General features: G+C 43.4%; 4 protein-coding genes across 8 annotated transcripts in view; all 4 read left to right on the plus strand.

Annotated features, from left to right (window-relative positions):
* The window catches only part of LOC311119929 (active regulator of SIRT1-like), a 5152-nt gene extending 4031 nt beyond the window's left edge, over positions 1-1121 (plus strand). Inside the window, exon 4 of the mRNA XM_084194575.1 lies at positions 1-1121. This exon is cut by the window's left edge and continues 7 nt beyond it. Coding sequence (XP_084050701.1) covers positions 1-143 — 143 coding nt within the window. The 3' untranslated portion in view covers positions 144-1121.
* Positions 1122-25321: 24200 nt separating this feature from the next.
* LOC311119917 (cyclic AMP-dependent transcription factor ATF-4-like) lies at positions 25322-32923 on the plus strand. Its single transcript, XM_084194561.1, has 3 exons — positions 25322-25474; positions 27577-28086; positions 30758-32923. The coding sequence occupies exons 2-3, from the start codon at positions 27723-27725 to the stop codon at positions 31786-31788; spliced, it is 1395 nt and encodes a 464-aa protein (XP_084050687.1). The 5' UTR covers positions 25322-25474; positions 27577-27722; the 3' UTR covers positions 31789-32923.
* Positions 32924-39227: 6304 nt separating this feature from the next.
* On the plus strand, positions 39228-43002 carry LOC311119865 (uncharacterized protein). 5 transcript variants are annotated; one of them, XM_084194518.1, is made up of 4 exons: positions 39228-39460; positions 39925-40010; positions 41079-41287; positions 41621-43002. In XM_084194518.1, exons 1-4 carry the CDS (start codon positions 39426-39428, stop codon positions 42308-42310), a joined length of 1020 nt encoding a protein of 339 aa, XP_084050644.1. In that variant the 5' UTR covers positions 39228-39425; the 3' UTR covers positions 42311-43002. The 5 variants fall into 5 exon arrangements, with proteins under 5 accessions (XP_084050644.1, XP_084050645.1, XP_084050646.1 ...); XM_084194519.1 differs by having other exon boundaries at positions 39231-39451; XM_084194520.1 differs by having other exon boundaries at positions 39232-39456.
* A 7271-nt stretch (positions 43003-50273) lies between these two features.
* Positions 50274-52527, plus strand: LOC311119878 (G-protein coupled receptor 4-like; the record flags this gene model as incomplete). Its single annotated transcript, XM_084194529.1, has 3 exons — positions 50274-50442; positions 51219-51436; positions 51985-52527. 3 exons carry the CDS (start codon positions 50274-50276, stop codon positions 52525-52527), a joined length of 930 nt encoding a protein of 309 aa, XP_084050655.1.
* Positions 52528-72089: the final 19562 nt, after the last annotated feature.

Raw genomic sequence — 72089 nt, forward strand, 5'->3', positions numbered from 1 at the left:
ACCAGAATTCAGGCCGGCAGTCTCGCCACCGTCCGGACCGCACGGTCAAGAAAGCTCCAGAGGAGAAGTCTGTGTTCACAGAGGATGAGTTCCAACAGTTCCAGAAGGAATACTTTGGCAGAACTGTGGAGGAGGGGAACTAGACAGATTCTAGTTCCAGAGACTTAAGGCTGCGGTCCGATTCCAGAGGTGTGCACTTCACACTCACTGTGGGATTGCTATCAGCATTGCCTGGAGGGAGTTTCCAGTTTTCACCATTGTTAAAAGCCAAATGCAGCCGTATTTATCTCAAAATCAACTAATTTCTGGGTAACAATTACGTATCTTACTGTGATTGTGTTTAATTAACATGATCAAAACGAAACAAAAATAGCTTCTTAGCAAAGAGCAATTTCTCAAGCAATTATCTTGCTAGGACTCTCTGGTAGTGGTCTGAGTGGGGAGGGAGAAAACTAGCTGTTATTGGCAGAGAGGTTGGAGCTCTCTTATTGGTCTAGCACCTAATTTACCTCCTGGTTATGTCACCAGGCAGACCAAAACTCCATCCCACCAAAAAAGGCTGACATGTTAGGCGGTCTTTTCAAACAGGTCTTACACTAAAAGGGTATTTTCACAATTTTACAGTATTATTCCAACCTCCATAGTGTAGAAATATATATAAAACAGGAAAATCACGTTTTGGACTGCACTGGGCCTTTAAGTCCATGGGAGAATGTGGGCAAGTGCACACTTTGGGAGAAGGCTGGAGAATCGGGACAAAGACGAGGGTTCAGTTCCAGAGCCAATGAGGACTTGGTGAAGAGATCGGACACTTGACTGACTTCAGTTTTGGGCCTAACTACTTCCCTTTGGACTTGGAGTGTAATGCTGCGCTACATGGAAAACAAGTGACTTAAGTGGCTAATTTGAGCCTTGAGGCTCATTCCGAGCTTATTCTATTCATGCAGGAGAAAATAGTAAACGTTCAGAGAAACAAAAGTAGTTTAAAACTTCATTTTCTACTTGTTAAAAAGATTAAATCACAATGAACTAGAGTATGCTGTTTTATTAAGTGAATTTTCAGAAAGTAAATGTCTTGTCCCTTTGATTTGTAAACAATGAATAAAAGTATGTAGAACACAGTCATGTAGCCTACACAGACTGAAGCAGCAGTAGGGGTATGACGGTCATGAAATGTTAGTTAGCCGTTAACTGTCAAGCAAATCATTGCGGTGTCACAGTTATTTACCATTAACATGTTTTTAGCATCTCCGGTATACAAGCTGCTGATGTGTGTCTTTGGAACAGCTACATTTTAAACAGTAATAATTACATTTAATATTGACTCATCACAAAAATGATCCATTATTTAGTTTAGGCAGGTCTTAACTAAGAAACATAATGCAAATAAAATGTACTTCAAAAGAACAGAATAGCATATTCTAGCAGATGCTTTCATCCAAAGTGACATACAGTCATGCGTGCATACATTTTACGTATGGGTGATCCCGGGAATCAAACCCACTACCCTGGCGTTACAAGTGCCGTGGTCTACCAACTGATAGAATTTGAATACGGTGAATTATGAGCAGTGGTGGAAAAACTACCCAATTGTCACACTTTAGTAAAAGTAAAGATACCTTAATAGGAAATGACTCAATTGAAAGTCACCCAGAATTTTATTTATTTATGGATAGCCAGGGGCACACTCCAACACTCAGACATAATTTACAAATGAAGCATTTGTGTTTAGTGAGTCCACCAGATCAGAGGCAATAGGGTAGACCAGGGATGTTTTCTTGATAAGTGTGTGAATTGGACCATTTTCCTGCTGAGTACTTTTGGGTGTCAGGGGAAAATGTATGGAGTAAAAAGTACATTATTTTATTTAGGAATGTCGTGAAGTAAAAGTAAAAGTTGTCAAATATAAATAGTAAAGTACAGATACCCCAAAAAACTACTTAAGTAGTACTTTAAAGTATTTTTACTTAAGTACTTCACACCACTGATTATGAGGATAAATGGTGATGGGAGTGCATCATCTTAGTCAATTGTGTAGACTAGAGAATTCCATTATGAATAGGCCCAACTCTCTTAGGCTGTGTTTCCACAGCCGCCCTAAAAACCCAAATCTGATTTTCTTTCTATAGACAACATTTTTTTCTGAATGTCCACACTCAGTTTTACACGTGACCCATATCAGATATACACATTCACACTTTATGTAGCCTCTGAAGTAGCACACAGATGAAACGCTTATTTTCTGTCACTGTTCCTTTCAAATGTGGGGTGGTTGTCATGGTAACGACAGGTCCTGTGCCAAAAAAAAACAACACTTCAAAGCAAATAAATCTGATCTGAGTGTCTAGACAGGTTGCATATAAAGTGCAATTAATAGTAGGCCTAATGGTGTCTTTTTGTAGGCACTAACTCTGCCATGCTGCATTTCACTACACTACAAGCATTTCGCTACACCTGCAAAAACATCTGCTAAATATGTGTATGTGACCAATAAAATGTGATTTGATTTTAACAAAGCCTATGGGAAAATTAATGGAGTTTTTTAATAAGGTCTGTGGAGATCTTATAAATTTTGTTCAATTAGATAATCTTTCAGCTAACATCACTTTTTGTGAATTTTGAAGCATTTATGTAAAGGTCATGTTAACTGACTGATATCATCTCATAGAACTAAATGTATAAGATCTCCTGAGCCTGTCTTAACCTTAACCTTTCACCATTAATTTTGCCCATAGGAATGGCTGAACGAACAAGAGGTAAATAATTTGTTTTTTAGGACTACACGCTGGCGAGCTCTATGGCAGACAAATTCTGATATTTGTTTTCACTAATTGGTCTTTTGACCAATCAGCTCTGGAAAAGGATCTGATGTGAAAATATCTGACGTGATTGGTCAAAAGATCAATTAGTTGAAAAAAAGATCTGAATTGGGCTGCCTGTGTAAACGCAGCCGTAATAGCCTACATGTCTCTGGATGGAAGTAGGCTAACATCATAACATTGGAGCGATAAAAATGGTGCACACAAAGTGAGGTCAAAGGCATCCCACTCCCACCCAGAGACATGTACTAAGAGGTGGGACATAGAGAATGATAGAGGCCTCTAGTGGCCAAAAGGCTGTTTTAGCATGGACAGCGCCATTGAGGGCTTCCACCATTTTAAAGTAGTCAACTGGGTGGGGATTCCTATTACCAATTATTTTGATTAAAGTAGTAGCAATGGTCATCGAAATTGTTACCACTTTTTACTTCATCTAATAAATGCAACAGTTGGACAATAGATGAAGATACTCCAAACTTTTTGAATTTTTATATTCAATCAGATATTGCCTGAATTATAGCACATAATTACTTGCATGGACAAACAATGGAGTTCAGGCATTTGTGGAAATTCAGGCAGGCCTATTCAATTTATTGTAACATCAGTTTTTTCTTCTTCTTATAATACACTACGAACAATCTACAGCAGTGCATCAGGTATTTTTAGAAAATGAGGCACATTTTATCACAAAGTGGGGTTCAAAAATATTTGGACAGTATCTAGGTTACCATCCAATTGGCGACAGATTGCGCATTTTCCCACCAGTGGTGTTTCCACCAAACAGACTTTTGGCAGATAAAGAACCGCTCTGTTTATTACAACCTCAACTAGCGGCTACCGAAGGTCCCTGATGTAACCCCAGTTCTATGAACCAAGCACAAATATTCTCTCTCAACCCAATTTCCAAATCGGGCTACCCCTAGTCTGGGAAACCCTGCATTAGTGAGACCAACTGGGATAAAAATGCAATGTGGGTGTGGACTGCCAAGGGTGCATTAATTAAGTCTGCCTGGGTTCAGTTGTGCATTAGAATGGCTACCCCATGTTTCATCATCAAATCTATTGTGAACCAAATTATTAAAAGACCAAAATAGATTTAGTCATGTTAATTTCATTTCATATTTCACAGAATCTCTCAAAGGGCCTTGTAAACGTGTACCATATAACAGTGTTTCCCAACCCTGGTCCTCCAGTACCCCCAATAGTACACATTTTCATTGTAACCCTGGACAAGCACACCTCATTCAACTTGTCAACTAATCACCAAGCCCTCAATGAGCTGAAAGAGGCGTGTTTGTCAAAGGCTACAACAAAACAGTGTACTGTTGGGGGTACTGACTTATAACAACTGACTCTGTAGTGTGTTATCAAGTTAATGCAGAAAGACCTGCTTTTCTAGGCACTGCCCTCCAAATAGTAGATTGATGCACACAAAGGAATGATTCTCTTCTATTGTGAGTGGAGAAAGAGGAAGTGTATGAGGTAAACTGTGCTTTGTGACAAGACAAATCTCCAGAGAAGTTCAGACAGGAGAATAGTTGTACATCTGTGATGGCAAAGGTAAGGGCTTTTCTGTATTTACCTGTGGAGTTTTGTGACTTAAGTGCAATTGATAAGCACAACTTAGAACTTCTTTAAGTCAAAACCAACATTGTGCAGCAACAGTGTTTGAAAGATGTTTGTAGTTCAGTTCTATTTTGTTTCACAATAAATGTGTTGTTTTGTTTTTAACACAATCCAAATGTAAAAAGTCAGATTGAAAGTGAAAGGTATGGAATGGCGAGGCTCAGTGTCAACAGCCGAAACATGTCTCGTCCAACTGGATAGACGAGGCAATTACATCCAGGGCTCGCTCTCCACTGCAAAATAAAACCAAACATATTTAGGCATATTTAAAACTATTGCATTGATAACATTATACTTAAGATAATTGAAGTGCCGGTGTGCATTACACATGATGCAAATTAGTCTGCAAGTCATCCGAGAAGGGTACAATTTGGCCCGCAATTCAGGTCATTCCTGCTTCTTGAACCCCTCTTTATACTTCTATTGTCCATATTTAAGCTACGACTCCAGTACGGAGGCGCTGCAGTACAGTTGTTGGTGGAAATGTACCATAACGTTGGATGACAACCGCCAATAAACCCCACAGAAGAAGAGACGAGGGTAACAAGGCCGGTAGACAGTGTCTTTCGCCCCCACCTGTCGGGCACTGTTTTCCCGCAGTTCTGTTAACGACAACAAGGGCAGGTGTTAGCAAAGGACACTGGGTACTAGCTAGTTAGATACAAAGCAGGCGTGGTAGCTAGCTAGCTAACGTTCATGCAGGAACCAATGTGATGCTCGAGGTGGGAGAGGCGTTCCTGCATAGGCAGGAATGCCCACATGCAGGAACGCCCTGAATTGCAGTCCGCAGTCACATACTATTGAGTCATCAAGGAACAGTTATTGTTTGATGGGCATAACCAAAGTAAAGAATTATCCCGGGGGTGAATTACTTCATGGTTATGTATTGTGTGACTTAAAGAAGAAGTTATGGCAGGTTATTGAAATGTGGGTTTATGTTAAACCTTTGTCTATGACGTTATGATATGTCCATGGTAAATTTTGCATTAATGGTAAAAATGTGTATTGGGGCTATCATGCTGGAACATTCCTAGTGGAAGGGAGTTCCTGGAAAGAGTACTTAGGTGCTCAGTTGGTCTTTGCCTGAAGGAGAGCAGGCTGGGTATGTAACAGGTTGGCTAGAGTAATCATACCTGAGTTTTATTATAGGCAAAGAGTTGTTTGTCCGATCCGCCGCCTCGGCTTCTGTTTCACACCCACCCATACATTCTCCCCCCACAGCCTCCACCTCTGGTGCCCCGCCCCAGGAACATCTGTATGAGCACGCCTGAGGAAAGTGAGCCCCAGAGGAGATGGCGCTACGGTCCCTCCTCTCCCTCAGACACATCCGGCCCAGCGGTTGGTGGTGGCAGGGTAAGAGACTGTCCATAAACAAATGGATTGGACCTGGTCAAAAGAAGTGAACTATATAGGGGATAGGGTGTCACTTGGGATGCTATTCCCTATATAGTGCACCACTTTTGACACAGCTATTGACTTGCATTCCTTACTATTTGAACTGCAGTTTTAACTATAGTATGACTTACCTGACTTTATCCTCTTGGCCCCCGGGGGAGCGTAGGGCGTCCACCATGGCTCTCCACCACCTCACTCTCTTCTGAGGGACCTATGGTGTGAAATATATATTGACTTGAATTCCTTTCTATTTGAACTGCAGTGGTATACTATGGTGTACACTATATAACTATGGTGTGAAACTGTGTTATTGTAAATGTGACTTCTTAGAACCCAGGCACGGCACAGAAGCCGCCCCCTGCGGCCCAGAATAAGTGGTCGGTGAGAAAGAATCCTCCACAAGAAGAAGGTGGTTGTGACCCTCAGGATGTGTCTGAATTCATTAAGAAAGGCATCTCATCTGATGCAGCAACACGCACTCTTCTCTTTAATTTGCTCTCATATTCAGTAAGAGTGAATCCTAACACCCACCCATACATTCTTCACCCACTCCCCCCACAGCCTCCACCTCCAGTGCCCCACCCCAGGAACATCTATATGGGCAAGTCTGAGGAGAGTGTGCCCCAGAGGAGATGGAGCTATGGTCCCTCCTCTCCCTCACACACATCCGGTCCAGGGGTTGATAGAGGCAGGGTAAGAGACTGTCCATAAATCAATGGATTGGATTCAACCATTGACAACCAGCCAGGTCACATGTAATACAAGTCAGTATTCGACGTCCATCCATGTCTGAGGACATCGGGAAATGAAGTGGAAACGGCCACTAGGGGCAACAGTGAGCGACATTACCTTCACGTAGGTTACAGTTTTGCTAGGGTGTTGGGGATGGCAGATGGGCGTAAGCATCTGCCTCTGATTCCAAAGGGCCAAAGGCTGCATGTTCGACTCCAGCGATAGAAAGTAGTTTTCTATATTTTTGTTTTAAGCCCATCTCAAACCTTAACCCTAAACTTAACCATTCTGAGTTAATGCCTAACCTTAAGAATTTGGAGTTAATGCCTAAACTTAACCTTAAACAATTCTAAATTTGACGTTTTGAAGAACTTCGAAATTTGATGTTTGAGAAACATGGATGAACATCTAATTCTGACATGAGACTGTGAGAGCTGGTAGTGACATGGGTCCTGGTCAAAACAAGTGTACTATATAGGGGATAGGGTGCCATTTGGAATGCTATTCCCTATATAGTGCACTACTTTTGATGCAGCCATTGACTTGCATTCCTTACCATTTGAACTGCAGTTTTAACTATAGTATGACTTACCTGACTTTATCCTCTTGGCCCCCGGGGGAGCATAGGGTGTCCACCATGGGTCTCAACCACCTCACTTTCTTCTGAGGGACCTATGGTGTGAAATATATATTGACTTGAATTCCTTTGTATTTGAACTGCGATGGTATACTATGATGTACACTATATACCTACCTACAGTGAAAATAGTTTTGCTAGAAATTGAATGTTAATTGGGGAGAGATGATGTTACTGTGCGTTGCTAAATTACAGAACCTTCAGAAAGTATTCACACCCCTTGACCTTTTCCACATTTTGTTGTTACAGCCTGAATTTAAAACAGATTACATTTAGATTTTTGGGGGTCACTGGCCTACACACAATACCCCATAATGTCAAAGTGGCATCATGTTGTTCAAAACTTAAAACAAATTAATTAAAAATGAAAAGCTGAAAAGTCTTGAGTCTAAGTATTGAACCCCTTTGTTTAACATTATTATGACTACATCATTTCTGTACCCCACACATACATTCCCCCGGGACTGCTGCACAGAAGAAATATCAGCGCGCGCACAGAGAAGCACGAGATTGAATTTCACTCAACTTTCTAGAGTTTTCCCTGTTAGTTAACACTATCAACATTTCCCTTTACTGTGGGAATTGTGATCGAATCAATGCAATATTAGCCACTTTCAATGCAACATACCGAAACACAACTAACTATGCAAGAGTAAATGGCTTGTTTTGAGATCAAGGCGAGAGGTACATGTGTGCACATTTGTACATGTGTTCATATCCTTTGCTAGTTAATTAGTTATTATCCCAGTTATAGATAATTTGTAGTCAGCAATGGGGGGTGATTGCTTCCTACAAGAGCACAAAACATGTACATTTATAGACATCTTTGAAAAGCTAGCTTTTCTTTGTCTTAAAGGGGCAGTGTTGTATTTTGAGACAGGTTTGAATAAGCTAAGGAGCCAATAGGCAGAGGGTAGCATCACTGAGAACATTTCTGGTCTGCTGAGCGCAAACTTGAACATTGGAAAATTCTGTGCAACTTCCAGCGCACGTTTACTGTGAACACTAAGGCTGTACCCACTTTAGTTTTAACAGTGGTCAGTTAGGCTACTGTGGCTATTTGATTATAATGAAGGCCTACCAGAGTGGCCTACCATCAAAAACAATGGAGAAAATCTATCCCATAACATTTTAACATGGAAATAGCTGTTCTATCGTTCAGCCTACAGTAGCAGCCAATGTGTGGTGTTCAATGTAGGCCTACATTCCATGAGACTTTTGGACATTAACCTGTTCATCCACTTGTCCTTCAGACAAGGAGGTGACAGAAAATGTTGTTTGATGCAAGAAACCACTTTACAAAATAAAATGCATCATTATTCCCATACCATTATTACAGAGAATCAGACCAATTATGCTGCCTATTGGCTACTTGGCTGCTTCAAGCCTGTCTCAAAATACAACACTGCCCCTTTTTAAAGACAAAATAAAGCTCTTTACCTGACTGGCTTTTCAAAGATGTCTAGAAATGCACACGTTTTTGTGCTCTTGTGGGAAGCAATCACTCCCCCATTGCTGACTACAAATGATCTATAACTGGGCTAATAACTCACTAACGAGCAAAGGATATGAACAAATGTACAAATATGCACACGTCGCTACATGTATCTCAAATCAAGCGCATCTATTCACGACCGCTTATGCTGTAAAAACAGTCCAGTTCAAAGTGAATGGCACAGATCCATATATGGCCATGGTTTGTTTGCATATAGGCCTACTGCAGCTCTGATTGGTTATGGCGCACGGGTCTGTGTAGAGGATGGGTCATGCCTGTCAATGCAATAGAATTCTACTCCGATGCATTCCGCCTACAACAAAATCTCTTGCATAGTTAGTTTTTGTTTCGGTATGTTGCATTGAAAGTGGCTAATGTTGCGTTGATTCGATCACAATTCCCACAGTAAAGGGAAACGTTTATATTGTTAACGGGGAAAACTCTAGAAAGTTGAGTGAAGTTCAATCTCGTGCTTCTCTGCGTGGGCTGATATTTATTCTGTGCTGCAGTACTGGGGGAGCAGACATGCAGCTTAGAGGGAAGTACAACACATCACTGAGTACCACTCTTCTTATTTTCAAGCATGGTGGTGGCTGCATCATGTTATGGGTATGCTTGTCATCGGCAAGGACTAGTGATTATTTTATAATAAAAATAAATGGAATAGAGCTAAGCACAGGCAAAATCTTAGAGGAAAACCTGGTTCAGTCTGCTTTTCAACAGACACTGAGATACAAATTCACCTTTGAGCAGGACTATAACCTAAAACACAAGGCCAAATATACACTGGAGTTGCTTACCAAGACGACATTGAATGTTCCTGAGTGGCCTACTGTAGTTTTGACTTAAATTGGCTTGAAAATCTATGGCAAGGGGTGTGAATACTTTCTGAAGGCACTGAGAGTACAAAACATTATGAACACCTGGTCTTTCCATTACATACTGACCAGGTGATTCCAGGTGAAAGCTTTGATCCCTTATTGATGTCACTTATTAAATCCACTTCAGTCAGTGTAGATGGCGGGGGGAGACAGGTTAAAGAAGATGTTATAAGTCTTGAGACAATTGAGACATGGATTGTGTACAGTACCAGTCAAAAGCTTCGACACACCTACTCGTTCAAGGGTTTTTCTTTATTTTTACTATTTTCTACATTGTGGAATGATAGTGAAGACATCAAAAGGAGGGAGGGGGTGCAACTCAATAGTAGGAAGGTGTTCTTAATGTTTTGTACACTGTATATAACTATGGTGTGAAACTTTATTGTAAATGTGACTTCTTAGAACCCAGGCACGGCACAGAAGCCGCCCCCTGAGGCCCAGAATAAGTGGTCGGTGAGAAGGAGTCCTCCACAAGAAGAAGGTGGTTGTGACCCTCAGGATGGGTGGGGGAGTGTGTCTGAATTCATTAAGAAGGTATCTCATCTGATGCAGCAACACGCTCTCTTCTCTTTTAATTTGCTCTCATATACAGTAAGAGTGAATCCTAACTTTCACTTATGTCTAATTTTCTCTGTCTCCCATTAACATTGAACGTACAACTAAGTGGAAATTCGTCTGGAGTGGAAGTTAGGATTTGCATCAAAGTGCACTGTTCTCTGAAAATGACTTGAATATTATTTTTCAGTTTGACGCTAAAGAGGACCAGAACAAGCAACTGGTGGTGCGTCCTCCTCCTGGCCCGCCTGTTGTCGTTGACAGAGAGTCCTCCAATCCCCCTCTCTATGAAAAGGTTTTGGATATGCAGGAAACTCGTACGGTGAGATAGAGAAAACAGATGTTTTCAAGCTTAAATCAAATAATAGTGTATTGGTTGAGTACACAGTTTAGCAGACGTTATAGCATGTACAGCTAAATGCTTATGTTACTAGCTCTTAACAATGCAGTATGTCAGACAAGTAAACAAATAATTAAAAAAACAATATATAAAAAAATCAAGAAATGTCTCCACGAATCCAATTAACAACCCAAATAACACTGTAACAGTAATCCAAATGCAATCTATACGTATGTACACCGGGATAATTTACACAATATACTAAGAATGACCGAGTACAGCAGTAGATATATTACAGTGAGCTATGTCAAGAATCCAGTATATAATAAATATGTGGTGTGTATAAACAGTGAAACTACAATGCAATGTACAGTAGTAGAATATTAGAATGAGCTATATGGCGAATACAGTATTAAAGCTTAACACTCATTTATTACTAATACTGTAATACCTGGTTTTCTGAGCTGTACATTGTTGTTCTTCCAGTTTGGGTCACCTGCTGTCATTGACAGAGAGGAGTCCAATGGCGCCATCTATGAAGAGGTTTTTGCTATGCAGGAAACTTGTACGGTGAGACAAGTAAAGGGATCACAGTCAGCCAGCTACAAATACTGTTTTAATGTTTTTTTCCCATTATAGTTCAAGGGCTGGTTTCCCCAACCTTGACTCAGGGGTAGATGTAACATAGTAAACAAAAATCGAGGACACTCAAATTAGTTTATTGTTTGGTATGGTACGTATTATTTTGTGAATGTCCATCATCCACTTTGTATGATATGTTACGAATTACAATTCGTACAATATGTTAAAAATTTGCAATACTTATATGTTATAGATTCCAATTTGTGGTGGCTAACGTTAGCTAGGCTAGGGGTAAAGGTTAGCTAACATGCTAACTAGTTGCAAAGTAGCAAGTAGTTGAAAAGTTGTCCATGAGACGATTTGAACACAACTTTTGGGTTGCTAGACATTCACTTTATACACCAACCCATCCATCCTCCTTTAATTTTTGCCATAAGTAACCTTCTGTTTTATGTAACCATACCAAACGTTGCATATCATATACATTTGAGTGTCCCTGATTTTCATTTACAATGTTACGTCTAGTCTATGAGACCAGTCTGGTTTCCCAGACACAGATTAAGCCTAGCCCATGACTAAAAATCTACTTTTTTTTATATTTAGCATGCGCTCTTGTCCAGAGCAATTTAAAGTAGTGAGTGCATACATTTTCTCTTCATATTGGTCCCCCATTGGAATCAAACCCACAACCCTGGCATTGCAAGCGCCATGCTCCCGAGTGGCGCAGTGGTCTAAGGCACTGCATCTCAGTGCTTGAGGCGTCACTACAGACCCCCTGGTTCGATTCCAGGCTGTATCACAACTGGCCGTGGTTGGGAGTCCCATAGGGCGGCGCACAATTGGCCCAGCGTCGTCCGGTGTAGGCCGTCATTGTAAATAAGAATTTGTTCTTAACTGACTTGCCTAGTTAAATAAAGGTAAAATAAATAAAAAATAAGTAAAATGCTCTACCAACTGAGCCACACAGGACCATTCTCAATAGAGATTCTCTTTTGAAATAGTTTTTAATACAGGACTAGGATTGATCTTAATCTGGGAAACCGGCCCGAAGTGTCATACTTTATTACAGGTCAAACCAAGTGTCCTGAAAAAAGTTTATTGTATTTTTCTATTGTTTTAGGTCACAGTTCAACGACAGATCTGTGCAACCTATGCTGGCCGTGTAAGGCAACCTACTCCATTGCCGTTCAAATTAAAGCAGCCACTCCCTCTGCAAGGCAGAATTAAAACACTCTCAATAAGCAGCATTAGTGAAGAGGAAAAAGATGAACAAGAAGATAACATCATCAAGGTATTCCAAGTATGACCGTGAACCTGGGGACAGATCTAGGATCAGCTTCCACTTCCCCAGTCCTAACTTTAACCATTAGGGGGGAAATATGCTAAACTGATCCACGATCAGCATCTACTGCCAAATTCACCATACACCATAAAACCTAGCCTGAACAGTGGTCAAAAGACAGGAATGAAGCAGCAACCACTAGCAGCTCTTGGGGCTATGTAAAACCAGAAACGGCTCAAATAAGCTATCGGACATCAATACATTGTGTATTATATTAGTTACATACCAGTCAAAAGTTTGGACACACCTACTCATTCAAGGGGTTTTCTTTATTTTTAATATGTTCTACATTGTAGAATAGTGAAGACATCAAAACAATGAAATAACACACATGGAATCATGTAGTAACCAAAAAAGTGTTAAACAAATCAAAATATATTTGAGATTCGTCAAAGTAGCCACCCTTTGCCTTGATGACCGCTTTGCACACTCTTGGCATTCTCTCAACCAGCTTCATGAATGGAATGCATTTCAATTAACAGGTGTGCCTTCTTAAAAGTTAATTTTTGGAATTTCTTTCCTCCTTAATGCATTTGAGCCAATCAGTTGTGTTGTGACAAGGTAGGGGTGGTATACAGAAGATAGCCCTATTTGGTAAAAGACCAAGTCCATATTATGGTAAGAACAACTCAAATAAGCAAAGAGAAACGACAGTCCATCATTACTTTAAGACATGAAGGTCAGTCAATACGGAACATTTCAAGAACTTTTTAAGTTTCTTCAAGTGCAGTCGCAAAAACCATCAAGTGCTATGATGGAACTGGCTCTCATGAGGACCACCACAGGAAAGGAAGACCCAGAGTTACCTCTGCTGCAGAGGATAAGTTCATTATAGTTACCAGCCTCAGATTGCAGCCCAAATTAATGCTTCACAGAGTTCAAGTAACAGACACATCTCAACATCAACTGTTCAGAGGAGACTGCATGAATCAGGCCTTCATGGTCGAATTGCTTCAAAGAAACCACTACTAAAAGAGACCAATAAGAAGAAGAGACTTGCTTGGACCAAGAAACACAAGCAATGGACATTAGACCGGTGGAAATGCGTCCTTTGGTCTGGAGTCAAAATTTGAGATTTTTGGTTCCAACCTCAGTGTCTTTGTGAGTAGGTGAATGGATGATATCTGCATGTGTGGTTCCCACCGTGAAGCATGGAGGAGGAGGAGGTGTGATCGTGTGGGGGTGCTTTGCTGGTTACACTGTTGGTGATTTATTTAGAATTCAAGTCTCTTCTTCTCTGTGTCACGGAGACTCTCCGCACTGCTAAAGCTAACTCTCTCTCCTCTGCTCTTGTCCTTCTAGACCTGTCTGCTGCCTTTGATACTGTGAACCATCAGATCCTCCTCTCCACCCTCTCCGAGCTGGGCATCTCCGGCGCGGCTCACTCCTGGATTGCGTCCTACCTGACCGGTCGCTCCTACCAAGTGGCGTGGCGAGAAGCTGTCTCCGCACCACGTGCTCTCACCACTGGTGTCCCCCAGGGCTCAGTTCTAGGCCCTCTCCTTTTCTCCCTATACACCAAGTCACTTGGCTCTGTCATATCCTCACATGGCCTTTCCTATCATTGCTACGCTGACGATACACAACTAATCTTCTCCTTTCCCCCTTCTGATAACCAGGTGGCGAATCGCATCTCTGCATGTCTGGCAGACATATCAGTATGGATGACGGATCACCACCTCAAGCTGAACCCTGGCAAGACGGAGCTGCTCTTCCTCCCGGGGAAGGACTGCCCGTTCCATGATCTCGCCATCACGGTTGACAACTCCGCTGTGTCCTCCTCCCAGAGTGCGAAGAGCCTAGGCGTGACCCTGGACAACACCCTGTCGTTCTCCGCCAACATCAAGGCGGTGACCCGCTCCTGCAGGTTCATGCTCTACAACATTCGGAGAGTACGACCCTGCCTTACACAGGAAGCGGCACAGGTCCTAATCCAGGCACTTGTCATCTCCCGTCTGGACTACTGCAACTCGCTGTTGGCTGGCCTCCCTGCCTGTGCCATTAAACCCCTACAACTCATCCAGAATGCCGCAGCCCGTCTGGTGTTCAACCTTCCCAAGTTCTCTCACGTCACCCCCCTCCTCCGCACACTCCACTGGCTTCCAGTTTAAGCTCGCATCCGCTACAAGACCATGGTGCTTGCCTATGGAGCAGTGAGGGGAACGGCACCTCTGTACCTTCAGGCTCTGATCAGTCCCTACACCCAAACGAGGGCATTGCGTTCATCCACCTCTGGCCTGCTGGCTCCCCTTCCTCTGCGGAAGCATAGCTCCCGCTCAGCCCAGTCAAAACTGTTCGCTGCTCTGGCACCCCAATGGTGGAACAAGCTCCCTCACGACGCCAGGACAGCGGAGTCACTCACCACCTTCCGGAGACATTTGAAACCCCACCTCTTTAAGGAATACCTGGGATAGGATAAAGTATTCCTTCTAAACCCCCCCCCCCGCCCCAAATTGTAAAGTGGTTATCCCACTGGCTATAGGGTGAACGCACCAATTTGTGAGTCGCTCTGGCTAAGAGCGTCTGCTAAATGACGTTAATGTGCCCTTGAGCAAGGCACTTAACCCTAATTGCTCCTGTAAGTCGCTCTGGATAAGAGCGTCTGCTAAATGACTAAAATGTAAAATGTAAATGTAAGTCACACTTAACCAGCATGGCTACCAAAGCATTCTGCTGCGATATGCCATCCCATCTGGTTTGGGCTTAATGGGACTATCATTTGTTGTTCAACAGGACAATGACCCAACACACCTCCAGGCTGTGTAAGTGCTATTTGACCAAGAAGGAGAGTGATGGAGTGCTGCATCAGATGACCTGGCCTCCACAATCACCTGACCTCAACCCAATTGAGATGATTTGGGATGAGTTGGACCGCAGAGTGAAGGAAAAGCAGCCAACAAGTGCTCAGCATATGTGGGAACTCCTTCAAGACTGTTGGAAAAGCATTCCAGGTGAAGCTGGTTGAGAGAATGCCAAGAGCGTGCAAAGCTGTCATCAAGGCAAAGGGTGGCTACTATGAAGAATCTAACATATATAAAATATGATTTGATTTGTTTAACACGTTTTTGGTTATTACATGATTCCATACGTGTTATTTCATAGTTTTGATGTCTTCACTGTTATTCTACTATGTAGAAAATGAGTAGGTGTGTCTAAACTTTTGACTGGTACTGTACATTTGGGTTTATGTTACATTGAGAACCTCCAAAGAATCATCACTAATGACAATTTGACCGCAACCATTTGTCAAATTCACACCATTTCACTCTGGCATTTGATTCTTCCATCAGGATGCAGATCGTCTGATGGAATGGTGGGAGAAGGTGAAAAGTGAACGTGAGCATCACAGCTTCAAAATGTACTTAATAATTTTGAACATAGTTTAGGTGTTTTAACTTTAATATCGTCCTCTGTTGCCTTTAGCATGGAAAGATCTGGCAAATGACCCTAAACTGGCCAAGAAGGGAGAAGCAAAGTAAGTTCTTCAGTTTAGACCCAGCTAACAAACTTTAGTGTACATTTATTTTAATATTCTGTCACTAACCACCCTCCATACTGATGACCTATCTAGACTGTTCAAAGTGAAAGCCCAGCGGATCCAGAATGCATTGCAGCTGTACAACTTCCTCCTGACTAAGCATGGGGAGACCCTAAAGAACCACATCATTGACCTCATCAGCATCGCAGACAACTTAGACAAGGTAGCACTATAGCCTACTGTACAGACAACTTAGACATGGTAGCACTATAGACTACTGTACAGACAACTTAGACATGGTAGCACTATAGACTACTGTACAGACAACTTAGCCAAGGTAGCACTATAGACTACTGTACAGACAACTTAGACATGGTAGGAGCACTATAGACTACTACTGTACACGCTTGTAATGCCTGTGACTAATATCAATTACCCCCCCCAGCAGATTTTATAAGTACAATTCTACAATTACATTAGATTACATTTAATTCTATTCAATTCAACAATTTCATTATATCCAAGGTTTCCAAGGGAACCAAGATCGCTGGCATCACTGGGGGCGCCACGGGGGCGGTTGGAGGGGTGGCGGCTGTGGCAGGGGTGATCCTCGCCCCCTTCACCCTAGGGGCATCACTGGCCTTGACAGTGGTCGGAGTCGGTGTAGCTGCAGCTGGAGGGGTCACAGGGGCCTCTGCGGCTATCGCTAACAAAGTGAGCTGTTAGAATCCAATTATAGAGCATTTGAAGAACAAAGGATGTTAGCACACTTAACATATTAATATGGTCATTCATCCTTGATTGGACAGACACCAGGAATTTCACTTGGCCTGGGAAATGGCCTTGGAGCCAAGTTAGTTTCCCAAGAAACTCATTCAGATGAATTAACTGTAGGTGTTCCATTCGGAACTTAGATACTTCAAAAGAATATTAAGTACTGTGTATAACATCACTCTCCAACTCCTCTTCGTTCCAGGAAGTAAATTCTTCATATCACTCTTAGGTGAGCAGTGCACTGGACAGGAAGAAGATTGAGCTGATCCTCCAGGACTACCGGGCCCTGATGGGCGACATTGAAGCCTGCTTGAGGTTCATCAACGTGGGCATGGAGCACCTGAGGAAGCACAACCTCTCAACCCTCCAGGGGGTTGACACGGAGGCCGTAAGAGTGGCCAGGTATGATATTAAATAATATACTGTATTTACTCTTGTTTGGAAATATATGAACGTTATGTTTTTAATATCTTTGTTTTTAAACCTAAACCTTGACCTTAACCAGCGTGGCCATAGTGACAGGAGTGGGTAGCTCCAGTGCCATAGAGGCCAGCAGTAAGGCATCGGGGATGCTCCAAGGCTTCGCTCTGGGCATGGATATCTATTTTACCCAGAAGAAGGATGGCAAAGGTGACCAGAAGCTGAAGAAGGGATTGGAGTCCAAGTTTGGGAAAAAGATACGCGAAGTGGCTCAGCAGCTGAAAGAAGGGCTGGATGAAGTTTTCAAGGTCAAATATGAGCTACTTGAAAAGAATCTCATCCTCTGAAGAGGGGGAGGAGTTCTGTTCTGTTTTCTATTCAGTTCTATCCTATTCGGTTCTATCCTATCCTGATCCAAGACCAGCTTGACCGCTGAGCTCTCGCTCTGTTTCCTTTCCTATCCTATATTCTACTGTATGTTCAGGTCTTCTGCAAATAAGTAGGCATGATGAGGGGATGGATTGTGAATCGTGATCATCATCATGTGTGACATGTTATGATATAACAGCAGCACTCTTGATGGCTTCTTTTCCAGATTTTGCTATTTTTATCATTTATCAACATAAATCAGCTATATTATGTTCACAGCTCTTTTTTGTAACTGAGTGAGAGTGTCATTCCAGTTTATGTAATCTGTGGTGTTATGATATTACATGATTATGGCCAGTGACGGTGTCTTGTGAAAGACTCACATATGGCCTTTTGTCAATTGAGAATGGTCGACTAAGTCAGTAGTTCTCAATATTCTCTCCTCAGGGACCCCCAGCAGTTCCAGCGCACCGGATTCCATTTGTTAATAAACACAATAAAACCTATGGAATTTTAACAATATAATATGGCTATTAAACCAGAATAAAAAATTCAGTATGGTTCTACAAAGAACCTTTGCGATTGAGAAAGCTTCTTTATAGAACCATTCTCCATAAAGGTTCTATAAAGAACCATAAAGGGTTCTATATCGCCCCAAAAAGGGTTGTAACCATGGCGGAACCCTTTTTTACGGATATATTGAACATTTTAATAATGGTTCTTCATAGAACCTTAGGATAAGGTTATTTATAGCACCATACAGGCTTCATTTAGAACCTTATGAGCTTGGTTCTTAGTGGAACCTTTTTTTGAAGGTCCTATTATGTTACAAGCCAAATAACCCTTATTTGGCACTATAAAGAACCATTCGTTTTTAGTGTACATGAACCCTGGTCAGAAGTGCTACACTACATAAGGAATAGGGTGCCATATGAGATATGGATAGACATGAATGCAGTCCTTGAGACTCATTCCGAGTCAGAACAAGGTTGTGTTGCTCTCATGTTGAAGGTATTTTTGATTATGAAGGCGGTCCTTTGTAGCTTAGTTGGTAGAGCATGGCACTTACAACATCAGGGGCCGTGGGTTCAATTCCTGCTGGGACCACCCATATGTAAAATGTGTGCACGCATGACTGTGTCGCTCTGGACAAAAGCATTTGCTAAATGGATACAATATTAGGTAACCAATCAACTTTGAGTGGCACAACAGTCAGATTGTGTTGCTGATTTGCTACTTTTCTCAGTTGATTTTCAAAGAATTTCTGTGGTTCCGTTTTGATGAAAAGATTGAATCGCAATGAATTGGAGTGTTTTTTTATTTAATAAAGCATATGAAATGTAGTTTATCTGTTGAAAAAAGGTAGCCAACCACAACACAGCTAAACATTGATACCAGTTAGGATAAAATTGCAATGTGGGTGTGGACTGGTAAGATTGCCAAGGGTACGTTGAGTCTACCAGGTTTCAGTTGTGTATCATAGAATCACTGCAAAATGTTTCATTGTCAAATCTATTGTCATATAAACCAATGTTGTGAATAAAATAATTAAAAGACAGATTTAGTCATGTTCATTTCATTTCACTGAATCTCTCAATGGGCCTTGTAAGACTGTATATTACAACTGACTGTAGTCCCCGGTGCAGTGTTAAGTTGATGCAGAAAGACCTGCTTTTCTAGGCACTGCTCTCCGAATAGTAGATTGATGCACACAAAGGAATGATTCTCTTCTATTGTGAGTGGAGAAAGAGGTAGTGTATGAGGTAAACAGGAGAATAGTTGTACATCTGTGATGGCAAAGGTAAGGGCCTTTTCTGTATTTACCTGTGGAGTTTTGTGACTGAGTCTGGTATGATTTAGCCCTCAATGCATAGCCTTAAAGGAAAGAGCAGACTTCATGAAAGATTTTGTTCCATAAGTACAGACGTTTTCCCCCAACATACTTTATTATTGTGCACACTTAGGGATTTAGGTCAAACCTTGTATTGACTACATTAACCCAAACATAAATTCATGCATTGCAAAAATAATAGTATAGTTTTTTTTTTAAATAAGTAGGGCCCTGTGTTTTATCATGTGACATGATGCCTGATTCTATCCTGTATTTTAAGCCTTATCCAGAAATGAGAATTACATAAAAAATATGAACGCAATGGTGCTGGACAATCTGACATAAAAGCTTTAAATGAAGGTTTAAATCCAGGCATGTCACATGATGGCGCAAAGACAAGGCCCTATTTATAAGACATGCACACTTGTGTGTGACACGTCAGAGTGAAAGTGAAAAGGATGGAAGGCATTACTAATGATTCATTCCAAATTGCACAACTCAACAGCGTAAATCTGTTTTGTCCAACTGGATAGACAGGCAACATCCAGGGTTCTGTCTCCACTGCAAAAGAAGACAAATAAAGCATGTACAGAAAGCAGATTATCAGCTGTTGTCAAACACACCTTGGTCAGAAAAGACGATTCTCTTCCTCAATAGCAGGCAACAAATTATACTAGATGAAAAGTCTAAATGAGTGTGACATCCTGGCATTTGAAGGATACTCAATTCAAAGTGTGACATACTATAAAACATTTTATTTTCGCATACCCAAAAACACTACTATTTAGAACTCAAGTACAGTTATTCAGCCTCTAATGTGGATGAACCAGACTTGTATTTTTTTTGTCACATCTCAGAGACAAAGCAGGTGCTTCATCTCTGTCCGGCTCCTTCCTATTCACCATTATAAAGATGACCGTATCGATTAAAGAAGTATGTACAAGAGTATTTGCTTTCAACCTTTCCACCTTAGCTACTTGAGTGTGTGGCAGATTCATCACACACATTCACTATTCATCACCCACTTCCACTCCCCAACAGCCTCCACCTCCAGGGCCCCACTCCAGGAATATCTATCTGGGCATGCCTGAGGAGAGTGAGCCCCAGAGGAGATGGCGCTATGGTTACCTCTCTCCCTCAGTAACACTCGGCCCAGGGGATGGTGGACGCAGGGTAAGATTGAATTCAACCATTGTCAATGTCTATTTGAACTGCAGTTTTAACTATGGTATGACTTACCTGACTTGATCCTCATGGCCCCCTGGGGAGCATAGGATGTCCACCTAACTCTTCTCTGAGAGACCTATTGTGTGAAATATATATTGACTTGAATTCCTTTTTATTTGAACTCCAGACACAGTTCAGAAGCCGCCTCCTATGGCCCAGAAGAAGTTGTCTGTGAGAAGTAATCCTGAAATCACTGACTGAAATGGTCAAGGTATCTTGTCGCAACACACTCTTCTCTTCCATTTTCTTTCATATATCCATATATGAGTGAATCCTAACTTCCACTGAAGTCAAATGTTCACGTTGTCTCCCATTGACATCAACGCATGGCTAAGCAGTAAAAATTCGACTTGAGTGGAAGTTAGGATTTGCCCCAGAAAATGCACTCTGAAAATAACTTGAATTACTATTTTCTTTTTCAGTTTGAAACTGAAGAGGACCAAAACAAGCCGCTTCTCTTGGGTCGCCTGCCGTCGTTGACAGAGAGGAGTCCAATCTTCCACTCGTAAGGTGAGAGAGACAGAGAATGGAGATGTTTAACACTAAACGTAAATCCTATTAACTAAGCTTAAATCCAATTAACAACCCAAATAACACTGTAACCGTAATCCGAATGCAATCTATACATATTGTAGCGGTTTCAGGGGTTGTATTGTGGATGGAAGTTATGTGCCCGCGAGGTTGTTTGTTTTTTGGCTGCCCGCTCAACGGATTGCAATGCGAAGTATTCCACAGAGGCAGGACCACGGACAGCTCAGTGTAAACTTGTAGACTGTAGCAGAACAGCCACACCTGTCTCCAGTTGTAATTAGAGCCAATCTGCAGACAGTTGAAACCAATCAGTTTCTCTATTTAACCGCGCCCTGGGTTTCTTTCTGTATTTTATATGTATACGCCGGCAGGGGAAGGAGTAGTAGGTTATTGGAGAGACCGAGCGTACGAAGGACCAGGAGGTTTTAAACAAGAAAGGAAAATATGATTACAACAAAGATTGCACCCCCACAGACAACGCTTGGAGAACCTTCCACTGGGGGCGAAGTGTTTACTTTGTTTGTTTTGGGTTGCATAAATCGCGAACGCTGCCGAAGCCTGGCTGTATGTGTAAACCCTTCCTTACAAAGAACCCGGCGCAGAAAACGCTACAGTATGTACACCGGGAGAATTTACACATTATACTGTATACTAAGAATGACAGAGTACAGCAGTAGATATATTACAGTGATCTATGTCAATAATCCAGTGTATATAATAAATATGTGGTGTGTGTGTGTATAAACGGTGAAACTACAATGCAATGTACAGTATTAGAAATATTAGAACGAGCTATATGGCGAATACAGTATTTAAGCTGAACACTCATTTATTACTAATAATGTAATACCTGATTTTCCGAGCTGTACATTGTTCTTCTTCCAGTTTGGGTCGCCTGCCTATTGAATTACGACAGATACCAGCAACCTTTTATAACCGTGAAAAGCCTCCATTACTGTCCAAGCAGTCACTTGCTCTGAAAGGCACTCAGACACTTTTGCAGAATAAAAACGCTCTCATTAAGCAGTGTCGGTGAAGAGGAAAAAGAACAAGATGACATCAAGGTATAACAAGAATGACAGTGTAAAACCATGAACTGCTCATAAAATAAGTCAGTCATCAATACATTCTGTAGTATATTATTTACATGTGGGTTTAGGTTACATACAGAACCTCCAAAGAATCATCGCTGATGACAGTTTAATCACAACCATTTGAGAAATTGTCACATTCAACCTTTCATTTCATTCTTCCATCAGGATGCAGATCATCTGATGGAACAGTGGGAGAAGGTGAAATGTGAGCGTCATAGCTTCAAAATGTACTTTATAATGATTTTTTTATGTAATAATGGATACGTTTCTGTATATTTCATCCTCCTGTTCTATGTTTGCCTTTTAGCATGGAAAGACCTGGCAAATGACCCTAAACTGGCCAAGAAGGGAGAAGCAAAGTAAGTTCTTCAGTTTAGACCCAGCTAACAAACTTTAGTGTAAATTTGAATATTTTGTCAGTTGGCACTAACCACCCTCCATACTGATGACCTTCTAAATCAACTGTCCAAAGTGAAAGCCCAGCGGATCCAGAATGCATTGCAGCTGTACAACCTCTTCCTGACTAAGCATGGGGAGGATCTGAAGAACCACATCGTTGACCTCATCAGCATCGCAGACAACTTAGACATGGTAGGAGTACTATAGACTACTGTACAGACAACTTAGTCAAGGTAGCACTATAACCTACTGTATAATGGCTTTACATTTTTTATTTAAGCCTTAACAAATATCAATAACCCCCAGCAAAATAATAAAGTTCAATTCTATTAGATTAAATTCAACAATTCCATTAAAATAAATTCCATTTAAATTCTATCCAAGGAAACCAAGAATGCTGGCATCACCGGGGGTGGCTGCTGTGGCAGGGGTGATCCTCGCCCCCTTCACCATGGGGGCATCACTGGGAATGACTGTGACCGGAGTCGGTGTAGCTACAGTGGGAGGGGTCACAGGGGCATCAGCAGTTATCGCTAACAAGGTAAGCAGTTAGAATCCAAACACAATCAACCTTTATTTATTGTGCATAAAAGAGTAAAGATAAAGAAGGGTTGGACAATGATTGTTTCATGAGACAAGGCAGCAGGCCTACAAATGGGATTGAACTGTTTTCATTTTGTTGTTTTCTCTGAGAGTGTCCACAGCAATTAAGAGAGTACATGTGCATGACATCATTTTCCAACTCGTCTTCATTCAAGGTGAACAGCACACAGGACAGGAAGAAGATTGAGATTATCCTCCAGGACTACCGGGCCCAGATGGGTGACATTGAAGCCTGCCTGAGGTTCACCATTTTTAATGACACTTTAATGTGACTTTTAAACAGGAATTATTGTAGGACTCTTTTAACCGAATGTAGTATCCGATCTTGTTTATGAAAGTATTGTCTTGATGTAATTGTGCATTCTGCATAATTCAGTCTTGTCGACTGCAAGCATGAATTAAATACTTTTTATTTTATTTTATCAAATTCTTGAGGTTCATCAACGTGGGCATGGAGCACCTGAAGAAGCACATCCCCTCAACCCTCCAGGGGGTTGACACAGAGGCCATCAGGGTGACCAGGTATGATATTAAATCATCTATTTATTCCTTGTCTAGAAATATCTTTGTTTTTTATGTCTAAGTAAGTTTATTTTTCTCAGTTTTTAGTGTTTATTTATGTATGTGAAGCACTTTGCACTGCCTTATCGGTTGTGTTGTGTGACTTTATTTATGATATATTTATGCATATCATTATCTCTTTACCTGTGTTTTTATATATTTTATGAAATGACGCATAACATGTTAAGTATTCATATGTACCGAGATGCTCAAATAAACCTTAACCAGCGTGGCCATAGTGACAGGAGTGGGTAGCTCCAGTGCCATAGAGGTCAGCAATAAGGCATCGGGGATGCTCCAAGGCTTCGCTCTGGGCATGGATATCTACTTCACTAAGCAAGAGGATGGTCCAAAGCTGAAGAAGGGACTGGAGTCCAAGTTTGGGAAAAAGATACCTAAAGTGGCTCAGCAGCTGAATGACGGGCTGGATGAAGTGTTCAAGGTCAAAGACGAGCTAGTGGAAAATAATCTCGTCCTCTGAAGTGGAGGAGGAGAAAAATCAAATCAACGTTTATTTGTAAGGTGTAAAGGATACAGGGTGTAAATGGTACAGTGAAATTCTTACTTGCAAGCTCTCACCATTGCAGTAACGTTACACTTTATCAAAAATATGATCAGTAATAATAAAAAGTCACACAAAATAAGTAGTTAAAAGGTAGGACAAACTACTTTTTAAATATATTTTGTTCGGTTCTTTCTGTCCTGTTCTACACTGTATACTCAGTGTATATCTGTACTATACATTTTTTGTTAATCTAAAATCAATTGAGTTTTTGTGGGGCTTTTTATGACCCCACTAGACCCTGACTTTTTGAATACCACTGGTCAAATGGGACAGAACCATTGTCTGTTTCTCAAATGGCACCATATAGGGCCCTGTTCAAAAGTAGTGCACTACATAGCGAATAGGGTACCATTTGAATGCAAGCATAGACAGTAGAGAACTCAATGACCTCCACTATTTCGTTCTTTGGCTTTTCAACCAGCAGGTGGCGGTATTTGACATGTATTCAATTTTAATCATGAGTTGTCATCAGAATATAGCTAAACTAAATCTGTAAATAAAATTGAGAAAGTTACTATAATCTGTTGATTAGTCTTCAGTTAAGTTAATAAAGACACTTGAATCCTTGAGGACAAATAGTATTTGGAAAAGACACTAGAAAGTCAACGTGTCCTTTTCTACCATAAGTAATGGGTGTATTAAGGCTTAAAAACAATTATTTGATCACTTTAGACAAGTTCTAATGCATTTTGATCGATCTTAGATTGACTTTTATCTAACTTTGTAAAGTAGTCTACTCTACACATTGTAGTCCTTCATTTTGTGGGCAATACGTTTCATGTAATCAAAAATAATACAATGTTTTTTTAGATTGGAGATACAAGTTAAAAATGTAAGCATTCATTTCCTGTTCATTCTTGATCCAATATATACATGTTCATTTGACCTACATTTCGTCGGTTACACTGTAGCCCTGGAACTATTTATTTCCAACGAGGAGAATAACGATCTAAACCAATCAGAGGGAGTGACGGGGTCGGAGTGATACACCACAGCGCTGTTTGACGGAAGGATACACTTGGGTGTGATGAACGACTATAAATACTCATGTGACCTCGCTCAATCGTCGTTTCTCTGGACATTCAATGTTAGTTTGTAGCATTCCGAGCGCTCAGTTCTCCCTCGCAAAATGGCAGTTTAACGTGCAGCGGCTTATCTAGCAGCGGCAACAACCCGGCAGTGCAACAGTCAAGCACTGGCTTTTTTACGCAAAATGGCGTAAGTAAAAATTATACATATTTATTCTCAGGAAATGTCAAGTCAGACACATGTCAGCTGTCCGACAGGTGTGGCTGGCAAGCAGGCTTGGGAGGTTGTTGTTAGCGGTCTAGCTAACTCAACAATACAAGAGCTTAGCTGTAGCTAGCTATTTACTTAAGATATTTGATATGTCAGACTGTCAGCTAGATTGGGCTGTCTTTGGCACCTACCCAGCTGTGGAAATACAATGACTCGTATCAGCTGTCTGCCTGAAATAACTAACGTTAGATAGCATATCCTATGCAGTTGTGTCGGCGTTTCAATGCGGTTCAACAAACTGACAGAACCATGTGGATCCGATGCCATCTACAGTGGTCCATTTAAATAGATAGTTACGTCATAACTAACTAATTAGCTACCTCCTCATATTGAATAACTGTGTTATGATTTTTAACTAATGTTGTTAAACTCAGACTCATAAATGAAGTTGCTATTCCAGACATGGCAACGTGGCACTTTCAAAATGGCGTACTTTTGTCCTCTCGCTTTTCACTTCCCTCTCATGACAGATGGTTGTGTTGTGAAAATGGCGGTATCCTCCCCTCCCCTCCCCTCTCCGTTTCAATAGTGAGTCAGGGAGGAGGCGGTGTTACCGGTCACATCATGACCAAATTAGGCAATGTTGTCCACTGGCGGAGGGCGGGGAGTTTACCGTCACTGGCGGAATGACTTTCCACTGACGGATTAGACGAGAATAGCTCTCGTACTATTTTATTATGTAATACGTCTGAATGTGAAATACATTAATATAATAAGTAATGCGTTTTAGGAGATATTAAGTCAAAGTTGATATTGACTCGATTTTACTTACTTGAATTGTTCCTTTTAGTTCACTTTGACTCGATTTTACTTACTTGAATTGTTCCTTTTAGTTCTTAGTGGAATAAATGGCCACATTTGCCAGGAAACGATCGAATGTTACTGTTGACTAGGACATAACTTAAGGTTTTACAAGGTATCTCTAGCTGACTGTTTTCAGCTCTATTTCCCAGACACATACTTCCTCTTAACAGACTTCCTCCTAACACTGAGGGCTTTTGTTTATTTGGACCTACCCCGGTGGGAGGAGTTTGAACCGGTTCATTCGTTTTGGAACCAGGCTGCCTCCCCAGGTGTGAGCCAGGTGCCATGCTCTGGCCAACTGCGAAGTCGGCTCAAAACAAAAGTGACATAAATAAGGACGTGTAGGATTCTGTGTTTTCACATTCAAAAGTGATTGCTTTTGATAAAAACGCTGTATCTGCCTTCCCAATGAAAACTAGTTAAACATTTATTTTATGGAAAGCGATGTATGTTTCTGGAAGATGCACCATGCTGCCTTTGTTGACAACATAACCAAGCTGCGCAGATTATTGTTTGATTTGAGAAGGGTGCTCCCTCCCCCCGTTTCAACCCGGGCCAGCATAATATAACTCCCTCCATGGGTCTTACTAACACAATACAATGAGGCTAGTTAATACCTCTTGGTCTTTCTAACACAATACAATGAGGGTAGTCAATGAGTAGCACCATTTAACTGACACCATATATTGATATGATTACCTATCCCTCAAAACAATGACGTGGCAAAGAGATTATTTTGAAGAACGAGCTGGCCTTAATGGCCATGTAGTCTTTTCTCCACCCGGCACAGCCAGAAGAGGACTGGCCACCCCTCAGATCCTGGTTCCTCTCTAGGTTTCTTCTTAGGTTCCTTCCTTTCTAGGGAGTTTTTCCTAGCCACCATGCTTCTACATCTGCATTACTTGCGGTTTGGGTTTTTAGGCTGGATTTCTGTTTAAGCACTTTGTGACATCTGCTGATAAAAAAATAAATACATTTTATTGATTATTTTCCTTTTTCTGTAGCCTAGCTATAATGGTACTAAGGCCCTGTTATACACCACATCTCACCCCTATCCCACCTTCTCCTCTCCTCTAGTATGTATAGACATGCAAAATACATTTCTGTTGCTCATGTAGTAAATGAACCAATAGTCATCTTCTCTCCTCTATGGAACTACTTGTCATACTGAATTTGTAACCCCAATCCCTCCATCTCTCTCTCCTTCCTCCATCCAGGTCTCTCAAACCAACCACCCTCAGCTCTGCTGTTGTCTACCACAGCACGATATCACCGTTCCCCCTAACGACGACAACGTCAGAAGACTCTCTGTTATCCTGTTATAATTCACTGTTACTGTTGACAAGCACCAGAAGAAGCAGTCATGTCCCTGTTGAGTTCCCAACTGGCCTTGGAGGACGTTGGGGCCCAGTTACTGGACAACTGGTTTCTGACGGCTGACCCCATGGGGCCCCGTCTGGACCAAGATGAAGAGGATGATCTACCCCCCTCTCTCTCCTTCTCTTCTTCCAGCTCCCTCTCTCTCTCCAACTCTTCTGCCTCCTCCCTCTCTCCCTCCTTTAGTTTGTCTCCTTCCCCCTCCCATCTCTCGTTCTCCCCCCCTCCTCCCTCGTTCCTGGTGAGCAGCAAGGCCGGGTCCGGGGTAGAGGATCAACTGATGCCGTTGACTCCATGGCTGGAAGCTAGCGAGCTGCTCGATGCCCACATGGGAACAAACGGCTGCAGAGGTGAGAACACAGCTGAAAAGAAAACCAACAAAAAAACACGATAACGCCACCTCCAAGTGATTATTGATTTCATCGCAACAGGTTTGATCTTAAAAGCCTGTGCTGGGTTCTCATCCTGCAACGTGAACTTAATGTAAACTAACTAAATTATTACTAGAAATCTCCCATCTAATTCCCACTATACTCTGCCCAAATACCAAGCTCAAGTGTTGCGAAAGACATACAAACTCCTCCTTTGTTTGCTGCCTAACCCTATACTTGGTTCCATCGGTGGTGTTATCACAGTGTTGGGCCTAGGTTAAGTTTCCCCTTGTCCTAGTGTTTTCAGTCAGTCAATACTGGAGGATTTTCAAAGGTGGTGTTATCACAACTATTAGGCTTAAACCTATAATTTTAAGCAATCTCCCGCCTACGCTCTCCCCTGGGCTCGGTTTGTCATAAACAGTTGCCCGATGCCAACCTACAGTTGAAGTCGGAAGTTTACATACACTTAGGTTGGAGTCATTAAAACTCATTTTTCAACCACTCCACAAATTTCTGGTTAACAAACTATCGTTTTGGCAAGTCGGTTAGGACATCTACTTTGTGCATGACACAAGTAACTTTTCCAACAATTGTTTACAGACAGATTATTTCATTTATAATTCACTGTATCAAAATTCCAGTGGGGCAAAAGTTTACATACACTAAGTTCACTGTGCCTTTAAACCGCTTGGAAAGTTCCAGAAAATTATGTCATGGCTTTAGAAGCTTCTAATTGACATCATTTGAGTCAATTGGAGGTGTACCTGTGGATGTATTTCAAGGCCTACCTTCAAACTCAGTGCCTCTTTGCTTGACATCATGGGAAAATCAAAAGAAATCAGCCAAGACCTCAGATAAAAAATTGTAGACCTCCACAAGTCTGGTTCATCCTTGGCAGCAATTTCCAAACGCCTGAAGGTACCACGTTCATCTGTACAAACAATAGTACGCAAGTATAAACACCATGGGACCACGCAGCCGTCATACCGCTCAGGAAGGAGACTCGATCAACGTACTTTGGTGCGTAAAGTGCAAATAAATCCCAGAACAATAGCCAGGGACCTTGTGAAGATGCTGGAGAAAACGGGTACAAAAGTATCTATATCCACAGTAAAACAAGTCCTATATTGACATAACCTGAAAGGCCACTCAGCAAGGAAGAAGCCACTGCTCCAAAACCGCCATAAAAACCCAGACTACGGTTTGCAACTGCATATGGGGACAAAGATCGTACTTTTTGGAGAAATGTCCTCTGGTCTGATGAAACAAAAATAGAACTGTTTGGCCGTAATGACCATCGTTATGTTTGGAGGAAAAAGGGGGTTGCTTGCAAGCCCAAGAACACCATCCCAACCGTGAAGCACAGGGGTGGCAGCATCATGCTGTGGGGGTGCTTTGCTGCAGGAGGGGCTGGTGCACTTCACAAAATAGATGGCATCATGAGGAAGGAAAATGATGTGGATATATTGATGCAACATCTCAAGACATCAGTCAGGAAGTTAAAGCTTGGTCGCAAATGGGTCTTCCGTAGCCCCGTGTAGCTCAGTTGGTAGAGCATGGCGCTTGCAACGCCAGAGTTGTGGGTTCGATTCCCACGGGGGGCCAGTATGAAAATGTATGCACTCACAATTACTGTAAGTCACTCTAGATAAGAGTGTCTGCTAAATGACTAAAATGTAAATGAACAATGACCCCAAGCATACTTCCAAAGTTGTGGCAAAATGGCTTAAGGACAACAAAGTCAAGGTATTGGAGTGGCCATCACAAAGCCCTGACCTCAATCCTACAGAAAATGTGTGGGCAGAACTGAAAAGGCATGTGCGAGCAAGGAGGCCTACAAACCTGACTCCGTTACACCAGCTCTGTCAGGAGGAATGGGCCAAAATTCACCCAACTTATTGGGGGAAGCTTGTGGAAGGCTACCCTAAACGTTTGACCCAAGTTAAACAATTTAAAGGCAATGCTACCAAATACTAATTGAGTGTATGTAAACTTCTGACCCACTGGGAATGTGATGAAAGAAATAAAAGCTGAAATAAGTCATTCTCTCTACTATTATTCTGACATTTCACATTCTTAAAATATAGTGGTGATCCTAACTGATCTAAGTCAGGGAAATTTTACTAGGATTAAATGTCAGGAATTGTGAAAAACTGAGTTTAAATGTATTTGGCTAAGGTGTATGAAAACTTCCGACTTCAACTGTATATGGTAATCATTAACCATAGAGGTCGTTAGTAACTACTTGTATTACCTGTTTGCACATCCAAACGTGATGACAAGCCCCCATCACCTGAACAAACTGGTTTGCTCCAGATTACTGTAACGTAAGACTGGTGTCAGCGTTGCTTTTCCTCCTATTGTACAGACAGGAAACATGTCGGCTAACAATAGGGTTTTATAGTAGGGCTCAGGGATCACCTACTTCAATGTCCCCACGAATCAGGATTAGACTGGAATATTGTCTTTCAGAGCAGAGTTTCTTTTGGGAAACCCTGTTTCAGAGGACCGATTTTCCTTCGGGATCACTGTACAATTATTGTTAAAATTGTCACGTCATCAAATACATTGAGTATAATGTGTTGTATATTTAGATGGAAGTTACTTATCACTTCTCCCCCCCCCCCTCTCAATCTCTTCTTCACAGATGATGCATTTTCGGGCATGGACTGGATGGCTGAGAAGATAGACCTGAGTGATTTCGACCTAGACTCTCTGATTGGCTCCTGTTGTTCCGATGCCCCGCCCAGTTCCCCCGAGGAGCTCCTGGCCTCCCTGGAGACCCACATGGACCTAGACCTGGTACACCCTTTCACTGTCCCAATCCCTGCCCCACGCGAGGTACTCTCCCTGGGCATCCCTCTGGCCGACCTACCCCCTTTGGTTCTCCCCTCCCTGGAGCTCCCTGAAGAAGAGGTAAAGGATGAGGTCAGAGGTCCAGTGGTGACGGTTCAGGATCAAGAGGTTGTGGTGAAGTCTGAGCCACAGTCCCCAGCACCCCTTTCTCCGGCTCCCCTCTCCCTGGGGTATACCCTCGAGCTGGGGAGCGAAGTGGACGTTGATGTCTTGGAAGTCGAGACCACCGACACTCCAACCACCATCATCCCGGAGCCCAGCTACCGCCTCCAGACCACCGCCCCTGTTGTCCTCTCCGGCCACTTCGTGGTGGTCCTCTCCCCTAAAGAGGAGCCAACCATCCTCCCCACATCAACCCTCTTTTCCTCAGCCTCCAGTAGCTGTGATGACCAGTCTGATGACAGCGATTCTGGCATCGACTCTGTATCTGGCTCCCCTCCTCGCCACCCATCTTCATCCCCCTCTCCTTCTCCCTCCATAGCCGGGTCCTCCAGGACCAAACCCTACTCCAAACCCGACCCCAAGACTACATCCCCCACAACCCTCAGTGGCAAGGTCAAATCAGTATCCGGGGCACCCAAGGTCGTGGAGAAGAAACTCAAGAAGATGGAGCAGAACAAGACAGCGGCGACACGCTACCGACAGAAGAAGAAGGGCGAACAGGAAGTGCTGAGTGCGGAGTGTTCCGAGCTGGAGCAGAGGAACCGTGAGCTGGCAGAGAAGGCTGAAGGCATCAGCAGAGAGATCCAGTACCTCAGAGATCTGATGGAGGAGGTCCGCTCAGCCAAGAACAGGAAGAAGACCACTGTTAGTGTGGCGTAGTCAGCGGAAATTATGGATCGAACGAAGGAAAGAAAGAATGAGGGAATGCATGGAATGAGATCCAGTACCTTGTGGAGGAGGGGCTACGTCCTGGTTATCCACCCTTCTCCCAAAGTGTACACTTGCATACTTGCTGTCTATGATGGGAAGTTTGCATTTGCATGCTTTGGGAGAAGGGTGAAGAATCGAGAAGGCAGTCGGGGAATGGCTAGAAAAATGACAGAAAAGTTGATGAGATTATTATTGGGGAGAAGATGTGGGACTGAGATTTTAGTCAGGCGACGCATCAGTCATGCTGGTCTGTTCTGTATTAACCCTATCAGAGCGTTACACTGGTATACATACACACCATTAAACACACACAAGTGTTGTATGGTATATGTCAGGGTTCTTCAATTCCGGTCCTGGAGGGCCGAAACACTTCAGTTTTTTTTTATTTCTACCTGGTAGTTAATTGCACTCACCTGGTGTCCCGGGTCTGAATTAGACCCTGATTAGAAGGAGAGGATGAAAAACAGAGGTGTTTCGGCCCTCCAGGACCGGAATTGAAGAACCCTGGTATATGTGTTGGTTAGGACTAGGCCATGGTTACTGCGTAGGTAGGAAAATGTAGAATTACGACGACGACAAATGAGTACGGCTACACTCTTACCAGTCTCCAACCCACAACCTTCCCAAAAAAGATTTCCTCCAGTTTCAAAGACCAGTTACAACCAATCCCCCTCCCCCCAACTGTCACCCTACTGTTACTCTTACCCCCCTCCCCCTTTACTCTTACCCCCCTCCCCCTTTACTCTTACCCCTCTCCTCCCCCTCTTTTCTCATTACCCCACTACTCTGACTTCTTCTATGCAGCTTTAGTCCAGAAAGGGGCCTCACCCTGTTGCAGATTTTTTGTTACACTGAATTCCTTCTGTCACAATGTTATGTTTGGTATGTATATATCTTCACATGAAACCTGAACTCTACTCTGGCATCATCTTGATTTTATTTAACGCTGGATAGTAGATAACCATCTGTCTACTAGACTCTCCTAGACCTAGTTGGCATCTCTAGTGTTGCTTTTAGGTATGTTTGTTTGGCTTGTATAAATGCTTTGCTATTGTTTACTATTAAAACTCCTTATTGATCTGTTTGAAGTGTGATTTTTTGGGGGGGGATTAAGAAGTACATGTGAACTATTAGTGGCAAATCTAAATGCCTTGACAAATTAGCAGTGAAAACCATATTCAAGTTTAGTAAAGCACTAGTAGTGTACACATATGACTGATACCGTATGAGTTTCATCAAATTAATCATCATGACTAAGCAACAGAACTCTGTTATTTTAAACCTGTGCAACTGGAATGACAGGTGATCAACGCTGGTCCTGGGCCCTTATTAATAAAGCATCTTGAGTAGGAGTGCTAATCTAGTATCAGGTCTCATGTCCATGTAATATTTTCTTTTTTATTTAACTAGGCAAGTCAGTTAAAAACAAATTCTTATTTACAATGACGGCCTACACCGGCCCAATTGTGTGCCGCCCTATGGGACTCCCAATCACGGCCGGTTGTGATACAGCCTGGAATCTAACCAGGGGGTCTGTAGTGACGCCTCAAGCACTGAGATGCAGTGCCTTAGAACGCTGCGCCACTTGTTCTTAAATATAAACAGGCCCTAGATCAGCACTCCCTACTCTGTGAAGTTTTATGAATACAGACCCTGGATCGGTCACACTCTTAATAGCTCCAAATTGAGCTGCGTGAATGTCAGGTCAAATATGTTAAGCGCCTTGGAGAAGGAGTGCTGATTTAAGCTCAGTTTTGGCCTTTAAGTCACAATGAATAAGAGTACATGGACAGGGGGCACTGATCCTAGATCATATCTCTCTTGATACATATGGCCCCAGGTATACCTGATTTGCATATAAGATTGAGCAAACAGGAAATGTCTGGGTAGTTGGAAGTGCAAACAGCCGTGCTGTAACTAGTACAGCTATACCACTGTGCCATTGTCATTGTGCCATAGCTAATGCAGGGGTTAGCAAGTACACTACTACATGTTTGAGCTTTCAGAGTGTGATTAGCTCTTAATATTTGTTTTTAAAAGTTATTTAACCTTTATTACACTATAACAAATAAGGATATATAGCAGGGATTGTCAAATGGCGGCCCTCACATTTTTTTTCAGAAATCATTTTTAGCACAAAATTGGGACATAAAGTAATAAAATCACTAGGAATTCTCAAAATTTAATTTAGGAAATCTATTCCCAAGTATTTCCACGTATAAATAGAGAGACATTATCGTGTACCAATGTAAGCAAGGTTTGAAATTATTGTTTTTGTCAAATACAATATCTGTTTGGGCTTCTTACGTCAATTTGCAGAGTACAAATTATTTATAATTATGTTCCGGCGCCCTGACCATCCGCTCAAGAAAAAATCAGCCCGCGGCTGAAACACTTATATTAAGTGTTTGTCATTGTGCCTTAGGGGTTAGCAAGTAAACACTGCTTTAATAGGCTTAGCTTATACTGTGTCATTAGCTGATTTACAATAATATTTATTAAACAAATATATTATCTTTAATTAAACTATTGAAAGACTCATCTCCTTCTGAAAAGAAGCCCTGGTGCAAGTCGAGCTATTTCAGAAAGTAATTGAAAAAAGTCAGCCAACTTAGAAAACAGGTTTGAACCGGTTGGCATTCGACACATTTTCTTGCCATTGCCTGAAGGGGCAACACCCAAAGAGCAAGTTTTTCACAGAAGTTAGATAGCGAAAAAGGAGGTGTGTGTGTGAAAGAGACGGAGTGGGGGAGGGTAGAGGGAAGCACAGCTGTGAAAACATCTCATGGGAAAGAACCTCCCTCTCTCTGTCTCTCTCCCCCTTTTGTTTGATCTGAAACCAGACAGACTGAGGGGAAACATTTGTCTCTCTCTTTCTCTGTGTGTGTGTGTGAGGCAAAACGTTGTGGGTTGACAGCATGTGTGTCAGTGTGTGAGAGAGAGAGAATAAGCTTGTGGGTTAGTGTGTGAGTATGCAACGAAAACAATATGAGTTCAGTAGGCTGAATATTTGTGTGTGTCTATATGTGTGTCTAGTGCGCGTGTATGCGAGAGTGTGCATGTGTGCACAAACGTTTTGTGTGTGAAAGAGTTCAGTGCTTTGAAAGAAACCTGGCACCCAGATGTGTACGTTTTGCTTGGGCAGTAAAACGTCATCTTTTTATTTTATTTAACCTTTAACCATGTAGGCCAGGAGAGTACATACACACACACACACACACACACACACACACACACACACACACACATTCTACAGTATTGAGGCCTTCCACTCCTGCACAGGCCATGATAAGAACCACCCTGATAAAGAGAGAGAAGGCGAGAGAGAGAGAAGAGGAGAGAAGGAGAAAGAGAGTGGAAGCGATAAGGGGAGAGAGATAGACAGAGAGAAGGAGGGAGAAAGGTAGAAAGAGAGAGGGAAAGGGGGGAGACCTAGTCAGTTGTACAACAATGCATTCAACTGAAATGTGTCTTCCGCATTTAACCCAACCCCTCTGAATCAGAGGTGCGGATGGCTGCCTTAATCGACGTCATCGGTGCCCCCGGGGAGCAGTTGTTGTGGGGGTTAACTGCCTTGCTCAAGGGCAGAACGGCACATTTTTCCACCTTGCCGGCTCGGGCTTTCAAACCAGCGACCTTTCGGTTACAGGTCCAACGCTCTTAACAGCTTGAAGGAGGGAGAGCAATAGAAAGAGAGGGAGAGAGAACACGTAAGAGGCTATAGATAACCCTCCAACCACAGCCAAGTCAAGCCAGGGAAAATGTCATGCAGGGAATGAATTAATGCCTGTTTGAAATGGGACTTGAAATGGCTCCAGACCTGGGTTCAAATATCATTTGAAATCATTTGAAATACTTGATCTGTGCTTGATCGAGGTTGCCGGTTGAAATGGAACCAATAGAGAAGTACCAAAAGTGCAAAACCGGCACACCTGTGACCTGACACTCCAGGCAGGCTAAAGCAAACGCTCAAAGTGTTTGAAATATTTCTAATAGTATTTGAACCCAGCTCTGAATAGCTCATTAGGAGATCATGGGTGCGAGTGCAGGCTGACTGAAGATGAGCCTTGACTTGTAGTGTTCATTCCACGTGAATCTACTGTTATTAGGCTGCGTACCAAATGGCACCCTATTTCCTATGGGACCTGGTCAAAAGTAGTGTACTACATAGGGGATAGGGTGCCATTTGGGACGTACACTACCAACCACAATGGGCTTCATTCATTAATGGGTTGGCTTGTCAGTATGCTTTTGGTGTTTTGAGCCATTCACAATAACAGGGATCCAGTGGTCCTCTGTAGCTCAGCTGGTAGAGCACGGCGCTTGTAACGCCAGGGTAGTGGGTTTGATCCCTGGGACCACCCATAGACAAAAATGTATGCACGCATTACTGTAAGTCACTTTGGATAAAAGCGTCTGCTAAATGGCATATTATTATTCTCACCGGCATGTGTGTGCGTGCGTTTCATGATTCACTGGCCCAAAACTAAGGCTTGATCATGCCACAGCCACATAGCAATTACTGGTGGTAGTGTTAATTATAACTATTGGCTAGATCCCAGGTAGAGGCCTCATTCGTTAACAAAGGCAAAGAAGATTTGAGTAAGGAATGGTATAGATGTATTTGTCCCCCACTGAGTAGATCCAAAGAGGGACTACTGTACCATGAAACAGAGATTGCGTCCCAATGACACCTATAGGGCTCTGGTCAAAAGTAGTGCACTGTATAGGGAATAGGGTGCCATTTGGGACGTAACTTCTAGCAGTCCATTGCTACTTCCCAAAGACTTGTCAAAATGTTATTTTAGACGCTTGCCTTTCGAAGCACAAAATATTATACCTAACAACAATGACAGGGAGACAATGTTGATTCAACCAGCGTGTGTCCAGTGGGGATCTTCTCTTTCTCCCTCTCTCTCCTCTTTCCTTCTTTCTCTTTCCAACCCTCTCACTTCTGACTCTCTCTCCCTCTTTCTCCCTTCCTCTCTCTTTCCTTCTTTCTCTTTCCAACCCTCTCACGTCTGACTCTCTCTCCCTCTCTCTCCCTCTCTCTCCCTCTCTCTCTCGTTACTGTACGTAGGAGTCTAAAACCAGAAGACTCATCTCAACTAGGTCTATTTTAGGCTGCCTTTAATCTGAAGCAGGACTTAACCCAGAAACTCTTCAACTCAGTCAGTCACATGACAAGTGCACTGACCTGCGTCATCAAGATCGTTTAGTAAACTGAGTTGACTCCAACTGAGGGGTAACACAGAGAGTTGCTAGTGGTAGTAGTAGTAGTAGTGGTAGTGGTAGTGGTGGTGGTAGTGGTAGTGGTAGTGGTAGTGGTAGTGGTAGTAGTAGTGGTAGTGGTAGTAGTAGTGGTCGTGGTAGTGGTAGTAGTAGTGGTACTAGTAGTGATAGTGATAGTGATAGTGGTAGTAGTAGTGGTAGCAGCGGCCCTACTTCTCTGAGAGTATATATAGTTCCCTAATCCCCAGCCATCAGCCATCGGCCATCGGCCCGTTAATGAGCTCAGATCCTCAGACTGTCACTGTGACCAGATAATTAGCCTGTGTGTGTGTGTGTGTGACCAGGTAATTAGCCTGTGTGTGTGTGTGTGTGTCCAGGTAATTAGCCTGAATGCTCGGGATCAGAGTGAGTCATCTAGGGACATGTCAGTCAGTATGTGAGAGAGAAAGAAAGAGGAAGTAAGGGGGTGGAGCTTAAATAGTTTGTTACATCAAATACAGGCTTAACTGAATGACAACAGAGACAGAATGCAATATGGAATTTTATTGAATAGTTTGGGGTAGCCTTGTCTCCGAGGAATGCTCCTCAGAGCCAGATGCTGATGACAGGTTACCCTATGCTGGGAGAACAGGGATGACAGGCCTTCAGTTGGTGGGGGTGGGGAGGTGGAAGGTCGTTGGAAGGCTGTTGCTTCAAAACAGCAAGTGGGAGACAAAGTTTGTGTTGACATAACTACTTCCCTAGATTCATGCTCGTTGGTTGAAAGAAAGGAAAATGATTATTGCACAAGTGAGCCCATAGGTTAATCAGCAAGCAGGGTGGGATTGCCTTAGTGTGCCATGCTCATAGGCTGAAGTTACAGTAATAGGTGAATGACATTCCGCATGCTTGCTAATAGTAAAGGAGGAGGAGAGGCGTGACGCTATGCTAATGAGGTAGCATTATAGACACTACCATAGATACCTGCTATCCTTATGAGGTAACGTTATAATCATTACCATAGATACCTACTATGCTGACGAGGTAACATTTTAAACACGACCATAGATACTTCATATGCTTATGAGGTACTGTTATAATCACTACCATATACATACCGCCTTTGCTGATGAGGTAACATTATAGACACTACCATACCTGCTATGTTGATGTGGTCAAATGATAAACACTACCATAGATACCTGCTATGCTTATGAGGTAACATTATAATCATTACCATATAGGTTCGTTTCCCACGGGGGGCAGTATGAAAAAAACAAAAAACAAACATGTATGCATTCACTAACTGTAAATCGCACTGGATAAGAGCGTCTGCTAAATGACTAAAATGTAAATGTAAATATAAATGCCTGCTATGCTAATGAGGTAACATTATAAACACTACAATATAAATACCGGTTATGTTGATGAGGACACTACCATATAAATAAAAGCGATGTGAATTATATGTGTTTATGAATAAAAAGTGATCCCCGAGACTAGACTGTGTGTATGTGTGTGTGTCTGTGTGTATTTGTGTGCGTGTGTAAGCGAGAGGTGTGTATAAGGCAACTATGAGTCACTGTGAAAGAACCAGTGGTATGTTGTCATTCTACACTTCTAGAGAATTGGGGAGGAATGACTTGAGGTACTGTAACAATATTTTCAAACCTCGACTCAGTCAGCAATTCAAGATATACAAAGTAAATTCGTCACGGATAATGAAAACATTTAGAATAATATGATTAATATAAATACAGCATCAATGACAAACAATTGCATTGCCATATTTGTGTCTTCCTAGGGTACTCATTCTTTGTAAACTTTCAAACGTGTTTCTCTCCGTCCATTGTCTGATTTGTGTTGTGCTTTTTAAGTTGTGATAGCAAACATACAGAAATGAATGCACTCGTGATGAAAGTAGGGCTCCAAGTCTTCATTCCATAGATGTACAGTACCTCCCCGTCTTTTTACCTCTAATGCTAGAGTGCCCCCTGGCGTCCTTACTGTAAACTACACTTCCCATTTTTTATGACAACGTCATCACCATAGACTGTCATGTGACCAGCAAACACTGGGCTTGTTCGACATTGCAGCCGACAGCGCGGGTGACTGCCGACTCACTGATCTACAAATCACCTTGCATCATAAATAACGTTATTGTTATTTGTAGATCAGTCAGTCAGTCAGAATTTACTCATGTTACATCACGGTTTTGATGCTATCGAACACGGCCACAGCTTTTACGAGAAACAGAAAGTTGACCGAACAAAGGTTGTTGTTACGGTATACAGCGCCCACCTCCATCATTTTGAACTCTTTTGAATGAACACCAAGAACCGACGAAAGTCGTTTTGAACCCACGTTCTTGCTGTATGCCGCTTGTACGGTTTCTAAGAAGGTACAGTAAGTAGGTCGACAAACATAATCTATGATAGCTACAGATTGTTTCACCAGATAATGTTATTTAACCAAATATCTTTGGTATCCATTACTGGGAGTTACAGGTTAGGTACTGTTTGTAGCACATATCATTTTCGACCAACCTTAACTTGAATGTCCGTGTCCAGTTTCAGGTGGTGCGTTTGAATTTAGAAAATGCTCAGTTATTAAAATAAATACATGTTTTGCTCCATGAAGTAATTCAACAATGTGTACAGCGCCATCTTGTCTATTTCAAACCTCTCATTGATTGAGACAGATGCATCCACCCCAAAGTGCCCCATGTCATGATAACACTCACCTCTTCTTACCATCCTTGTATTACAGACTTCCCATCTTTCTCCCCCTCTATTTCCCTCTTTCTCCCCCCCTCTCCTTCCCTCCCTCTCTTCCTCCCCTCTGTCTTTTCCCCTTGTTCCCTTCCTCCATCAGGATGTCATCTCTTCCCCAACCTCGTCATGTGATCTGGGAGACAGAGGAGCTGGTGGCCTACCTCCACCCCCGGCCATGGACCCCAGGTAGATGCATATTCTTTACCACAATACCTAGCTCTGGTCCAGGGCCCGGTTTCCCAAAAGCATCTTAAGGCTACGTTCATCGTTCAAACTTTCGTAGGAGCATCGTTAAATATCCAAGCTGTTTCCCAAACCCGTCGTTATTAACGCTGCACTTGAAAACGCTCGTAATCTAACACCTGCCTCAGACCACTTGTAGAACTGCGTCGTTAGATGCTTTTTTGCCCTCCTGCGTCACTTAATATACAGAAGATCTCAGCTAAACATAGAATCACACGGTTGATCCATCTCTCTGACCACGATAACTTCAGAACAAAAGTTGACTACAAATATGAAGTTGCCAATGTCTTTGCAATTGATACAAACAAGCCATGTATACAAAGATGCTATAAACAGTAGGCTATATGTGTTTTCAATCAATGTGAGACAATATAACCACAGGAAAGTATAATTACATCAACTTTTCAAAGCGCTGGTAGTGCGTTCAGATGTCTATCACCTGAAGCATGGGCAGAACCATTTCAAGACGTGCAGGAGCTCAGCAGGTATGCATGTATTTTTATCTTATGCGCATGCTTCAGGTGATAGACATCTGAACGCACTACCAGCGCTTTGAAAAGTTGATGTAATTCTACTTTCCTGTGGTTATATTGTCTCACATTCCTACCGCCAAAAGGACCAACCACACAGACAACCAGTAAAGTACATTAAAATATCATTTGAATTTTATTCAACATTCTGGCTTGCCGAAGTCGTTAGAGGAAACTTTCCTGACTCAAAAGCTCATTTCTGCCCAACGTAGAATTCAACGTTGGGTTTTCCAGGCAAGTAACGCACCTCATGGTCAATCATTGCTATTACATTTTATGATAGTCAGTTGCTATGCAACCACTGAACATGTATAGTGAACTGAACAATCCTTCTATAGTAAACGATCATCCACTATATCTTGCTGTCTGGACTTGGGTATGTGTCCCAAATGGCACCCTATCCCCTCTATAGTGCACTACATAGGGAATAGGGTTCCATTTGGGACAATCTTTATCTTCATAAATGGAATATCAATCACAGGCACTACCATCCTGGAGCCGAAGACCCCCAGGGGCCCCGGTGAGGAACCAAGCCCAGCTCAGGGCAGTCTCTTCAGGCTGGGGGAGGGAGCCTACCTGGGGCTGCTGCTGGGGGCCAGGGCGGTGGGGGCCCTGCTGTGTGAGAGGCTGGGGGTGAAGAGATGTGCCCTGGTCTGCAGGCCCTGCCCAGACAGTCATAGTCCACCCCAGGTCTGTTGTGTTTCTATTCTATTCTATTCTATTCTATTTACTCTACTCTATTCTATTCTACTCTGTTCTTCTCTATTCTATTCTACTCTGTTCTACTCTATTCTATTCTACTCAATTCTAATCTTCTCGATTTTTCTCTACTCTTCTCTACTCTATTCTATTATATTGTGTTCTATTCTGTGTCTCATCTAGTTTTGAATAAAAATTGGCAATATAATTTACATTAATGAGCAAAAAACATAACATTTGTGTTTAGATAGCACCATAATTATGTCCTCCTTTCTAGTATGGACAGGTAGCCTAGTAATAGTCCCTGCTGTTATTGACTGACAGATCCGGGTGCTGCCACTACACGGTCTGGACAGCGAGTGGCGCCCCCACCTGGCAGGAGACGAGCACTACACACACCACGACCCCGGCTACGTCACCTCTAAAAGCGGCCCTCGCTGGACTGACACATCCCTCCAGGAGATCCAGGCCGAGATCCGGGCCCAGCTCCCTGCCCCCGATGCCCTACCAAACCTCACCTTCCTGGGGGAAGACCCTTCGCACCCCGGCCTCTTCTCCCGGATCGTCCGTGGAGAAGAGCAGCAGTGGAGGGTGTGGGAGAATGAGGGACACGTGGCGTTCCTCACCCCCTTCCCCAACGCCCCCGGTCTCACTGTACTGGTCCCCCGTCGACCTCTGACCTCGGATATATTTAGACTCGAAGAGGCAGATTATACAAGTTTGGCACTTGCAACCCGGAAGGTGGCCAGGATTTTGGAGGAGGGGCTAGGAGCATGGGGGGTGGGGTTGATATTCGAGGGGTTTGAGATTGACTACGCTCATGCTAAATTGATACCTCTGCTCTCTCCGCCCTCCTCTCACCAGGTTGATGGGGGCTCCACCACCACCACCAGCAGCTCTCCACCTCCTCAGGCCCAGTTTAGTGCCACCTATCCTGGGTTCGTAACCTCGGAGGATGGCCCTGAGGCAAGCCTGGAGTGTTTGAAGGAGTTACAGGCCAAAATCACACAGTAATGATAATGTAATGTATCGACATGTTATGAAATATGTAATATGTATGTAACTGCATATTATGAAGGATCTGAGACTGGGTGATTATAGTATTGATGTATTGCATTTGACTACATACATTCCAATTGCATTATTGGTTGACTTGGCTCCCGAGTGGCGCAGTGGTCTAGTAGCTGTGCCACTAGAGATCCTGGTTCGAATCCAGGCTCTGTCGTAGCCGGCCGCGACCGGGAGGCCCATGGGGCGGCACACAATTGGCCCAGCGTCGTCCAGGGTAGGGGAGGGAATGGCCGGCAGGGATGTAGCTCAGTTGGTAGAGCATGGTGTTTGCAACGCCAGGGTTGTGGGTTTGATTCCCACGGGGGGCCAGTATGAAAAATAAAATAAAAATAATGTATGCATTCAATAACTGTAAGTCGCTCTGGATAAGAGCGTCTGCTAAATGACTAAAATGTAAATGTGATGTGATAGCCTGTTGATTCATGTACATACTGATTTGGTTCACCACATTATATAGATGTATGTGACCGTTTCTGTCATTCATTTTATGATCAACTTTAAATAGGACAACAATCAAGAGCTTTATTTGATAAACAGGCTACTGTTAGGTTTTCATACGTATCCTTTGAAAAGCACTTATCAGTAACATGGAAAAATACATAATTGTATGATCAAAATAAACATGATTTCTATTATGTTTGTAAAGTTTATTTTCAGATTATATTAGTAAGAGTACAACAGGTGGAGAAAGAAAACAGAAAGAAGTAAACCACAGCTACAAATGTTACTATACATATGCGTCATTACTCATTATCCCTGTAATGTTATTAAATGGGTACAAACAACCATGAAACCAAGCACCTTCATATTGGACTGTTGGATTCCTTCAAAAGTTGACATTTGAAACAGTGTCCAGATAGGCATACCTTGTACATAGACTGCTGACAGGGTAAGAAAAAACTATGTAATTTTGTATTTTGGGTGAGCTATCCATTTAATCATTATATTACATATGCTTCAGTCATATCATTGAATCATCATCACCTGGTGTTTTTGTCTCTCAATTATGTTTTGCGGTATCTATTTACAGAGTTCAGCGTTCACAACACATCTGCATATTCCCCTAACCAGGTCTTAACGAGATCTCTCCCTAACAAGGCTTCTAATTGGTCCCTCAGCGTTTCAATGAAGAGGTTTAATTAATCAGCAGTTAAGTGGTTAATTAGCGGATTATAAACGGCATTACCCGAGGCTATCATTATACAATACTCTTCATGGTTACTTTTCAGAGAAAAGAAAGACAGGGCACCACATCTCAATACTATTTCCATGGTTACTAGAGAAACAGAAAGACTGGGGCTTCATCTCAATACTCTTTCCATGGTTACTAGAGAAACAGAAAGACTGGGGCTTCATCTCAATACTCTTTTCATGGTTACTAGAGAAACAGAAAGACTGGGGCTTCATCTCAATACTCTTTCCATGGTTACTAGAGAAACAGAAAGACTGGGGCTTCATCTCAATACTCTTTTCATGGTTACTAGAGAAACAGAAAGACTGGGGCTTCATCTCAATACTCTTTCCATGGTTACTAGAAAAACAGAAAGACTGGGGCTTCATCTCAATACTCTTTTCATGGTTACTAGAGAAACAGAAAGACTGGGGCTTCATCTCAATACTCTTTCCATGGTTACTAGAGAAACAGAAAGACTGGGGCTTCATCTCAATACTCTTTTCATGGTTACTAGAGAAACAGAAAGACTGGGGCTTCATCTCAATACTCTTTCCATGGTTACTAGAGAAACAAAGACTGGGCATCATCTCAATACTCTTTACATGGTTACTAGAGAAACAGAAAGACTGGGCGTCTTCTCAATACTCTTTTCATGGTTACTAGAGAAAGAGAAAGACTAGTGCGTCATCTCAATACTCTTTCCATGGTTACTAGAGAAACAGAAAGACTTAGGCTTCATCTCAATACTCCTTTAATTGTTGCTCTTTAGAGAAAGAGAAGGACTGGGGCTGTATCTCAATACTCTTCATGGTTAGGTGTAGGGTGAAGTTCTCCCTAGATAATCTTAGGTTAGTTTAGCATTTTCCCCACTGATGGTTAAGGTTCGGATTGAGGGAGGGGAAGCTGTTCCTAGATCTTTACCTAGGAGAAACATTAACCCGGAGCATGGCTTCATCTCAATACTCTTCCTTCCTTTCCTTCAGTACCCCAAACAGGTGAAAGGGCTTAAAATACATGTCATCCTTTGAAAACAAACATAATCTTGAAGGTAATATTTTTAGGGTCGCATTCATTAATGCACACGTATCAAAACGTTTTGTAACTGAAAACGCAAGAAAGCGTTTCTTATTGGACAAGTTCATGATAGTTGTTTTTTGTTTCAGTCCGTTTTCTTCCGTTTGGTGCTTAATAAACATGACACAGGTCTACAGCCACGATAACAACCCAGGATTGTAAAGAGACAGGATTTCCCTACACTTTTGTCACAGTGTTAGGAAGAGAAGACGGCGTCTAACCAGTTTCCTGGTCCGGATGAGATAACACTGAGGCTGGATGAAACTGCTCATAGAAAGCACTGTGTAGACCACACAGGTCAGCGGTGAGTAGGGCTGCAACGCTTTGATATAGAACCTTAACACAAAGTCAACCAGGGGCGGAACGTGGTGAACGCTAATCAACACGAAAACGGTCAGCACTTTTTAAAGGCCTGCTTTTTTGATTGGGTGGACCGCCTGTCTACCTGGCCCTGATTGGCTCAGGGACCTAAGGATCGGGATATTGCAGTCTGAGGTGATCGCTATGGCGATGACAAGGAGGCTCATGATGACCATCCACTTGCGGTCCGCATTTTGGAACTTCAGCGAGAGGCAGTACGAAGCGGAGAGGGAACACGCAGAAAAACACACCAACAGACAGGGACGGCCTGTTCAATAGGGCGATATGGGCGACGCACTGCCAAACGGGAAAAGGAAGGGATTTTTTTTCTAATCAATTATATCACGGCAACAGTAGTTATCAGTGTTGTAATCTGATCTGACTGCCACTAAATGTCAAATCAGGCTAAAGTCGTGCTTCAAATGGCCCCGCCCGTTTTTGGGCGATTTCAGTCAGGTTGAAAATCGCCCAGAAGTCTCTCATAGCCTGTCATGTAAAATCTATTTTTTTCAAATTTCAAAGCTTTCAATACATTCTCTATGGGTGTCTGTGGGCTTGCACTTACACGCTTTCGTCATACGTGACGTAACCATGAACGTAACTAAGCAAATAGCGGCTAGCAGCGTCTCTTTGCGACCTGCAGTGTGGCGTTATTTTATGTTTTTAATTTGTACACTTAGTGGCGTTATTTTATGTTTTTAATTTGTACACTTAGTTTACAAACATTCTGCCAACCATGGATTTCGAGTGGTGGGTTTTGGACTGATCTTGTTGATCGTGTACATACCCGCTACGAACGGACTAAATAATGAAAACGTTGCTGGCAGCGGAATCCAATACAGCTGGGAGACTTGGCTGGATGACAGAGTCCCGGACAGAGAAGTGGAGCCGGCCGGCTTCACCCTGGTCGGAGCGGACCTCGATCTGACAGTCACAGGGAAAATCGATCCTGGTAAGAGAGCGACTCTGTACCCCCGAGCCCCGACATTGAACTGCTTTCTGTGTCACTGTGACCTTACTATCTGCCCCGTGAGTTCCCCCAATTGTTTGTTACCGTTGTGTACTGTTGATAATCACAAGTTTACTGGAGAACTGAGACCAAGTAGAGACTTTGGACAGGGTGGATATGGTATAATAAAGGCAGTTTATTCAGAGGTAAAGATATCTGGAATCGCGTGCACGGACTCGTTCGTCAAACTCTTAGGGAGCTATCTGAAGAGAGCCCCGAAAACATTGTGTGCTGACATTTTATACAATAAATGATGTAGGTTGAATCTAGTAGTTCTGATCTTCTGATTGGTCCTGATGAGTTGGGCGAGGTCCCCTCCACTGTTGCATTGGCTCTGAGTCGGGTTCTCTGTCTTCAAATGTTCAGCCTAAAGAGAGGGGATTTTTGTGTGTGTGTGTGTGTGTGTTTAACAGTGATGATGTGTGTGTGTGTGTTTAACAGTGATGATGTGTGTGTGTGTGTGTGTTATCAGTGATGATGTGTGTGTGTGTGTGTGTGTGTGTCCTCAGAGCAAGAACTCGTGAGTTGGAAGAACTGAGAGACCTATGGCGTGGGTGTTGTCCTTGGCCACCTGCTGACAAGGCTGACAAGATAGGACTCTTTTGTCCATTGTTATAGGATAGGAACAGCATTGATTGAAAACAAACGCCCAACACAAAATGGGTCATGCACAAGATTTTAGTCAGACCAAGCTATAACATTATATATTTACTACGACAGTACATTCAACCAAAAGCTAATATAACAAAGGCATCAGAGATTATTTATAATCTGTCACAGAAACTGGAATCCATCTCCCCAGATCAGTCAATAAATGCTTCTGGTATTGACTTATATGCTGCCCCTGTCTTCATGTTGTTGCTGGACATATCTTTTTTAAAATGTGTGTAGGTCACCTAAATCCTCAGAAAAATTGCCCCTCCTGAGAATTTTTTCAGGAGCCGCCACTGCCAACAGACTAAACTTGGGCTTCTTGGTTTTCAGAAAGAACAGTGGGTGACACACAACGAGGTAGCTGTCCACACGTAGACAACATAGCAACAGAGGCCCGCTGAACTGGTTGAACCCAAATGAAACAAAGGAGGTGTCGACCCCCTTCAGGGTGAGGAGGGCGTATTCAACGGGGACCAGGAGGCAGAAGAGGAGGTCCATGACGGCCAGGGTGAGGTTGAAGATCTCAGAGGTGGAGCAGACACCAAGTTTACCTGAAATCATTGGTAATTACCAGAAATGTACATGTTAAAAACGTTGTAAATATAATTACACAATAACATTTAATTGTAACACAATACATTTGAAATGCATTCTACCCGTCTTTGCTTGAAACACCTGCAAAGCTAGTTTGTATTGCATTTTTTGTTCTTAAATACATATTTCATATGTATTACAAATCAGGTGACCAAGTCATTTCACATGCCATGGAATGTATTAATCTTGTGTGAAATTTCCGGTAGGGTGTAAGAGAGAGAGTGTGTCTGTCTCCTAGTGTGTGTGTGTGTATGTGTTTACCCAGGAGGTAGCGTAGAACCAGAGCGTTGGCCGGGACACACAGGACCAGAACCATAGTGACCGAGAGGAGGAGGTAGAGGGTGTAATGGTCGAAGGGAACAACTTCCAACTTCTGTGGTGTTGGAGGAGGAGTGGCTGGAGTTGAGGGTTAGGTAGTCCATGGTGATGATGATGATGGTGACGAGGACTCATTATAATGCTGTCTCTGGGAGTAGAGATGGGAATAGGTTTTGATGAAATAGAGTTTGAGCAGGGCAGGAGCAAAAGCCTGCACACCCAGTAGCTCTCCAGGAGGAGGGTTAGCCTGCCCTGCTCTCTCTGTACATAGACCTATAGACCGACATCTGGTCATACACAATGCCCCCCCCCCCGGCATTGTAATGGTGTTCCGATGTTCAATAACATGAAATTCTATCTATTCAAATCAGTGTGGAATCCATTAGTTCCAGGAACTTGTGGTGGAACGCAAATGACCCTCAAATCAAATCAAATTGTATTGGTCACATACACATATTTAGCAGATGTTATTGCAGGTGTTAAGTGTGATGTAACCTGGACAAAACATGTCATAATATACAGTATGTACTTGATGTTACACATATGATTGAATTAAGGCTCTAGTTGTGAAACCAATATTCTAAATAAAATAATGATAACATATTAAGAATAACTGAGAATCAATATGAAGCCATAGTCTAGTGACTGTATAAAGTCAATGGATCAATACACAATAACCCATTCAGGCCACACACTTCACAGTACATGACAGGCCCTATTCCAGATTAGAAAAGGGTTAGTAAACAGAATGTGAAGTGTAGCTGCCTGTAATCCGCCACTGTAAGGGACAGATCAAAATGTACCGGGGTGGAGGGGTGATCCAAAACAGGGGAGGGTTGTCAAACCTTTTTTTGTGTGGTTTTTTATTGGGCACTGGACTTACTTTTGATATTACCCTAATAAAGTTAAGAAACGTTTGTGAAGGTTTGTTATGGTGTGGCTATCATTAAGCTTTAACTACTGCAGGCCTATGATATGAAGGCAGTGCGCCCCGGCGCTCCAACTGACTCCGACAGATGATCTTGAGGTGAGGCCTACCAGAGATACTCCTATAATCTAACAATATAATGCTTATCTTTATACAAAATATTCTGTTAGAAAATTAATGAATTTGCCTCCTTCTGTACGTCTATATCTGTATAGCAGATGCAGTAGCCATCTGACATAAAGAAATGCACGTCGGTGTCGTAGCAAGCCCCCGGCATATCTCTACCTCTATCTCTCTGAGGTAGGCCTAAGCTTCTCTTCCTCCATAAAGGCCATATACAGCATGTGTGTGTGTGTTGACTTGTTGAGAACTAAATGCCCTAAAGGCATCATTCTTCTTCTAACCTGAGTCTACCCTACAAGACAACCTGAGCTGTAGCAGTAAGACCTTGCATTGTATTTCTCATGTCTCTAGCGCTACCGTTGACTTGCATCACCTGTTGACAGTGTGGAGGGCCTAGTCTACTTGGCCCTCTGAGTTGCATCAGAGAGAGAAAATATTACATTGTAAGACAGCCAAGATGATGTATCCCTATTCCCGATGTAGTGCACTACTTTTGACCGGAGCCCTATGGGCCCATATAGGGAATAGAGTGCCATTTTGGACGCAGCCTTAGTATATGGATACCATGTTGTTCATCACATCTATCCAACTCTACACCCCACCCCTATCTTTGGAGTAATTTCTCAAAACATAATTACATTACCCCTTTCACAGGCACCGCCCACCCCGTTTAGTGCCATCAACCAATCATGGCCTTCCGTTGTGGCTGCGCCAAAGGGAGGCTATAATGTTGAGGTTGTCGAGGTTCCCCAGATTGGTCGTATCCATAAGCGTCATCCTCCTACTATCTCTCACTCTCTCTCTCCCTCCCTCCCTCTCTCTCTCCCAGGGGACTGTCTTTATAAAGCATTGGCCACTGTGAGACGGGGCTATATGGAGTAAGGGCCCGGTTTGGCATACAGCTTGGCTTCTGGGGGCCAACAGAGCGATAGAGAGCTTTGCTACCGGGAGTCAGTTGGCGTGCTCGACTCGATAGTTTGTAATCAAAAGTCATTGGGTCCAGGGTTTACTAGACATGTAGATTGTAAAAGGAAAACTCACACTCATTTAAATAGTTTGTTCTACTGAGGGACTGAGACTGAAGGAGAAGAGTGGAGGAGGACCAGTAGAGGGACATATCCATCTCTGTTGAGGTAGGTGAGATTTTGATTTAGTTGATAGACCATTTTTTTTACTGAATTTGATTGCAATTTGTCACTTTTATAAGTCGTAATAATGCTCAGAAGAAATGTAAGTGGCTCTCTGTTCAATTTGAACGAGTGATGCGTTATGATAACATATTTTTTAAGCATCCATTTTAAGAGGTGCAGCAATCGCAATGAAATGATATTTATAAAGTGACCAGTGATTTTTTGATGTCAGCCAACAATATGGAGTGATTTTTGTGCCAATTTATTTTGGTACTAAAATCCATTCATACAATAAACTGAACTGACAGCATGCAAAAGTTAATGTAGTGGAATATAGTAGTTTTATGATAGCAGGCAGCATATCAAAGTCTATTGGTCCTCAACTCTGTAATCCACAATACATATACAATGATATACACTACAATTATATACAACTGTACAGTATATATAATATACAATTATAACTCATGTAAATTGTTCCCTTTTCCCCCTGTTTAGAACCAAACCTCTTCTCCACTTTGACCACACCTTCCATGGCGACGATGGCTAACTCCATAATGATGACCTCCGATGACCTCTCCCTGAACTCAACGTCGACCTTTAGCCCGGAACCTTGGACCCCGCCTCCCTGGTACCAATACCACGTCTGCTCAGTGGCCCCTTACGGATTCATCTTCTACTTTGGAGTCAAAGTCTTCAACCTGGCCATAGGTGAAGTAGCATGATGTACTACATTACCCATAATTCTCTGATAGTCGGTTTAGTAGCATGATATACTACATTACCCATAATGCTGTGGTAGTTGGGTGTAGTAGCATGATATACTACATTACCCACAATGCTGTGGAAGTAGTAGCATGATGTACTACACGCCTTCAATATAAAGTTGTTTTTGACGAAAATGAAAATGTTACAGTTTGTCACTTTCACGAAGTTGGAGTAATAACATGTTCAACTACTTAAAACATTGGCTGGAATCTAGGTTGTGCCTTTTGATTTCGTGAAAATTAACAACTAAGAAAGAAAAGTAAATGAGAGAAGTGAAACATTCTAACACCAAACCACGGCCTGGTCTGCTTGTTCTGCTTTGTAAGCTTTCCCGGAAGTCTTGTGACGTTGTGCCTCTGGGTTTAGAAACTATAGGACCCATGATGCTGTGGTAGTAAGTGTAGTAGCATGATATACTACAGTACTCATAATGCTGTGGTAGTAGGTGGAGTAGCATTATGTAGCTTTTGACCAGAGCCCTATAAAGTAGTGCACTGTATAGAGGGCTCTGATCAAAAGTAGTGCACTATTCAGGGAATAGGGAAAGTAGGACACTATATAGGAAATGGGTGTTATTTTGGACTCTGCCTTAGTAAAGATATTCCTGTCACTGACACAGTGGTGTCCCTACCGTCTATGGAGCCTGGTCAAAAGTAGCGACATAGGGAATAGTGTGCCATTTGGGACGCATCCTAACACAGTCCTTATCGATACAACAGGCACACCCTGCAACATACTGGTCCTGTGGCAGATCTCCAGCAGGAAAAGTGACTCGTCCACGTCTGACATCTTCATCTTTAATCTGGCTGTATTGGATGCCTACTTCTGCCTCATGGGGCCCATAGACATCGTCAACAGGCTGGTCCTGGACCACCAAGGCATCTGGTACTTCCAACGCTTTGCCTACGGGGTCAAAGACACAGCACCCCTCTTCCTGGTGGGTAGATAATAAGGCCTAGGTAGTTAATGTTATATAGACCTGGGTTATGTTATAATCTGGGTTATGTTATATAGACCTGGGTTATGTTATAATCTGGGTTATATTATATAGACCTGGGTTATCTATTATAATCTGGGTTATGTTATAATCTGGGTTATTTTATGAGCTTCTTATGTTGTAGTCTGGGTTATATTATAATCTGGGTCATATTACAATCTGAGTTATGTTATAATCTGGGTTATATTATAATCTGGGTTATGTTATATAGACCTGGGTAATGTTATAACCTGAGTTATGTTATAATCTGGGTTTATGTTATATAGACCTGGGTAATTATGTTATAATCTGGTTTATATTATAATCTGGGTTATATTATATAGACCTGGGTTATATTATAATCTGGGTCATGTTATAATCTGAGTTATGTTATAATCTGGGTTATACATTAATCTGGGTTATATTATAATCTGTATATAATAATCTGGGTTATATTATAATCTGGGTTATATTATAATCTGAGTTATATTCAATCTCTTTCCTCCCAGGTGTGTATCTGTCTGGACCGCTACGTAGCCGTGGTCCACCCAGTGCTGTTCACCGCTATCCGTGACAACAAGATCCGTGTTGGTGTCTCCGTGGTAACCTGGGCCCTCATCCTGGCCTACAGCCTCACCAAGAGCATCCTGGGAGTCATGTCTGTCAACGAGGTGTTCAGCGGCCTCATCCTCTTCGCCTTCGCCCTCATGATCTACTGTAACCTCTCCATCATATGGGTCCTACGCCGCTCCGTAGCTGGGAAGGAGGTGATGCACCCTGTGAAGAAGAAAGCCTTCAAAATGGTGCTCGTCATCTTGGGTATAATCTTCGTCAACTACCTTCCTCCTGTGGCTCTTGTTCCGTTCTTCTCCTACTACACGTTTGTCCAGTTCCGCTGTCAGGTGACCATCAGTGTGTTCTCCATCATGGATCTGAGTTGTAGTATGGAGCCACTGCTGTATATAACCAAGATGGACAGGCCTGCGTGTGTCCCTGACTGGTGCTGTGGGGGGAAGAGCTCGGCCAAGAAGCCCTATGAGGTTAAAGTGTGATGGGAATCATCACTATCCTGCCAAGTTACACAGTCAGAAGGCCCGCTAAATTCTACGGTTCCTCTTCTTAAACTCTGATTTTAAACCTTAACTTTAACAGAACCTTAACCACACTAATGCTAACCTTATGCCTAACCTCAACCTTAAATGAAGACCAAAAATAACATTTTAGTTTGCAGAAAGTTTTAAGATATAGCCAATTTTGACTGTGCAGCTTGGCCATTTAGTGGGAATCATGTGATAAGGGAGAGAAGAAGAAGCTGGTGGGTGGAGCTATAGGAGGACGGGCTCATTGTAATGGCTTGAATGGAATCAATGGAACGGACCATGTGTTTGATGTGCTTGACTCTGTTCCATTTATTCTATTCCAACCATTACAATGAGCCTGTCCTCCTATATCTCCGCCCACCAGCCTCCTCTTTGGGAAAGAAGGACCGGGGACAGTGGGGTGACCATCTACCAACTCCTGTCCTGGAGAGCTACTGGTATGCAGGCTTTCATTCCAGCCCTGCAGTACACATTAGATTCAGCCTGCACACTCCTGGCAGGCCTTAAATTAGGTAGGCCGCAATACACACATTTAAATATATCACAGGTTAAATGTAGTCTGTGTGGACATGTATACTGCTGTATTGCCAATAAAAACTATTAATATGTATTATTATTAGTATTAGTAGTAGTATTATTATTTTAACCTGGATAATACTAATAATCATTAGTGATTTCTGTGAATGTGATTGTTTGTTTATTTATACTTCACTATAGCTGGCCCATAAGCAATGTCTCCCAGTGTAGATCTCCCATTTCCACCGGATCTGGCCTGTATGATGCTTCACATTGCCAGTGTACAGGTAACTGCCAAAATAAAGGAAACACTTGAGTAAATGAGGGATACAAAGTAAATTATATTGAAAGCAGGTGCTTCCACACAGGTGTGGTTCCTGAGTTAATTAAGCAATGAACATCCCATCATGCTTAGGGCCATGTAGAACAACGCTCAGTTGTCCATTATTTTGGCTACACTCTTAGAATTGGTCTGCCAGTGGCTAGCGAAAGTATTTACCCCCCTTGGCATTTTTCCTATTTTGTTGCCTTACAACCTGGAATTAAAATGGATTTTTGGGGGGTTTGTATCATTTGATTTACACAACATGCCTACCACTTTGAATGTGAATTTTTTTTGTTGTTGTGTGAAACAAACAAGAAATAAGACAAAAAAATAGAATTTACACTTACTTCCTGTTTCCACACTGCCAGTGAGTTGTCTTACAAAACCTCTCCACTTCGCTCTGCAAGTACACTTGAAGATATCTTTTAATATTTTGTTTGATAGTATGTTATTAGTGATAAACAATACACTGAGTGTACAAAACATCAGGAGCACCTGCTGTTTTCATGACATCAACTGACCAGGTGAATACAGGTGAAAGCAATGATCTCTTATTGATGTCACTTGTGAAATCCACTTCAATAAGTGTAGATGAAGGGGAGGAGAAAAGTTAGAGGGATTTTTAAGTCTTGAGAGAATTTCCGACATGGATTGTGTGTGTGCCATTCAGAGGGGGCATGGTAGTAGGTGCAAGGCGCACCGGTTTGTGTCAAGAACAGCAACGCTGCTAGGTTTTTCACACTCAACAGTTTCCTGTGTGTATCAAGAATGGTCCACCAACCAAAGGACATCCAGCCAACTTGACACAACTGTGGGAAGCATTGGTGTCAACATGGGCCAGCATCCCTGTGGAACACATTCGACACCTTGTAGAGTCCATGCCCGACAAATTGAGGCTGTTCTGAGGGCAAAAGAAGGTGCAACTCAATATTAGGAAGGTGTTACTGTTTTGTACACTCAGTACAGTATTCTGTTAATAATTGGTCTCAATGCTTCAGTCAGGATTGTAAGAATAAAATGGATTTGAAGCAATAAATGAATAATTGTGTATAAAGTGCTATAGACAGATCTTACCTCATTTGATGTATAAGGTGTAGTAATTCACCAGCTATAGTTGACTACCTTCATGTTGCTAAGACTGCAGGATGTCAGATGCAACAATGGCCTTGAGAACAGCAGGAAGTGTGTTGGTCTTTCTCTGGTCTGTGGCAGGTATGGCCTCATAACTTTTCAGTAATCATTTTTCTCCTATTCTTTGCTTTTCAATCTATAGACATTTGTAAATTGCTATATAACAATTCACAATAAGTTGCTTCTGAAGGTTTTTCCTGGTTTGCATTGTTCATTTCCTTGTTCATATTCATAGCTGTCGCAAGCGGAAAAAATATTTAAATATACTTAAATCAAACTTAATGTATTTTTTATCTTTAAGTATGTCCATGATAAATATACTTAAGTATATTTTAAATGATCTAAATTGGAGCAATTTTAAATAAATGTCATGCATTTAATGTTAATTTTATTTGTATTTTATTAGCATTAAGTATTTTAAATACATTTAAAATGATCTAAATTGGGACACATTTTTTGTACTTCAGTATATCAGATTAAGAGCAAAACAAATACTTTGAAAACACCTTTACATTTCCCAGAAATTAGTATACTAACATATTAGAATTCCTGTATTTTCTTTGCAAATCAAGTGTATTTATAATGTTTCACGTATACGTTTACTCACTAACCACATTTAGCTATTATAATTAGCCATGTAAAGGTTACCTTGATTGACCAAGGCATCTTCTCAGCCAACGTTAACATGCTATTTACAAAGCAGTTGTGGCTGGAGCAGCAATTTACAAGTAACATTTTTGATAACTGTGCACCAGTGGTATTTCACACTTTAGTTCACATTAGTGATAAATTAACATTTCAATAAGATGTGTAATTCAGGTATCACGTTTCAAGAGAATGCAGACAGTGTCGAAGTAACAAAAGTTTGTTACAAAATAGGGGGAAGGCAAACGACAGGTCAAGGGCAGGCAGAGGTCAGTTATCCAGATCAGAGTCCAAAAGGTACAGAACGTCAGGCAGGGTCAGGGCAGGCAGAGGTCAATAATCCAGGGTGGTGTGACAAGGTACAGAACGGCAGGCAGGCTCAGGGTCAGGGCAGGCAGAATGGTCAAAACCGGGAAAACTAGAAAACAGGAACTTGCGAAAGCCTGGGGAAAACCGCTGGTAGGCTTGACGAAACAAAACGAACTGGAAACAGACAAACAGAGAACACAGGTATAAATACACTGGGGATAATGGGGAAGATGAGTGACACCTGGAGGGGGGTGGAGACAATCACAAAGACAGGTGAAACAGATCAGGGTGTGACAGCAGGGTTTCCCAAACTCGGTCCTCTGGATCCCAAGGGGTGCATGTTTTGGTTTTTGCCTAGCACTACACAGCTGATTCAACTAATCATCAAGCTTTGATAATATGAATCAACTGTGTAGTGTTACAACAAAACAAAAAAAACGTGCACCCCGGGTCCCGAGGACCGAGTTTGGGAAATGATGATGTAATAAAAGTACAACATTATTCAATTGGAAATGAACATTGAAACATTTGAATAAGCTTAATATGAGGAACAATATCTTACTATAAATCAAAACTTCAGCTACAGAAAAGGATGCTGCATAATATGGAGAAAAAAAATACTTGTGTTTTTGAAAGTATACTTTAAATATATTATGTGGACATTTAAATATACTTTATTGAAAGTATACTTAAGTATATTTTCTTGAGATATGAAAAAGTATACTGTCAGGACGAATGTTCCTCAGCTGTGCATGTTTCCTTATGTGGAATAAACACTCCTTATCATTGTCAACTTTCTCGCCTCTCTTCTGAATAGGAACTCAAAAAGTACTTAACTCATTATTGGCACTGAAACTATACTTATAGCGTACTTGATCACTCACGAGCAGAGTTTCATAAAACAATTAATCAATGCATCAACTTAATAACAACTCCAAGTGTATTTTTAATGAATATACTAAATTACAATTAAAGTGTATGAATTTGAAGTACACTTTTAATGAGTGTGTTTAAGTGTAATGATAGTGAACATAGAGTATACTTAAAGACTGAAAAACAAATAATTTAAATTACACTTTTAGTAAGTGCATTGAAGGTTGATGATATTATATTTATAGTATACTAAGAGACTGAAAATAATAATTTAAAGTACACTTTTAATAAGTGTGTTGAAGTGCAATCTCATATTTGAATATTTAAGTATACTTTAGTATTATTATTATTATATACAGTGCCTTCAGAAAGTATTCCCACCCCTTGACCTTTTCTACATTTTGGTGTTACAGCCTGTTTCTCCACAATACTTATCTAATTGACAGTGAAAAGAAGGAAGCCTGTTACAGTTTTGACTTAAATCTGCTTGAAAATATATGGTAAGACTTGAAAATGGTTGTCTAGCAATGATCAACAACCAATTTGACAGCGCTTAAAGTATTAAAAATAAAATAATGGTTAAATATTTTACAATCCAGGTGTGCAATGCTCTTAGAGACTTACCCAGAAAAACTCACAGCTGTAATCGCTGCCAAAGGTGATTCTAACATGTATTGACTCAGGGGTCTGAATACGTATGTAAATTAGATATTTCTGCATTTCATTTAATACATTTGCAAACATTTCTAAAAACATGGATTCACTTTGTCATTACGGGGTATTGTGTATAGATGGGTGAGATTTAAAAAAAAATCCATTTTGAATTCAGGCTGTATCACACCAAAATATGGAATAAGTCAAGGGGTATGAATACTTTCTGAAGGCACTGTATATTTAAGTATAATTTAGTAATAATAATACATGGGACTTATATAGCTATTTTTCAAGGACCAAAAGTCACTATACAAATTGTAGAAAAAAAAGAAAAAAAATCAGGAGTCAAACAAAACATCAGAGTAAACAAAAATATACGTAAAGAGAGGGTGGGCTCAAAGAAGAGAGAGTAAAGAGAGGGGAGGGCTCAAAGAAGAGACACAGTAACGAGAGGGGAGAGCTCAAAGAAGAGACAGAGTAAAGAGAGGGGTGGGCTCAAAGAAGAGATGGAGTAAAGAGAGGGGAGGGCTCAAAGACGAGACAGAGTAAAGAGAGGGGAGGGCTCAAAGAAGAGACAGAGTAAAGAGAGGGGAGGGCTCAAAGAATCCGATCCTCATTTATTAAGTCAAATGACACCGCTGGTCCTGCTCACACTGCCCTACCCTATGCTTTGACTTCTTTCTCCCCTCTCTCTCCAGATGAAATCTTGCGACTTGTGACGGCCGGCCGCCCAACAACCTGCCCGCTTGACCCTATCCGCTCCTCTCTTCTCCAGACCATTTCCGGAGACCTTCTCCCTTACCTCACCTCGCTCATCAACCCATCCTTGACCGCTGGCTATGTCCCTTCCGTCTTCAAGAGAGCGAGAGTTGCACCCTTCCTCAAAAAACCTACACTCCGATATCAACAACTACAGACCAGTATCCCTTCTTTCTTTTCTCTCCAAAACTCTTGAGCGTGCCGTCTCTAGCCAACTCTCCTGCTATCTCTCTCAGAATGACCTTCTTGATCCAAACCAGTCAGGTTTCAAGACAGGTCATTCAACTGAGACTGCTCTTCTCTGTGTCACGGAGGCTCTCCGCACTGCTAAAGCTAACTCTCTCTCCTCTGCTCTTATCCTTCTAGACCTATCCGCTGCCTTTGATACTGTGAACCATCAGATCCTCCTCTCCACCCTCTCTGAGTTGGGCATCTCCGGCGCTGCTCACTCTTGGATTGCGTCCTACCTGACAGGTCGCTCCTACCAGGTGGCGTGGCGAGAATCTATCTCTGCACCACGTGCTCTCAACACTGTTGTCCCCCAGGGCTCAGTTATAGGCCCTCTCCTATTCTCTCTATACACCAAGTCACTTGGCTCTGTCACATCCTCACATGGTCTCTCCTATCATTGCTACGCAGACGACACACAATTAATTTTCTCCTTTCCCCCTTCTGATAACCAGGTGGCGAATCGCATCTCTGCATGTCTGGCAGACATATCAGTGTGGATGTCGGATCACCACCTCAAGCTGAACCTCGGCAAGACGGAGCTGCTCTTCCTCCCGGGGAAGGACTGCCCGCTCCATGATCTCGCCATCACGGTTGACAACTCCATTGTGTCCTCCTCACAGAGTGCAAAGAACCTTGGCGTGACCCTGGACAACACCCTGTCGTTCTCCGCTAACATCAAAGTGGTGACCCGATCCTGCAGGTTCATGCTCTACAACGTTCGCAGAGTACGACCCTACCTTACACAGAAAGCGGCACAGGTCCTAATCCAGGCACTTGTCATCTCCCGTATGGATTACTGTAACTCGCTGTTGGCTGGGCTCCCTGCCTGTGCCATTAAACCCCTACAACTTATCCAGAACGCTGCAGCCCGTCTGGTGTTCAACCTTCCCAAGTTCTCTCATGTCACCCCACTCCTCCGCACACTCCACTGGCTTCCAGTTGAGGCTCGCATCTACTACAAGACCATGGTGCTTGCCTACGGAGCTGTGAGGGGAACGGCACCTCCTTACCTTCAGGCTCTGATCAGACCCTACACCCAAACGAGGGCACTATGTTCATCCACCGCTGGCCTGCTAGCTCCCCTACCTCTACGGAAGCACAGTTCCCGCTCAGCCCAGTCAAAGCTATTCGCTGCTCTGGCACCTCAATGGTGGAACAAGCTCAAAGAAGGGTCAGAGTAAAGAGAGGGGAGGGCTCAAAGAGGGGACAGAGTAAAGAGAGGGGAGGACTCAAAGAAGAGTCAGAGTAAAGAGAGGGGAGGACTCAAAGAAGAGTCAGAGTAAAGAGAGGGGAGGACTCAAAGAAGAGACAGAGTATCAGTGTATGGGAGGGTATGGTTGGGATTTGGAGACAAACCCAGTTTAAGGTAAGCGGTGCGATATGGGTTAGGATACGAACCAAGTTTAGGGTAAGGGTTTGGGTCAAGGTGCTGCTCAGTATGTTGAAGTATACTTGTAATATATAAAAATATACATTTTTGTTGCTTTACACCTCACAAATAAGCTTGTGGTTTCCATACATCTCTCAGCCACTGAAAGAAACTGGGTCAGAGGGTTTGTGGCTGTGGTAACTAGTAACATCCATGCTTGTCTGTCACACTCAACTCCGCAACTATGGCAACAAAGTGTGAACAAACTCAACTGTCAGTGTGAGCCAATAGGTTTGAGCTTAATGTAATGTCCTTGTGATGTGTTTCAGTGGTACTGGGTCAGAATGGCTGGAGTGTGACGTACACCCCTCAGAGTATCTGTACCTTGAAGGGGTCAACAGTGGAGCTGTCCTGCTCTTACACATATCCCAGAGGTACAGTAATAAAACATCATGGTCTGGTGTGAAACCTGAGAATGATGGTCGTGACGAGTATCATGGGGATACAATGAGTGACTGCACTCTGAGAATCACAGACCTGAGAAAGAGTGATTCAGCTACGTACAAGTTCACATTGGAGACTGAAAATCCAAGATTAAATATATTTGGCATTCAAAAACAGACACATTGCAGTCCTGGATTCAGCCTGTCTGTCACAGGTTCACTAGTTTGTAATGCTTTATCAGTTACATTCAAGTCTTTGGAAATATATCTTAATTTCACCACATACATTAGGAATGACAGCCTGTATGTAATATGAATGTGTTTTGATTAGAATAATTATGTTTTTAATCCCAGGCCTGAAGGCAAATGGTCTAACTACAGTGACAGAGGGACAGAGGGACAGAGCGTTGCCCTGAACTGTAGCACCACCTGTACTCTGACTGGCAACCCCACCTACATCTGGTACAAGAACGGACAACGTCTCACCAACCCAAAGACTCTAGATAACTACCTGATCCTAGAGCCAGCCAGCAGTGAGGAGGCAGGCAGCTCCTCCTGTGCTGTAAACGGCCATGAGGATCTCCCCTCTCCTGAAGAGACTCTCACTGTCAGATGTGAATATTTGTATTTGAACTTTACCTATACTGTGTGTGCTCTTGTAACTGAGCTGAGTTAAACTCACTCCTTCCTTTGAAATGGCCCCACCCAGGCCATTGTGACGCCGGTTACACTCTTCTTACCTATCTGTCATCCTCAACACCAGATGGCCCAAAGAGAGTGTCAGTCAGTCCCCCTGGTGAACTAGTGGAGAGCGGTTCAGTGATGCCAGCCCACCTGTGGACAAATACACCTGGTACAAGAAGAATGTAACCTCACCAAAAGCATCAGGACAACATTACAGCTCACTCACATCAGCTCTGAGGACAGTGGAGAATACTACTGTGAGGCTGAGAATGAAGTTGGAGCCCAGAAATCTACACCTCAATTGATCATTGTAGTAGGTAAGATATGGTTTAATCATTAAAATATGTAAATTATTTCAAATTTGTATTTCAAGCTACACTATACTGATAACATGTGTATTCATATCATCCACCTTTTTGTTTAACCTTTAGGGAAACAGACCTCAGTTATGACTGCAGCTGTAGGAATTACAGTGATTGTTCTGGTTCTCATCCTCTGTCTCTCTGGCTTCATGTGGTTCAGGTGAGCATCTTTCTAAAGACTTATCTTTCACTTTGCCATTTTGATTTGTTACTAACTTGATTGTTATTCAATGATTCATTCATTCATTTGTGTAAAAAACAGGACGAAAGCCTCCAAATCTGACACAAGGGACACAGCAGGGAATGGACATCACTACACCCTGGTTACACCTCCACACCTGGTGACATTCATTTACTACATCACTACACCCTGGTTACACCTCCACACCTGGTGACATTAATTTACTACATCACTACACCCTGGTTACACCTCCACACCTGGTGACATTCATTTACTACATCACTACACCCTGGTTACACCTCCACACCTGGTGACATTCATTTACTACATCACTACACCCTGGTTACACCTCCACACCTGGTGACATTAATTCACTACATCACTACACCCTGGTTACACCTCCACACCTGGTGACATTAATTTACTACATCACTACTCCCTGGTTACGCCTCCACACCTAGTGACATTAATTTACTACATCACTACACCCTGGTTACACCTGCACACCTGGTGACATTAATTTACTACATCACTACACCCTGGTTACACCTCCACACCTGGTGACATTCATTTACTACATCACTACACCCTGGTTACGCCTCCACATCTGGTGACATTCATTTACTACATCACTGTCGCGTTCGTTGTATAAAGATCGGTCCAAGGTGCAGCGTGGTATGCGTACATAGTCGTTTATTTTAATAAACACCGACAAAATAACAAAATCCAACAGAACGTGAAGTTCAAGAGGCTAAACATCAAACAAGCCAAACAGAAACAAGATCCCACAACTAAGGTAGGCAACATGGCTGCCTAAGTATGAACCCCAATCAGAGACAACAACCGACAGCTGCCTCTGATTGGGAACCACACCCGGCCAACATAGAAATATACAAATTAGATTTCACACCCTGACCAACTCAACCAAAGATCTCAATGTCAGGGCGTGACAGTACCCCCCCCCCCCCCCCCCCCCCCCAAAGGTGCGGACTCTGGCCGCAAAAACCTGACTCATTAGAGGAGGACCTGAACCTGGACTGGAGAAAATCACCACAGAACCTGGACTGAAGAGAACCACCACAGAGCTAAGAGCTATGGCACCAAACCAAAGCTAGGCCTTATACCTCTATTCTCTTACTATGATATTGCTACCACATCTAGAAGCTTCTCCAGACCATGAACTTCAACTTTTGAGTAAATGCTGTATTTGAATGATCTGTCCTTGTTATGATAGTAATCTACAGTATATTGACCTATCTATTGTAGTAAATAATATTACACATGTACTGCTCTGTTTGTGTTCCAATCTATTGTGCAAGATTTTACTTCTGCTCTATATCATTGTGATTTTTCAGATTCTATATTTTTGATTACACAAAAACTTTTCTCAGCGACTAACATGGATAATATTGATAACAGCTTTTAATATTTTTTAGCTCTAGGACCGAGTGCTCCTGATATGTTTATCAATTTACTTGGTATTGCTGTCAGACATTATTGCGCAATTGCCTTTTATGAAAATGTTATATTATGCAATACCATATTGTTCAGTAATAATATTGCTTGGTTTATTATCAAATTATTCTTTATTACTTATTTTAGACACATTGTGGTTCAGGATCAATAAAGTACAGCTAGTGTACAAAACAGGAACACCTGCTCTTCCTAACTAGGTGAATCCAGGTGAAAGCTATGATCCCTTATTGATGTCACCTGTTAAATCCACTTCAATCAGTGTAGATGAAGGGGAGGAGAGAGGTTAAATAAGGATTTTTAAGCCTTGAGACATGGATTGTGTATGTGTGAAATTCAGAGGGTGAATGGGTAAAACAAAATATTTAAGAATGGTAGTAGGTACCAGGTGCACTGATTTGGTCAAGAACTGCAACGCTACTGGGTTTTTCATGCTCCACCGTTTCCTGTGTGTATAAAGAATGGTCCACCACCCAAAGGACATCCAGCCAACTTGACACAACTGTGGGAAGCATTGAGTCAACATGGGCCAGAATCCCTGTGGAATCCTTTCGACACCTTGTAGAGTCCATGCCCTGACGAATTAATGCTGATACAAGTCTCCTATATTAGGTACTATTACAGTGCTAGCTAGCTACATATGGTTTTACAGTACTAATCATATTTAAATGAATGTACAGGGTCCACTTTGACCCAAGAGAACAATCTAGACTAAGAATTGACTAAAGGTCAGATCATAATGAATACTAGTATTACAGTGCCTTCGGAAAGTATTCTGACCTCATCACTTTTTCCACATTTTGTTACGTTACAGCCTTATTCTAAAATGGATTTAAAAAATGTTTTTCCTCATCCATCTATACGCAAAACTGGTTTTTAGAAATGTTTGCAAATTAAAAAGAAAATAAAACACAGAAATACCTTATTTACATAAGTATTCAGACCTTTTGCTATGAGACTCGAAATTGAGCTCAGGTGCATCCTGTTTCCATTGATCATCATTGAAATGTTTCTAAAAACTTGTTTGGAGTCCACCTGTGGTAAAGTCCATGTATTGGACATGATTTGGAAAGGCACACACCTGTCTATATAAGGTCCCACAGTTGACAGTGCATGTCAGAGCAAAAACCAAGCCATGAGGTCGAAGGAATTGTCCGTAGAGCTTCGAGACAGGATTGTGTCAAGACACAGATCTGGGGAAGGGTACCAAAACATTTCTGCAGCATTGAATCAGGGGAGAAGGGCCTTGGTCAGGGAGGTGACCAAAAACCTGATGGTCACTATGACAGAGCTCCAGAGTTCCACTCTGGTGATGGGAGAGACTACCAGAAGGACAACCATCTCTGCAGCACTCCACCAATCAGGCCTTTATGCTGGAGTGGCCAGACTGAAGCCACTCCTCAGTAAAAGACACATGACAGCCCGCTTGGAGTTTGCCAAAAGGCACCTAAAGGACTCTCAGACCATGAGAAACAAGATTCTCTGGTCTGATGAAAACAAGATTGAACTCTTCGGCCTGAATGCCAAGCGTTACATCTGGAGGAAACCTGGCACCATCACTACGGTGAAGCATGGTGGTGGCAGCATCATGCTATGGGGATGATTTTCAGAGGCAGGGACTGGGAGACTAGTTAGGATCGAGGGAAAAATGTACGGAGCAAAGCACAGAGAGATCCTTGATGAAAACCTGCTCCAGAGCGCTCAGGACCTCAGACGGGGTGAAGGTTCACCTTCCAACAGGACAACGACCCTAAGCACACAGCCAAGACAACGCAGGAGTGGCTTAGGGACAAGTCTCTGAATGTCCTTGAGTGGCCCAGCCAGAGCCCGGACTTGAACCCGATCGAACATCTCTGGAGAGACCTGAAAATAGCTGTGCAGCGACGCTCCCCATCCAACCTGACAAAGCTTGAGAGGATCTGCAAAGAAGAATGGGAGAAACTCCCCAAATACAGTGTCACGACCGTCTTGAAAGGGAGCAGACCAATACGCAGCGCGTTGAGTGAACATGATGACTTTAATGAGTACAGCACGTAAATACAAAACAAAAGACGATAGTGAAGTCCAACAGTGACAATGACTGAACTTGGAACAAAAACCCACAAACACCAGGTGAAAACAGACAGTATAAATATGGCTCCCAATCAGAGACAACGAGCCAACAGCTGACACTCGTTACCTCTGATTGGGAGTCACTCAACCAAACCAAGAAATACAACACATAGAACCACCCAACCAAACAAAACACCACGAAACGAACATACCCTGGCTCAACACACAAAGTCCCGGAGCCAGAGTGTGACAGTACCCCCCCCTAAAGGCGCGGACTGCGACCGCGCCTCAACTAGGGCTAACCAAGGGAGGGCTGGGTGGGCATACCTCTTCGGCGGTGGTTCTGGCTCTGGTCGTGGTCCCCACCCCACCATAGTCACTACCCGCTTTCGTAGCCTCCTCCAACTGACCCCCACCGGATTAAGGGGCAGCACCGGACTAAGAGGCAGCACCGGACTAAGGGGCAGCACCGGACTAAGAGGCAGCACCGGACTAAGGGGCAGCACCGGACTAAGGGGCAGCACCAGGATAAGGGGCAGCACCAGACTAAGGGGCAGCACCGGACTAAGGGGCAGCACCGGACTGAATGGCGGATCCTGGCTGGCTGGCTCTAGCGGATCCTGGCTGGCGGAAGGCTCTGGCTGATCCTGCCTGGCGGAAGGCTCTGGCTGATCCTGTCTGGCGGAAGGCTCTGGCTGATCCTGTCTGGCGGAAGGCTCTGGCTGATCCTGTCTGGCGGAAGGCTCTGGCTGATCCTGTCTGGCGGAAGGCTCTGGCTGATCCTGTCTGGCGGAAGGCTCTAGCGGCTCCGGTCTGGCGGACGGCTCTGAAGGCTCATGGCAGACGGGCGGCTTATGCAGCGCTTGGCAGACGGACAGTTCAGACGGCGTTGGGCAGACAGGCAGTTCAGGCGCCGTTGGGCAGACGGGCAGTTCAAGCGCCGTTGGGCAGACGGGCAGTTCAGGCGCCGTTGGGCAGACGGGCAGTTCAGGCGCCGTTGGGCAGACGGCAGACTCTGGCCGGGCGACGCGCACCGTAGACTTGGTGCGGGTGGCAGGAACAGGCCGGACCGGGCTGGCGACGCGCACCGTAGACTTGGTGCGGGTGGCAGGAACAGGCCGGGTCGGGCTGGCGACGCGCACCGTAGTCTTGGTGCGGGTGGCAGGAACAGGCCGGACCGGGCTGGCGACGCGCACCGTAGACTTGGTGCGGGTGGCAGGAACAGGCCGGACCGGGCTGGCGACGCGCACCGTAGACTTGGTGCGGGTGGCAGGAACAGGCCGGACCGGGCTGGCGACGCGCACCGTAGGTTTGGTGCGAGTGGCAGGAACAGGCCGGGTCGGGCTGGCGACGTACACCGTAGGCTTAGTACGTGGAGCAGGAACCGGCCGGGCTGGACTGGCGACGCACACCGTGGGTCTGGTACGTGGCGCAGGAACAGGTCGGGCTGGACTGGCGACGCACACCGTGGACTTGGTGCGGGGAGCAGGACTATGCCGGACCGGGCTGTGGAGACGGATAGGAGGCCTGGAGTGAACAGCGGCCACCACCCGTCCTGGCTGAATGCCTACCCTCACACACTCTGTGTGAGGCATCCGCACAGGACGTACAGGGCGGTGTACCCCTGGCCTGGTGGCCTCCTGGATTCGCCCCATCTTTGCCTCCGTCGTCCATGCCGTGTGCTTGATGCGTGGAGTCGGAACAGGTCGGGCTGGGCTGGCCACGCACACCGTAGGCTTTCTACGTGGAACAGGAACCGGCCGGGCTGGACTGGCGACGCACACCGTGGGCTTGATGCGTGGAGTAGGAACAGGCCGGTCCGTACTGGGAACACACACCACTGGCCTTAACCGGGGATCAGGAACGGGCCGGTCCGGACTGGTAACACACCTCAGTCTCTCACGTCGTGCCTCAACTGCTTCCCTCCCTCTATTCACCAATGGCTCCCGTAATCCGGTAGCCTTCTCTCCACATCTCCCTGTGGCAGCCTCCTGCTGCCCAGCCGCCCAAGCCATGTGCCCCCCCCAAAAAACTTTTTGGGGTTGCCTCACGTCCTTCCAACGATGACCCTGCTGACGCCGTTGCTCCTCTCTCGCCAGGGCCTTGATCTTCCCCCAAGGTCCCTTGCCCCCGAGCATGTCCTCCCAGGACCACGATTTGCCCACCTGGGCCATCGCCAGCCTCTCGATCTCCTTACCAGGCGCCTCCTCCCATGTCCAGTCTCTTTGCTCCCGGACACGCTGCTTGGTCCTTTGATGGTGGGTTTTTCTGTCACGATCGTCTGAGGAAGCGGACCAATACGCAGCGCGTTGAGTGAACATGATGACTTTAATGAGTACAGCACGTAAATACAAAACAAAAGACGATAGTGAAGTCCAACAGTGACAATGACTGAACTTGGAACAAAAACCCACAAACACCAGGTGAAAACAGACAGTATAAATATGGCTCCCAATCAGAGACAACGAGCCAACAGCTGACACTCGTTACCTCTAATTGGGAGTCACTCAACCAAACCAAGAAATACAACACATAGAACCACCCAACCAAACAAAACACCACGAAACGAACATACCCTGGCTCAACACACAAAGTCCCGGAGCCAGAGTGTGACATACAGGTGTGCCAAGCTTGTAGCGTCATAGCCAAGATGACTCAAGGTCAGGTGATCTGTCACATGATCTCAGTATATATACACCAGTATATATACACCTGTTCTGAAAGGCCCCAGAGTCTGCAACACCACTAAGCAAGGGGCACCACCAAGCAAGCGGCACCATGAAGACCAAGGAGCTCTCCAAACAGGTCAGGGACAAAGTTGTGGAGAAGTACAGATCAGGGTTGGGTTATAAAAAAATATCCGAAACTTTGAACATCCCACGGAGCAACATTAAATCCATTATTTAAAAATTGAAAGAATATGGCACCACAACAAACCTGCCAAGAGAGGGACGCCCACCAGAACTCACGGACCAGGCAAGGACGGCATTAATCAGAGGGGCAACAAAGAGACCAAAGATAACCCTGAAGGAGCTGCAAAGCTCCACAGTGGAGATTGGAGTATCTGTCCATAGGACAACTTTAAGCCGTACACTCCACAGAGCTTGGCTTTATGGAACAGTGGCCAGAAAAAAGCCATTGCTTAAAGAAAGAAATAAGCAAACACGTTTGGTGTTTGCCAAAAGGTATGTGGGAGACTCCCCAAACATATGGAAGAAGGTACTCTGGTCAGATGAGACTAAAATTGAGCTTTTTGGCCATCAAGGAAAACACAATGTCTGGTGCAAACCCAACACCACTCATCACCCCGAGAACACCATCCCCACAGTGAAGCATGGTGGTGGCAGCATCATGCTGTGGGGATGTTTTTCATCGGCAGGGACTGGGAAACTGGTCAGAATTGAAGGAATGATGGATGGCGCTAAATACAGGGAAATTATTGAGGGAAACATGTTTCGGTATTCCAGAGATTTGAAACTGGGACGGAGGTTCACCTTCCAGCAGGACAATGACCCTAAGCATACTACTAAAGCAACACTTGAGTGGTTTAAGGGGAAACATATAAATGTCTTGGAATGGCCTAGTCAAAGCCCAGACCTCAATCGAATTGCGAATCTGTGGTATGACTTAAAGATTGCTGTACACCAGCGGAACCCATCCAACTTGAAGGAGCTGGAGCAGTTTTGCCATGAAGAATGGCCAAAAATCCCAGTGGCTAGATGTGCCAAGCTTCTAGAGACATACCCCAAGAGACTTGCAGCTGTAATTGCTGCAAAAGGTGGCTCTACAAAGTATTGACTTTGGGGGGGTGAATAGTTATGCACGCTCAAGTTTTCAGTTTTTTTGTCTTATTTCTTGTTTTTTTCACACAAAAAAATATTTTGCATCTTTAAAGTGGTAGGCATGCTGTGTAAATCAAATGATACAAACCCCCCAAAAATGAGGATGAGAGAATCTCAAAGAGAGTTTGGTTTGATTTGGTTTGATAGGAATCAGCAGAATGCTGTGGTAGACATGCTGTTTAAGTGTGCCTTGAATTCTAAATAAATCACAGACAGTGTCACTAGCAAAGCACCCCCACACCATAACACCTCCTCCTCCATGATTTACGGTGGGAACCACACATTTACATTTTTTTACATTTTTTGTCATTTAGCAGACGCTCTTATCCAGAGCGACTTACAGTTAGTGAGTGCATACATTTTAATTTTTCATACTGGCCCCCCGTGGGAAACGAACCCCCAACCCTGGCGTTGCAAACGCCATGCTCTACCAACTGAGCTACATCCCTGCCGGCCATTCCCTCCCCTACCCTGGACGACGCTGGGCCAATTGTGCACCGCCCCATGGGTCTCCCGGTCGCGGCCGGCTACGACAGAGCCTGGATTCGAACCAGGATCTCTGGTGGCACAGCTAGCACTGCGATGCAGTGCCTTAGACCACTGCGCCACTTCACACATCATCCGTTCACCCACACCGCGTCTCACAAAGACACTGCGGTTGGAACCAAAAATCTCAAATTTAGACTCCAGACCAAAGGGCACATTTCCACCGGTCTAATGTCCATTGCTTGTGTTTCTTGGCCCAAGCAGGTCTCGTCTTCTTATTGGTGTCCTTTAGTAGTGGTTTCTTTGCTGCAAATCTACCATGAAGACCTGATTCACACAGTCCCCTCTGAACAGTTGATGTTGAGATGTGTCTGTGACTTGAACTCTGTGAAGCATTTATTTGGGCTGCAATTTCTGAGGGTGGTAACTCTAATGAACGTATCCTCTGCAGCAGAGGTAACTCTGGGTCTTTCTTTCCTGTGGCGGTCCTCATGAGAGCCAGTTTCATCATAGCGGTTGATGGTTTTTGCGACTGCACTTGAAGAAACGTTAAAAGTTCTTGAAATGTTCCGTATTGACTGACCTTCATGTCTTAAAGTAATGATGGACTGTCGTTTCTCTTTGCTTATTTGAGCTGTTCTTGCCATAATATGGACTTGGTCTTTTACCAAATAGGGCTATCTTCTGTATATATTTTCATCATAGGTACACGTCAACTATGACAGACAAATTGAGAAAAAAAAATCCTGAAAATCACATTGTAGGATTTTTAATGAATTTATTTGCAAATTATGGTGGAAAATAAGTATTTGGTCACCTGCAAACAAGCAAGATTTCTGGCTCTCACAGACCTGTAACTTCTTCTTTAAGAGGCTCCTCTGTCCTCCACTTGTTACCTGTATTAATGGCACCTGTTTGAACTTGTTATCAGTATAAAAGACACCTGTCCACAACCTCAAACAGTCACACTCCAAACTCCACTATGGCCAAGACCAAAGAGCTGTCAAAGGACACCAGAAACAAAATTGTAGACCTGCACCAGGCTGGGAAGACTGAATCTGCAATAGGTAAGCAGCTTGGTTTGAAGAAATCAACTGTGGGAGCAATTATTAGGAAATGGAAGACATACAAGACCACTGATAATCTCCCTCGATCTGGGGCACCACGCAAGATCTCACCCCGTGGGGTCAAAATGATCACAAGAACGGTGAGCAAAAATCCCAGAACCACACGGGGGGACCTAGTGAATGACCTGCAGAGAGCTGGGACCAAAGTAACAAAGCCTACCATCAGTAACACACTACGCCACCAGGGACCCAAATCCTGCAGTGCCAGACGTGTCCCCCTGCTTAAGCCAGTACATGTCCAGGCCCATCTGAAGTTTGCTAGAGTGCATTTGGATGATCCAGAAGAGGATTGGGAGAATGTCATATGGTCAGATGAAACTTTTTGGTAAAAACAGAATGCTGTGGTAGACATGCTGTTTAAGTGTGCCTTGAATTCTAAATAAATCACAGACAGTGTCACTAGCAAAGCACCCCCACACCATAACACCTCCTCCTCCATGATTTACGGTGGGAACCACACATTTACATTTTTTTACATTTTTTGTCATTTAGCAGACGCTCTTATCCAGAGCGACTTACAGTTAGTGAGTGCATACATTATTATTTTATTCATACTGGCCCCCCGTGGGAATCGAACCCACAACCCTGGCGTTGCAAACGCCATGCTCTACCAACTGAGCTACATCCCTGCCGGCCATTCCCTCCCCTACCCTGGACGACGCTGGGCCAATTGTGCACCGCCCCATGGGTCTCCCGGTCGCGGCCGGCTACGACAGAGCCTGGATTCGAACCAGGATCTCTAGTGGCACAGCCTTAGACCACTGCGCCACTCGGGAGACTATGGAGGGTCATGTCATGCTGGAGGGTCATGTCAGGATGAGCCTGCAGGAAGGGTACCACATGAGGGAGGAGGATGTCTTCCCTGTAACGCACAGCGTTGAGATTGCCTGCAATGACAACAAGCTCAATCCGATGATACTGTGACACACCGCCCCAGACCATGACGGACCCTCCACCTCCAAATCGATCCCGCTCCAGAGTACAGGCCTCGGTGTAACGCTCATTCCTTCGACGATAAACGCGAATCCGACCATCACCCCTGGTGAGACAAAACTGCGACTCGTCAGTGAAGAGCACTTTTTGCCAGTCCTGTCTGGTCCAGCGACAGTGGGTTTGTGCCCATTGGCGACGTTGTTGCCGGTGATGTCTGGTGAGGACCTGCCTTACAACAGGCCTACAAGCCCTCAGTCCAGCCTCTCTCAGCCTATTGTGGACAGTCTGAGCACTGATGGAGGGATTGTGCGTTCCTGGTGTAACTCGGGCAGTTGTTGTTGCCATCCTGTACCTGTCCCGCAGGTGTGATGTTCGGATGTACCGATCCTGTGCAGGTGTTGTTACACGTGGTCTGCCACTACGAGGACGATCAGCTGTCCGTCCTGTCTCCCTGTAGCGCTGTCTTAGGCGTCTCACAGTACGGACATTGCAATGTATTGCCCTGGCCACATGCCTACTTGCAGCATGCCTAAGGCACGTTCACGCAGATGAGGAGGGACATTGGGCATCTTTCTTTTGGTGTTTGTCAGTAGAAAGGCCTATTTAGTGTCCTAAGTTTTCATAACTGTGACCTTAATTGCCTACCATCTGTAAGCTGTTAGTATCTTAACGACCGTTCCACAGGTGCATGTTCATTAATTGTTTATGGTTTATGGTTACGAATTATCTTTGAAAGACAGGGTCCTGAAAAAGGGACGTTTCTTTTTTTGCTGAGTTTACATGTAGGTAGGGGTAAAAGTGACTAGGCAATCAGCACGTGTGTAATGTTGAGATGGAATTGTCAATCAGTAAAGCAGAAGCCAATGGGTTAATAGGAAAAGTGGTTAAAAACAAATGGTAAGAGTTGTGGAACAAGGAGAGAAAGGGAAGACACCTGTATAAGATCCAGGAAAAGGTGGGGGCAGGGAGGTCCTCAGGCCGAGAGAGGAGGAAAGTCTAGTCACAAGGCTGAGACTGGGACAGACTCAATAGCACATTGAAATTGGTGGGGAAACATCCGACTGGGAGGTGTGATCATTGTGTGGAACAGTGCCAGAAATATGTGAGGGAAAGGGAGCG

This window comes from Coregonus lavaretus, assembly GCF_964263955.1.
Source record: "Coregonus lavaretus genome assembly, contig: HAP1_SCAFFOLD_55, whole genome shotgun sequence".
In the NCBI taxonomy this organism is placed as follows: Eukaryota; Metazoa; Chordata; class Actinopteri; order Salmoniformes; family Salmonidae; genus Coregonus; species Coregonus lavaretus.

Coding starts and splice junctions, on each gene's coding strand:
- LOC311119917 (XM_084194561.1), top strand. CDS start 27,723: ATGTCCCTGTTGAGTTCCCAACTGGCCTTGGAGGACGTTGGGGCCCAG. Junction 28,087..30,757: donor GGGAACAAACGGCTGCAGAG/GTGAGAACACAG, acceptor TCTTCTTCACAG/ATGATGCATTTTCGGGCATG.
- LOC311119865 (XM_084194516.1), top strand. CDS start 39,426: ATGCCGCTTGTACGGTTTCTAAGAAGGTACAGTAA. Junction 39,461..39,819: donor TTTCTAAGAAGGTACAGTAA/GTAGGTCGACAA, acceptor CTTGTATTACAG/ACTTCCCATCTTTCTCCCCC. Junction 41,288..41,620: donor ACAGTCATAGTCCACCCCAG/GTCTGTTGTGTT, acceptor ATTGACTGACAG/ATCCGGGTGCTGCCACTACA.